This window comes from Misgurnus anguillicaudatus, chromosome 1 (genome assembly GCF_027580225.2).
Source record: "Misgurnus anguillicaudatus chromosome 1, ASM2758022v2, whole genome shotgun sequence".
In the NCBI taxonomy this organism is placed as follows: Eukaryota; Metazoa; Chordata; class Actinopteri; order Cypriniformes; family Cobitidae; genus Misgurnus; species Misgurnus anguillicaudatus.
Genome location: NC_073337.2, coordinates 31,479,784 through 31,551,872, shown reverse-complemented (window position 1 = coordinate 31,551,872; position 72,089 = coordinate 31,479,784). Strand labels below are relative to the sequence as shown.

Below are 72,089 nucleotides of genomic sequence, written 5' to 3'. Positions count from 1 at the left end.
CGGACAGCTGTGAGTTATTAACAAGAGCGCCGGGTGATTGGACGAAGGCAACACCCAGGCAAATACTTAAGAGCAGTTTAAACCACAGTTTGTGTTGTTGTTATGACCAGTGTTGGTGTGTGTTGTAGCGCTGAGTTAAACTCACCGGGTACGCCAGTCGGATCGTTGGACTTGCTCTCTCTCTCTTTGTGCATCGTGGGATTTCGGCTGATGCAGATATTGAAGACCTTACGGGTTGGAAAGTAAACGGAGACTGACCTTGTATGAATGAAGTGAAAGAAGAAGGAACGTGTTATCGTGAGTACCCATCTGTGTAGTGGTGGTATTGACGACTGGAGAAACCGTTATCTGTGTAGCTGGAATCATCGTAAGGAGAAGTTAACCTAAGGAAACGTGAGATAACCGAAGCACCGCAGTTGTGAGTAAACGAATTCATTCATTGAATGTACCTTGTATGTACTTGACCTGGATATCTTTTAAGCGCTTTCCAGCGAGAGTGGGTGGCCCTGCCCCTGAGTCAGCGTGGTGGGTGAGCCACAGGATCTTTGTGTGAGACAGCCACAGTGACGGAAAACAACTGCTAGGCCGTGTTACCATCTCCACATTCTCGCCCAGAGCGAGGCGAAGGAAGACGGGCGTCTATTGTGTGCACTGAGCGTGGTGGGTGAGTCTTGGATGTAGAAATTTCACTTTGAAGTGGTGCTGTGTATATTGCAGTGAGATTGCTGTGTCGTGTCAGACGTACCCCGCCTCCAGTCACTCGCTAGGGGCGCTGAAGAGGAAAACGGATTCTAGAATAACCCTGTGTACGATTATGCTGTGAGTGTGTTTCAGCCTTAGAAATTACGGAGTAGTTCCTGAAGTACTTTCGTAGCCAGACGCTTGGCGGACGTGTGTTAGGAGTGGCGGTGAAGATCTGTACGACTGGCGGTGTGAGTATTACCAGTTTTCATTGCTACTTTACCCGTGTGCTGTTTATCATCACAGAGTCAGAGGCGAAATAGATCCGCTGCCCCGAGGTCTCTACAAAGGGGCGCCCCGGTCCGGTTTTCGATTGCCAACGGGCGTCGAGGAAAGGGCAGCGCTCGACCCGGTGTGACGGCGTGACACTCCCGCCCCTCTGTTGAACCAACGAGTCAGCCGAGAGGGTTTGGTCCCCGGCGCTATCTTGGAAACCACTGCCGGTCGATGCAGTACGCCTAGCCGTTATCGTAAGTCCGCCACCCCGAGAAGTATAGCATAACCTGTTCAGTCTGTCCATCAATAGGGAAGAAAGCTGTCGTCTGTGGAGGAAGAGAGAGAGAACCAGTGTGAGCTCCAAGGAGTCCCGTTGTGAAGGAGAACCATACGTACCAGAAGCTGTAATCAGCGAAGAGGTGAGAGAACTAACGGAGAACGATTCACTGTGCCCTTGTGTCCCAGCTGTCGTCTGTGGAGGAAGAGAGAGAGAACAAGCTTAGCTCTAAGGAGACCCGTTGTGAAGGAGAACCATACGTACCAAAAGCTGTAATCAGCGAAGAGGTGAGAGAACTAACTGAGAACGATTCACTGTGCCTTTGTGTCCCAGCTGTCGTCTGTGGAGGAAGAGAGAGAGAACAAGCGTGAGCTCTAAGGAGACCCGTTGTGAAGGAGAACCATACGCACCAGAAGCTGTAATCAGCGAAGAGGTGAGAGAACTAACTGAGAACGATTCACTGTGCCCTTGTGTCCCAGCTGTTGTCTGTGGAGGAAGAGAGAGAGAACCAGCGTGAGCTCTAAGGAGACCCGTTGTGAAAGAGAACCATACGTACCAAAAGCTGTAATCAGCGAAGAGGTGAGAGAACTAACTGAGAACGATTCACTGTGCCTTTGTGTCCCAGCTGTCGTCTGTGGAGGAGAAGAGAGAGAACAAGCGTGAGCTATAAGGAGACCAGTTGTGAAAGAGAACCATACGTACCAGGAGTTGTAGTCAGCGACGAGGTGAGAGAATAAATTGGAGTTGATTCGCTGTGCTTTTGTGTCCCAGCTGTCACCTGTGGGAGAAGAGGGAGTACAAGTGTGAGCACTAAAGTAACGAGTCGAGGAGGAAAATTCATACTTACCCAGTAGCTGTAGTCGGTGGAGAGGCGAGGAGACTCTCGTGAGAACGATCCGCTGTGTCTTCGTGCCCCAGCGGTAGCCTGTAGAGAGAAAGAGAAACAGGAAGGGAGAGTGAGTCGACAACCAAGGAGCTGCGTGGGAAGATGGCGGAGTGCCGCGAACTACACGCAGGTACACGGACAGGAAACAGTACATGCCCATATTCATTGTGATTTTATTCTGCCTCCAGGAAGGAAGAGGAGCGCGCCACGGGCAGAGGGAACCAGAGGCGGGAGCCCGTTCCCCGACGTAAAATCCCCCCCCCCTTCTGGAGGACAGACCCTGACCTTAGTTTTAATTCCCCTTTCCCCAAGTCCCCATATATTTTTAATATTTAAATAAATAAAGAATATTTTATACTTACCTGTACTCGTTGTTGTCTGGTCATTGGGTTGGTTTTGGGGACCTCCTTGAGGTGGAAGTTTAGAAGGGGCGTGGCGTAACCATTAGTGGCCAGCCCCTGGCTTGTGACAGATTTTGGCGTAGTCGGCAGGATTCCACCTCGAGTTGAGTAACCAGACTAGCCCAATGACCGACAACGCGGGGCCCGCAGCCCAACCCCGTGCGGTGCCTGTCTTTATGGGCAGCCCTTGGGTCCAAAAGTATGGAGGGACAGAGTCGGGAGTACGACTTACGGAATGGAAGGCCCAGTTGGAGTATCTAGCCGACCTGCAAGGCCTTAGTGTAGCCCAGCGGCTCCAGTTCGTGCTGAACTCCCTAGAGGGAGAAGCGCGGCGAGAAGTACAGGCCGCCCCTGAAGCTGTCCGAACCAGTGCCCAAACTATATTCCAGTTTCTCACCGAGCAATATGGTGATCACACCCCCGTAGCCGTCCTCCGTTCCCAATTTTTTAATAGTAAGCAAGGCCCCCGACAACCCATTAGAGCTTTTGCCCTGAGACTGCGAGAGCAGTTCACCCGGTTACAGACCCGCCGCGATCATGGATTGGGAGATGGAGAGACTTTGCTGCGCGACCAATTCCTTTTGGGGATGAAAGAGGGCCCCGTGAGACAGAGTCTGAGGGTCCAGTTTCGGAGAGACCCCGACCTCACATTTGAAGATCTAAGGAAGGAGGCGCTAGCGTTGGAGGGCGACGAGGTTGAGGTGAGTGAGACCCCAGTGTGTGCGGCTGTGAACGAAAGCGTGCCACCACCACCTGAGCGCACGGATTGGAAACAGGCTCTGAAGGCAGAACTCTTGAAAGACGTCCGGGAACAGATGTCAGAAATATCTAAGACCCTCCTGGGAGAGCTGCGCCAAGGTAGGGCGCGGGAGGAACCAAGGCCGGCACCCCGAGAGCGAGTGTACTCGGAGAGGAGCCGAGAGCCGCCGGGACGACCAAACCGCTATAATCGGCCCCGGTTTGAATGGGATGACCAGGGGCGACCGATTTGCAACCGTTGTGGTGAGCCAGGACATATTAGCCGTCAGTGTGGGCCCCGTAGGGCATCTGAAGGGGGTTTTTAGGACGACCGGCCACAGTGGGTCGTGTGGCCGGGGCCCCTCGAGAAGACCCGGGAAGAAGGGACAGCTCAAGGCAACAGATGATCGGGCATAGCCCGGTGGCAGAAGTGAAAGTGTGTGGCAAGTGGATTCAGTGCCTGGTAGATACGGGCTCACAGGTAACGATGTTTGCAGAAAGCCTCTCCAAGGAGATATTCGGACGAGGGGGAACACAAGGAGCGGAGGCCCCCTGGCTGACGTTGAAGGGCGCTAATGGCCTGGAAATCCCCTACATTGGCTATCGCCTGACGGATCTGGAAGTACATGGAGTCGTTGTCCCCCAAAAAGGGGTGATCATTGTTGAAGATAAGTGTTTGGGCACCCACCGAGCCCTATTGGGCATGAATGTCCTCTCCGAGTGCTGGGAAGAGATATTCCAGGCTAGGCCTGGTCCAAGGATCTCACCTGCTGAGAGGCCCAAGTGGGAGCGCGTAGTGGCTGACTGCCGCCGGGTCCAAATGAACCAGGTGCGTAGAGATCGGGAGGAAGTGGGGAGAGTAACGTGCCGTTTTGCTTTGTCTATTCCCCCTAGGAGTGAGGCTATCGTGTGGGCGAGAGTGCCCCTTCGGGAGGCGAACCCAGAGGAGTGGGTATTGGTCGAGCCACACACGGACTGCCCACAGGTGGAGGTAGCACGGGGACTAGCGGCGATCCGCCGGGGGAGGATTCCTGTGAGGGTACGAAATGAGCACCCCTACGCAGTACAACTATACCGACATCAACGACTGGCCCGGCTGACGATGGTCACGCCCCACCAGGTGAGGGAGGAAAGGGACGTCAGCTTTCGTCAGGTGTGCCCCACTGTGATCGAGGTGGCCCTGACTCAAATGGATGCCCCGTCGAATAACCTAGGGAGAGGTGTGCCAAACCACCTAGCGGGCGAGTCATTGCAAGGGGACGACCTGGGACAGGTACAGGCACAGAAACTGCAGGCACTCCTTCGGAAGTGGCAACATGTGTTTGCAAGGCACGATGAAGACTACGGATGCACCGGGGTGGTGGAGCACCACATCCCCACTGGGGACGCAGGGCCAAGTAGGGAGAGGTACCGACCCATCCCACCCACCTTGTATGCGGAGGTACGCACGCTTCTGCAGGGCCTGTTGGGCAGGGGCATCGTCAGGGAGAGTAGTAGCCCCTGGGCGGCCCCCATCGTGCTCGTACAGAAGAAGACGGGAGCCTGGAGGTTCTGTGTGGACTATCGCAAGCTGAACCTGGTAACAAAGAAGGACGCATTCCCCTTACCACGAATTGAAGACTCCCTTGCTAGTCTCACGCAGTCAGCCTGGTACTCGACCTTAGATCTGGCCAGCGGATATTGGCAGGTGCAAGTGGCCGAGGCAGACAGGGAGAAGACCGCCTTCACGACCCCGTTCGGATTATTTGAATGGGACCGGATGCCTTTCGGGCTCTGCAACGCTCCGGCCACGTTCCAACGCTTGATGCAACGCTGCCTTGGAGGTCAGTTGATGGAGTCAGTATTGGTATATTTGGATGATGTGATTGTGTATTCCCCAGATTTCGACTCACACCTCCGACACCTAGAGGAAGTCTTTCGAGCTATGGAGAGATATGGGCTGAAGCTACAGCCGGACAAATGCCATCTGCTGCGGCGAGAAGTGAGGTTCCTAGGACATGTGGTCAGCGCAGCAGGGGTGGCCGTGGACCCCGAGAAGGTCTCTGCGGTAAAGGATTGGACCGCACCGAAGACTGTAAGGCAAGTACGATCCTTTCTGGGGTTCGTGGGGTATTATCGGCGATTCATTAAAGACTTCTCGAAGATCGCCAAGCCCCTTAACCAATTGCTGGTTGGCACGGGGCGAAGCCGGGGCCGTGGGTCACCCTCTATTAACTGGGATAATGATTGCGAGTTGGCTTTTCAGAGGTTGAAGCAGGAATTGCTACAGGCCCCCATCTTGGCGTACGCCGACTTTTCTAAACCTTTTGTCTTATATACAGACGCGAGCAACCTGGGACTGGGAGCAGTACTGGCCCAACGGCAAGAAGGAACAGAGCGGGTAATCGCTTATGCGAGCCGAAGCCTCCACCCGGCAGAGAGGAATGATGCCAACTACAGCTCCTTTAAACTGGAACTGCTGGCCCTGAAGTGGGCCTTGAGCGAGAAGTTCAAGGACTATCTTTGGGGAGCCAAGGTAACGGTCATTACAGATAACAACCCTCTGGTGCATTTACAGACGGCGAAGCTGGGGGCCGTGGAACAGCGGTGGGTGGCTCAGCTGGCTAACTTCGATTATCAACTGCAGTATCGGCCCGGGCGAGAGCATACGAACGCAGATGTTCTCTCGAGACTACCGGAGGGAAAGAGCCCCAGACGCCGGGGGTATTGGAAGGAAGATAGCCAGGAGGAAGGCTACATGATCGGGGCCGTGGAGGCGCCAGGAGGCCAGCGGGAGGCCGTGCCAGGAAACTGGGGGTGGGACCCCCGCCGCTGGATGGAGAGGCAGGCCCAGGACCGGGACGTGTGCCAGGTGAAGATGTGGGTAGAGCAGAGCAAACGGCCAACGTCGGTGGAAAGATTGGCCCAGACGGAGACTGGGAGAAGATTACTGGGGCAGTGGGAGAAGTTGGAGCTACAGGAAGGGGTGCTTTGTAGGAAGACCCGCGACCCCGAAGTCGGGTGAGGAAGTGAGCCAGATCGTGGTACCCGCCGACCAGGTAAACGCATTAGTCACAGCCTATCATGACCAGTTGGGACACCAGGGACAGGAGAGGACCGTATCCCTACTACGGAGATTCTTTTACTGGCCTGGGCTGGAGGCGTCTGTGCATGACTCAATTCAAGCCTGCCCCCGGTGCACACTGTTTAAATCTAGACGAGAGGCCCGAGCGCCGATGGTACCCATCCATGCAAAGGCCCCCCTCCACATAATGGCAATGGATTTCCTGACGCTAGGCCGCCCCCAGGACCGTTATCAGAACATCCTGGTGATCACAGACCTGTTTACTAAGTACGCCTGGGCGGTCCCGACGCTTGATCAGACAGCCAACACCACCGCCACAGCTCTATGGCGAAATGTGTTCCAGACATTTGGATGTCCCGAGTTTCTGCACTCCGACCAAGGGGCCAATTTCGAATCTAAAGTAATCCGTGAGTTATGCCAGTTGTATGGATGCACTAAAACCCATACGACATCATATCATCCCCAGGGAAATGGAAGCTGTGAGAGGTTTAATCAGACCCTATTGGGACTACTGGGGACGTTGGATCAACGACAGCAGAGCGACTGGGTGAGTGCTTTACCAAATCTTCTGCAAGCATACAATAACAGTGTTCATAGCACGACGGGGTATGCCCCTACTTACCTGATGTTCGGCAGGCACGTACGGATGCCCACTGACCTGGTCCTGGGAGTGGCCGCGGACCGGGAAGAAGTGAGTGTGACGGAGTGGGTGGGGCGCCACCACCAGCGTTTACATTTTGCATATGAGCAAGTGTCAAAGAAGATACAGACAGCGGGAGAAAGGAACAAACGGTTGTACGATCGGACTGCTCGAGATGCCCCCCTGTTACCAGGTGAGAGGGTCCTGGCGAGGGATAACCGGCGACAGGGAAAAGGAAAGCTGAGCGACCGCTGGGAGGCTATCCCGTACGTGGTCTGCAAGCAGCAGAGGCCGGGACAACCGGTGTATACCATCCGGCCCGAGGGAAAACCTGGCCCCGAACGGGTGGTACATCGGAACATGCTTCGCCCCTGTCCGAACTACCCCGAGGCTGCGAAGGAAGGGCCCATGGAACCAGTACCGGCGGCCCCCTGGACGGAGGGATGGGCTGTGGTACCGGGTCGACCTGTGGTGGCGCTACCCCCGGCGGCCCAGATGCATCCAGAGCTGGCACCCGAACCGGCTGAACCTCCGGCTGCCCAGATGCAGCCAGAGCTGGCACCCGAGCCGGCTGAACCCCCGGCTGCCCAGAGGCAACCAGAGTTAGCACCCGAGCCCGTTGAACCCGATTCACCCGTGAGACGCTCCCAACGGGAGAACCGAGGACGCCCCCCGGCCCGGTACGGTGAGTGGACGACACCGAGGCATTCCAGGGACTAGAATGCATTGGCGGGGGAGGATGTCACAGGGGTGACGATCTTTTGGGCGGAACCAAAAGTTGGGAAAGTTTGGTTCCGCCCGGATGTTTCCGCCCGGACCGGGAAGAGAAAACACCGGACATCCGGTAGCACCGCGAGGGCTGTAATCAGCCAAACTACGGACAGCTGTGAGTTATTAACAAGAGCGCTGGGTGATTGGACGAAGGCAACACCCAGGCAAATACTTAAGAGCAGTTTAAACCACAGTTTGGTTGTTGTTATGACCAGTGTTGGTGTGTGCTGTAGCGCTGAGTTAAACTCACCGGGTACGCCAGTCGGATTGTTGGACTTGCTCTCTCTCTCTTTGTGCATCGTGGGATTTCGGCTGATGCAGATATTGAAGACCTTACGGGTTGGAAAGTAAACGGAGACTGACCTTGTATGAATGAAGTGAAAGAAGAAGGAACGTGCTATCGTGAGTACCCATCTGTGTAATGGTGGTATTGACGACTGGAGAAACCGTTATCTGTGTAGCTGGAATCATCGTAAGGAGAAGTTAACCTAAGGAAGCGTGAGATAACCGAAGCACCGCAGTTGTGAGTAAACGAATTCATTCATTGAATGTACCTTGTATGTACTTGACCTGGATATCTTTTAAGCGCTTTCCAGCGAGAGTGGGTGGCCCTGCCCCTGAGTCAGCGTGGTGGGTGAGCCACAGGATCTTTGTGTGAGACAGCCACAGTGACGGAAAACAACTGCTAGGCCGTGTTACCATCTCCACATTCTCGCCCAGAGCGAGGCGAAGGAAGACGGGCGTCTATTGTGTGCACTGAGCGTGGTGGGTGAGTCTTGGGTGTAGAAATTTCACTTTGAAGTGGTGCTGTGTATATTGCAGTGAGATTGCTGTGTCGTGTCAGACGTACCCCGCCTCCAGTCACTCGCTAGGGGCGCTGAAGAGGAAAACGGATTCTAGAATAACCCTGTGTACGATTATGCTGTGAGTGTGTTTCAGCCTTAGAAATTACGGAGTAGTTCCTGAAGTATTTTCGTAGCCAGACGCTTGGCGGACTTGTGTTAGGAGTGGCGGTGAAGATCTGTACGACTGGCGGTGTGAGTATTATCAGTTTCATTGCTACTTTACCCGTGTGCTGTTTATCATCACAGAGTCAGAGGCGAAGGAGATCCGCTGCCCCGAGGTCTCTACAAAGGGGCGCCCCGGTCCGGTTTTCGATTGCCAACGGGCGTCGAGGAAAGGGCAGCGCTCGACCCGGTGCGACGGCGTGACACTCCCGCCCCTCTGGGGAACCAACGAGTCAGCCGAGAGGGTTTGGTCCCCGGCGCTATCTTGGAAACCACTGCCGGTCGATGCAGTACGCTAGCCGTTATCGTAAGTCCGCCACCCCGAGAAGTATAGCATAACCTGTTCAGTCTGTCAATCAACAGGGAAGAAAGAGAGAACAAGTGTGAGCTCTAAGGAGACCCGTTGTGAAGGAGAACCATACGTACCAGAAGCTGTAATCAGCGAAGAGGTGAGAGAACTAACTGAGAACGATTCACTGTGCCTTTGTGTCCCAGCTGTCGCCTGTGGAGGAGGAAAGAGAGAACAAGTGTGAGCTCCAAGGAGATCCGTTGTGAAGGAGAACCATACGTACCAGAAGCTGTAATCAGCAAAGAGGTGAGAGAACTAACTGAGAACGATTCACTGTGCCCTTGTGTCCCAGCTGTCGTCTGTGGAGGAGGAAAGAGAGAACAAGCGTGAGCTCTAAGGAGACCCGTTGTGAAGGAGAACCATACGTACCAGAAGCTGTAATCAGCGAAGAGGTGAGAGAACTAACTGAGAACGATTCACTGTGCCCTTGTGTCCCAGCTGTTGTCTGTGGAGGAAGAGAGAGAGAACCAGCGTGAGCTCTAAGGAGACCCGTTGTGAAGGAGAACCATACGTACCAGAAGCTGTAATCAGCGACGAGGTGAGAGAACTAACTGAGAACGATTCACTGTGCCATTGTGTCCCAGCTGTCGTCTGTGGAGGAAAAGAGAGAGAACAAGCGTGAGTTCTAAGGAGACCCGTTGTGAAGGAGAACCATACGTACCTGAAGCTGTAATCAGCGACGAGGTGAGAGAATAAATTGAAGTTGATTCACTGTGCTTTGTGTCCCAGCTGTCATCTGTGGGAGAAGAGAGAGTACAAGTGTGAGCACCAAAGTAACGAGTCGAGGAGGAAAATTCATACTTACCCAGCAGCTGTAGTCGGTGGAGAGGTGAGGAGACTCTCGTGAGAACGATCCACTGTGTCTTCGGGTCCCAGCGGTAGCCTGTGGAGAGAAAGAGAAACAGGAAAGGAGAGTGAGTCGACAACCAAGGAGCTGCGTGGGAAGACGGCGGAGTGCCGCGAACTACACGCAGGTACACGGACAGGAAACAGTACATGCCCATATTCATTGTGATTTTATTCTGCCTCCAGGAAGGAAGAGGAGCGCGCCACGGGCAGAGGGAACCAGAGGCGGGAGCCCGTTCCCCGACGTAAACCCCCCCCCCCTTCTGGAGGACAGACCCTGACCTTAGTTTTAATTCCCCTTTCCCCAAGTCCCCATATATTTTAAATATTTAAATAAATAAAGACTATTTTTATACTTACCTGTACTCGTTGTTGTCTGGTCATTGGGTTGGTTTTGGGGACCTCCTCGAGGTGGAAGTTTAGAAGGGGCGTGGCTTAACCATTAGTGGCCAGCCCCTGGCTTGTGACAGATTTTGGCGTAGTCGGCAGGATTCCACCTCGAGTTGAGTAACCAGACTAGCCCAATGACCGACAACGCGGGGCCCGCAGCCCAACCCCGTGCGGTGCCTGTCTTTATGGGCAGCCCTTGGGTCCAAAATTATGGAGGGACGGAGTCGGGAGTACGACTTACGGAATGGAAGGCCCAGTTGGAGTATCTAGCCGACCTGCAAGGCCTTAGTGTAGCCCGGCGGCTCCAGTTCGTGCTGAACTCCCTAGAGGGAGAAGCGCGGCGAGAAGTACAGGCCGCCCCTGAAGCTGTTCGAACCAGTGCCCAAACTATATTCCAGTTTCTCACCGAGCAATATGGTGATCACACCCCCGTAGCCGTCCTCCGTTCCCAATTTTTTAATAGTAAGCAAGGCCCCCGACAACCCATTAGAGCTTTTGCCCTGAGACTGCGAGAGCAGTTCACCCGGTTACAGACCCGCCGCGATCATGGATTGGGAGATGGAGAGACTTTGCTGCGCGACCAATTCCTTTTGGGGATGAAAGAGGGCCCCGTGAGACAGAGTCTGAGGGTCCAGTTTCGGAGAGACCCCGACCTCACATTTGAAGATCTAAGGAAGGAGGCGCTAGCGTTGGAGGGCGACGAGGTTGAGGTGAGCGAGTCCCCAGTGTGTGCGGCTGTGAACGAAAGCGTGCCACCACCACCTGAGCGCACGGATTGGAAACAGGCTCTGAAGGCAGAACTCTTGAAAGACGTCCGGGAACAGATGTCAGAAATATCTAAGACCCTCCTGGGAGAGCTGCGCCAAGGTAGGGCCCGGGAGGAACCAAGGCCGGCACCCCGAGAGCGAGTGTACTCGGAGAGGAGTGTGGGCCCCGTAGGGCATCTGAAGGGGGTTTTTAGGACGACCGGCCACAGTGGGTCGTGTGGCCTGGGCCCCTCGAGAAGACCCGGGAAGAAGGGACAGCTCAAGGCAACAGATGATCGGGCATAGCCCGGTGGCAGAAGTGAAAGTGTGTGGCAAGTGGATTCAGTGCCTGGTAGATACGGGCTCACAGGTAACGATGTTTGCAGAAAGCCTCTCCAAGGAGATATTCGGACGAGGGGGAACACAAGGAGCGGAGGCCCCCTGGCTGACGTTGAAGGGCGCTAATGGCCTGGAAATCCCCTACATTGGCTATCGCCTGACGGATCTGGAAGTACATGGAGTCGTTGTCCCCCAAAAAGGGGTGATCATTGTTGAAGATAAGTGTTTGGGCACCCACCGAGCCCTATTGGGCATGAATGTCCTCTCCGAGTGCTGGGAAGAGATATTCCAGGCTAGGCCTGGTCCAAGGATCTCACCTGCTGAGAGGCCCAAGTGGGAGCGCGTAGTGGCTGACTGCCGCCGGGTCCAAATGAACCAGGTGCGTAGAGATCGGGAGGAAGTGGGGAGAGTAACGTGCCGTTTTGCTTTGTCTATTCCCCCTAGGAGTGAGGCTATCGTGTGGGCGAGAGTGCCCCTTCGGGAGGCGAACCCAGAGGAGTGGGTATTGGTCGAGCCACACACGGACTGCCCACAGGTGGAGGTAGCACGGGGACTAGCGGCGATCCGCCGGGGGAGGATTCCTGTGAGGGTACGAAATGAGCACCCCTACGCAGTACAACTATACCGACATCAACGACTGGCCCGGCTGACGATGGTCACGCCCCACCAGGTGAGGGAGGAAAGGGACGTCAGCTTTCGTCAGGTGTGCCCCACTGTGATCGAGGTGGCCCTGACTCAAATGGATGCCCCGTCGAATAACCTAGGGAGAGGTGTGCCAAACCACCTAGCGGGCGAGTCATTGCAAGGGGACGACCTGGGACAGGTACAGGCACAGAAACTGCAGGCACTCCTTCGGAAGTGGCAACATGTGTTTGCAAGGCACGATGAAGACTACGGATGCACCGGGGTGGTGGAGCACCACATCCCCACTGGGGACGCAGGGCCAAGTAGGGAGAGGTACCGACCCATCCCACCCACCTTGTATGCGGAGGTACGCACGCTTCTGCAGGGCCTGTTGGGCAGGGGCATCGTCAGGGAGAGTAGTAGCCCCTGGGCGGCCCCCATCGTGCTCGTACAGAAGAAGACGGGAGCCTGGAGGTTCTGTGTGGACTATCGCAAGCTGAACCTGGTAACAAAGAAGGACGCATTCCCCTTACCACGAATTGAAGACTCCCTTGCTAGTCTCACGCAGTCAGCCTGGTACTCGACCTTAGATCTGGCCAGCGGATATTGGCAGGTGCAAGTGGCTGAGGCAGACAGGGAGAAGACCGCCTTCACGACCCCGTTCGGATTATTTGAATGGGACCGGATGCCTTTCGGGCTCTGCAACGCTCCGGCCACGTTCCAACACTTGATGCAACGCTGCCTTGGAGGTCAGTTGATGGAGTCAGTATTGGTATATTTGGATGATGTGATTGTGTATTCCCCAGATTTCGACTCACACCTCCGACACCTAGAGGAAGTCTTTCGAGCTATGGAGAGATATGGGCTGAAGCTACAGCCGGACAAATGCCATCTGCTGCGGCGAGAAGTGAGGTTCCTAGGACATGTGGTCAGCGCAGCAGGGGTGGCCGTGGACCCCGAGAAGGTCTCTGCGGTAAAGGATTGGACCGCACCGAAGACTGTAAGGCAAGTACGATCCTTTCTGGGGTTCGTGGGGTATTATCGGCGATTCATTAAAGACTTCTCGAAGATCGCCAAGCCCCTTAACCAATTGCTGGTTGGCACGGGGCGAAGCCGGGGCCGTGGGTCACCCTCTATTAACTGGGATAATGATTGCGAGTTGGCTTTTCAGAGGTTGAAGCAGGAATTGCTACAGGCCCCCATCTTGGCGTACGCCGACTTTTCTAAACCTTTTGTCTTATATACAGACGCGAGCAACCTGGGACTGGGAGCAGTACTGGCCCAACGGCAAGAAGGAACAGAGCGGGTAATCGCTTATGCGAGCCGAAGCCTCCACCCGGCAGAGAGGAATGATGCCAACTACAGCTCCTTTAAACTGGAACTGCTGGCCCTGAAGTGTGCCTTGAGCGAGAAGTTCAAGGACTATCTTTGGGGAGCCAAGGTAACGGTCATTACAGATAACAACCCTCTGGTGCATTTACAGACGGCGAAGCTGGGGGCCGTGGAACAGCGGTGGGTGGCTCAGCTGGCTAACTTCGATTATCAACTGCAGTATCGGCCCGGGCGAGAGCATACGAACGCAGATGTTCTCTCGAGACTACCGGAGGGAAAGAGCCCCAGACGCCGGGGGTATTGGAAGGAAGATAGCCAGGAGGAAGGCTACATGATCAGGGCCGTGGAGGCGCCAGGAGGCCAGCGGGAGGCCGTGCCAGGAAACTGGGGGTGGGACCCCCGCCGCTGGATAGAGAGGCAGGCCCAGGACCGGGACGTGTGCCAGGTGAAAATGTGGGTAGAGCAGAGCAAACGGCCAACGTCGGCGGAAAGATTGGCCCAGACGGAGACTGGGAGAAGATTACTGGGGCAGTGGGAGAAGTTGGAGCTACAGGAAGGGGTGCTTTGTAGGAAGACCCGCGACCCGAAGTCGGGTGAGGAAGTGAGCCAGATCGTGGTACCCGCCGACCAGGTAAACGCATTAGTCACAGCCTATCATGACCAGTTGGGACACCAGGGACAGGAGAGGACCGTATCCCTACTACGGAGATTCTTTTACTGGCCTGGGCTGGAGGCGTCTGTGCATGACTCAATTCAAGCCTGCCCCCGGTGCACACTGTTTAAATCTAGACGAGAGGCCCGAGCGCCGATGGTACCCATCCATGCAAAGGCCCCCCTCCACATAATGGCAATGGATTTCCTGACGCTGGGCCGCCCCCAGGACCGTTATCAGAACATCCTGGTGATCACAGACCTGTTTACTAAGTACGCCTGGGCGGTCCCGACGCTTGATCAGACAGCCAACACCACCGCCACAGCTCTATGGCGAAATGTGTTCCAGACGTTTGGATGTCCCGAGTTTCTGCACTCCGACCAAGGGGCCAATTTCGAATCTAAAGTAATCCGTGAGTTATGCCAGTTGTATGGATGCACTAAAACCCATACGACATCATATCATCCCCAGGGAAATGGAAGCTGTGAGAGGTTTAATCAGACCCTATTGGGACTACTGGGGACGTTGGATCAACGACAGCAGAGCGACTGGGTGAGTGCTTTACCAAATCTTCTGCAAGCATACAATAACAGTGTTCATAGCACGACGGGGTATGCCCCTACTTACCTGATGTTCGGCAGGCACGTACGGATGCCCACTGACCTGGTCCTGGGAGTGGCCGCGGACCGGGAAGAAGTGAGTGTGACGGAGTGGGTGGGGCGCCACCACCAGCGTTTACATTTTGCATATGAGCAAGTGTCAAAGAAGATACAGACAGCGGGAGAAAGGAACAAACGGTTGTACGATCGGACTGCTCGAGATGCCCCCCTGTTACCAGGTGAGAGGGTCCTGGCGAGGGATAACCGGCGACAGGGAAAAGGAAAGCTGAGCGACCGCTGGGAGGCTATCCCGTATGTGGTCTGTAAGCAGCAGAGGCCGGGACAACCGGTGTATACCATCCGGCCCGAGGGAAAACCTGGCCCCGAACGGGTGGTACATCGAAACATGCTTCGCCCCTGTCCGAACTACCCCGAGGCTGCGAAGGAAGGGCCCATGGAACCAGTACCGGCGGCCCCCTGGACGGAGGGATGGGCTGTGGTACCGGGTCGACCTGTGGTGGCGCTGCCCCCGGCGGCCCAGATGCAACCAGCGCTGGCGCCCGAACCGGCTGAACCTCCAGCTGCCCAGATGCAACCAGCGCTGGCACCCGAACCGGCTGAACCTCCAGCTGCCCAGATGCAGCCAGAGCTGGCACCTGAACCGGCTGAACCTCCAGCTGCCCAGAGGCAACCAGAGTTAGCACCCGAGCCCGTTGAACCCGATTCACCCGTGAGACGCTCCCAACGGGAGAACCGAGGACGCCCCCCGGCCCGGTACGGTGAGTGGACGACACCGAGGCATTCCAGGGACTAGAATGCATTGGCGGGGGAGGATGTCACAGGGGTGACGATCTTTTGGGCGGAACCAAAAGTTGGGAAAGTTTGGTTCCGCCCGGATGTTTCCGCCTGGACCAGGAAGAGAAAACACCGGACATCCGGTAGCACCGCGAGGGCTGTAATCAGCCAAACTACGGACAGCTGTGAGTTATTAACAAGAGCGCTGGGTGATTGGACGAAGGCAACACCCAGGCAAATACTTAAGAGCAGTTTAAACCACAGTTTGGTTGTTATGACCAGTGTTGGTGTGTGCTGTAGCGCTGAGTTAAACTCACCGGGTACGCTAGTCAGATTGTGGGACTTGCTCTCTCTCTCTTTGTGCATCGTGGGGTTTCGGCTGATGCAGATATTGAAGACCTTACGGGTTGGAAAGTAAACGGAGACTGACCTTGTATGAATGAAGTGAAAGAAGAAGGAACGTGCTATCGTGAGTACCCATCTGTGTAGTGGTGGTATTGACGACTGAAGAAACCGTTATCTGTGTAGCTGGAATCATCGTAAGGAGAAGTTAACCTAAGGAAGCGTGAGATAACCGAAGCACCGCAGTTGTGAGTAAACGAATCCATTCATTGAATGTACCTTGTATGTACTTGACCTGGATATCTTTTAAGCGCTTTCCAGCGAGAGTGGGTGGCCCTGCCCCTGAGTCAGCGTGGTGGGTGAGCTACAGGATCTTTGTGTGAGACAGCCACAGTGACGGAAAACAACTGCTAGGCCGTGTTACCATCTCCACATTCTTGCCCAGAGCGAGGCGAAGGAAGACGGGCGTCTATTGTGTGCACTGAGCGTGGTGGGTGAGTCTTGGATGTAGAAATTTCACTTTGAAGTGGTGCTGTGTATATTGCAGTGAGATTGCTGTGTCGTGTCAGACGTACCCCGCCTCCAGTCACTCGCTAGGGGCGCTGAAGAGGAAAACGGATTCTAGAATAACCCTGTGTACGATTATGCTGTGAGTGTGTTTCCGCCTTAGAAATTACGGAGTAGTTCCTGAAGTATGTTCGTAGCCAGACGCTTGGCGGACTTGTGTTAGGAGTGGCGGTGAAGATTCTGTACGACTGGCGGTGTGAGTATTACCAGTTGCATTGCTACTTTACCCGTGTGCTGTTTATCATCACAGAGTCAGAGGCGAAGGAGATCCGCTGCCCCGAGGTCTCTACCAAGGGGCGCCCCGGTCCGGTTTTCGATTGCCAACGGGCGTCGAGGAAAGGGCAGCGCTCGACCCGGTGTGACGGCGTGACACTCCCACCCCTCTGTTGAACCAACGAGTCAGCCGAGAGGGTTTGGTCCCCGGCGCTATCTTGGAAACCACTGCCGGTCGATGCAGTACGCCTAGCCGTTATCGTAAGTCCGCCACCCCGAGAAGTATAGCATAACCTGTTCAGTCTGTCCATCAACAGGGAAGAAAGCTGTCGTCTGTGGAGGAAAAGAGAGAGAACCAGTGTGAGCTCTAAGGAGACCCGTCGTGAAGGAGAACCATACGTACCAGAAGCTGTAATCAGCGAAGAGGTCAGAGAACTCACTGAGAACGATTCACTGTGCCTTTGTGTCCCAGCTGTCGTCTGTGGAGGGGGAGAGAGAGAACCAGTGTGAGCTCTAAGGAGACCCGTTGTGAAGAAGAACCATACGTACCAAAAGCTGTAATCAGCGAAGAGGTGAGAGAACTAACTGAGAACGATTCACTGTGCCTTTGTGTCCCAGCTGTCGTCTGTGGAGGAAGAGAGAGAGAACCAGTGTGAGCTCTAAGGAGACCCGTTGTGAAGGAGAGCCATACGTACCAGAAGCTGTAATCAGCTAAGAGGTGAGAGAACTAACTGAGAACGATTCACTGTGCCCTTGTGTCCCAGCTGTCGTCTGTGGAGGAAGAGAGAGAGAAACAGTGTGAGCTCCAAGGAGACCCGTTGCGAAGGAGAACCATACGTACCAGAAGCTGTAATCAGCGAAGGGGTGAGAGAACTAACTGAGAACGATTCACTGTGCCCTTGTGTCCCAGCTGTCGTCTGTGGAGGAAGAGAGAGAGAACCAGTGTGAGCTCTAAGGAGACCCGTTGTGAAGGAGAACCATACGTACCAGAAGCTGTAATCAGCGAAGAGGTGAGAGAACTAACTGAGAACGATTCACTGTGCCCTTGTGTCCCAGCTGTCGTCTGTGGAGGGGGAGAGAGAGAACCAGCGTGAGCTCCAAGGAGACCCGTTGTGAAGGAGAACCATACGTACCAGAAGCTGTAATCAGCGAAGAGGTGAGAGAACTAACTGAGAATGATTCACTGTGCCCTTGTGTCCCAGCTGTTGTCTGTGGAGGAAGAGAGAGAGAACCAGCGTGAGCTCCAAGGAGACCCGTTGTGAAGGAGAACCATACGTACCAGAAGCTGTAATCAGCGAAGAGGTGAGAGAACTAACTGAGAACGATTCACTGTGCCCTTGTGTCCCAGCTGTCGTCTGTGGAGGAAGAGAGAGAGAACCAGTGTGAGCTCTAAGGAGACCCGTTGTGAAGGAGAACCATACGTACCAGAAGCTGTAATCAGCGAAGAGGTGAGAGAACTAACTGAGAACGATTCACTGTGCCCTTGTGTCCCAGCTGTCGTCTGTGGAGGAAGAGAGAGAGAACCAGTGTGAGCTCTAAGGAGACCCGTTGTGAAGGAGAACCATACGTACCAGAAGCTGTAATCATCGTAGATGTGAGAGAACTAACTGAGAACGATTCACTGTGCCCTTGTGTCCCAGCTGTTGTCTGTGGAGGAAGAGAGAGAGAACCAGCGTGAGCTCTAAGGAGACCCGTTGTGAAGGAGAACCATACGTACCAGAAGCTGTAATCAGCGAAGAGGTGAGAGAACTAACTGAGAACGATCCACTGTGCCTTTGTGTCCCAGCTGTCGTCTGTGGAGGAAAAGAGAGAGAACAAGCGTGAGTTCTAAGGAGACCAGTTGTGACAGAGAACCATACGTACTAGGAGTTGTAGTCAGCGACGAGGTGAGAGAATAAATTGGAGTTGATTCACTGTGCTTTTGTGTCCCAGCTGTCACCTGTGGGAGAAGAGAGAGTACAAGTGTGAGCACTAAAGTAACGAGTCGAGGAGGAAAATTCATACTTACCCAGCAGCTGTAGTCGGTGGAGAGGCGAGGAGACTCGCGTGAGAACGATCCACTGTGTCTTCGTGTCCCAGCGGTAGCCTGTGGAGAGAAGGAGAAACAGGAAGGGAGAGTGAGTCGACAACCAAGGAGCTACGTGGGAAGACGGCGGAGTGCCGCGAACTACACGCAGGTACACGGACAGGAAACAGTACATGCCCATATTCATTGTGATTTTATTCCGCCTCCAGGAAGGAAGAGGAGCGCGCCACGGGCAGAGGGAACCAGAGGCGGGGGCCCGTTCACCGACGTAACCCCCCCCCCCCCCCCCTCTGGAGGACAGATCCTGACCTTAGTTTTAATTCCCCTTTCCCCAAGTCCCCATATATTTTAAATATTTAAATAAATAAAGACTATTTTTATACTTACCTGTACTCGTTGTTGTCTGGTCATTGGGTTGGTCTTGGGGACCTCCTCGAGGTGGAAGTTTAGAAGGGGCGTGGCTTAACCATTAGTGGCCAGCCCCTGGCTTGTGACACTTTAACCAAACTACTAAGTCTATTTTTGTTTGTCAGTGAGAGGCTTCCAAACCAAGCAGCAACACAAAAAGATAAAACCGATTCAATAAAAGCATGATAAAAGAGACATTAAAAGAGTTCATTTTCTTTGTTGGATTTTCTTTGAGACAGCATCAACCAAGGGTTCAAAATAACTTAAAGATATTTGTATGTCTCCATGAGCTCAATGTCCATGCCTTTAATAACCGAAACTGTAGGTGAAAGAAGTGACCTCCGATGATCATGTCCTTAGTTTTGGATACATTCAGCTGTAAAAAGGAGCTATTACACCACTCAACAAAGTCATTGAGGACTGGCCCATGGTCCTGCTCATCCACTGTTAGTAGGCTGACAATCACAGAATCATCAGCGAACTTAAGTATGTGTCACGGAGTGACTTTTAGGGCGGGACCAAAAGTGAGAGAAGTTCCGCCCGGACCGTATTCCACAAACACCCGCCACTTCCGGGTTATCCCGGGCAACAGAGCCGATCCTGACCTCCCTGGGGCCCTAAGCAAAATTCTGCTAAGGGGCCCTCCTACCTGACCCATGAGCCATGGTACCTGACCCGGGCCGTGAGCCATGACCTGTGAGCTTTGACACACATTCACACTTGAGACCCTACTGCTCTCACTACATACAAAATATGGTTACCAGTGTTGGGAGTAACGCATTACAAAATCTAATATATTACAGTAATATATTAGTTTTTGCTGTAACGCATTACTAATAAAATTTTGGTAATATTGTACTTGTTACAGTCTTAGTAACGCACGTTACAACAATGCATTTCAAAATTAGACTGTGTTATTTTTTTATTTTTTATTTTTGACCAATGCCGCGCGACCAGCATCCACACAGGAAAAAGCTGTGGGTAAAATGGTATGTCTGTTTCCGGTGCTGTATGCAGCATGTTCATTTTTCTTTAATTTTGTATTTAAACTGCGTTTTGGACGCACTGTGCGTCAAATATACACGTGTATCTTAAAGAGCCGCTTCTGGGAAGTCCGCGGCTGTATAAGCATTGACTAAAAAGGCCGCAATCAGGTCCAGTACTGCCGCACACGCATGCAGGGTAAAAAATAATTCTGCGAATGAGAGCGCTAAGTAAAAGCAACAGAAAGTCTCACATGCTGCTTGAACCCCAGAAGTAAAAAGACTTTTAGAAAGCTTGTCAGTAAAATCCATATCAACACCAGCAATGACAAGGTAAGCTAACATTGCTATGGTTACAGTCCATATACATAATAGATGGCTATTCCTATGCTATCTACAGTTTTATTACAAACAGTAACCTAAACTACAACGTAACATTAATGTAGACTTAAACATAGTTATCTAAATATAATTTAGTACATTTAAACATCACTGTTTAAAGTTTTTACCAGCCTTTGTATGGGAGCCTATATGCATTGTTTGGCAAAAAGCAGTGTTCCTCTGTTTGTCTGTGTTTTATATGTTAGTCTACATGTAATCCTTATATTGTACTGAAATGAGCTGTATTCCTTGAGGCCTAATCCTCCAATAGCACTTTTTCATAAGTTGTGTCAACCCAGTCCATGACAGGTTTGTGCTGTGAATCTGAATTAAAAGTGATCACTTAAGAATAGAAATGAAAAGAGGTTGCGTGGCTTGCCATGTTATTAGGCTATAGGTTGCATTATAGTGGGCTCTAGCTCTATTGTGTTTGGTATGTGTACCATAATTTACCAGACTTTTACCAGATCATTTGTCTATGTTTATGATTCTGACAGTGATTTTTACTGTATTTTGCCATAAGTCTTCACTCTGCCTATTAAAGCTCGAGGGCCAACATAACATAACTTCTAGATTTATAAGCAGCAATAAACTACATTTTAACATTTTGTAATGCCTAGTCATACTTCTGTTATTTTGATGAAAGTAACTCAAAAGTAACGCAAAAGTAGTGTAACTCATTACAGTTCAGAGACAGTTATATTGTAATGTAACTAATTACTTTCAAATGACAATAATTTGTGATATATAATGTATAACACTTTGGAAGTAACTTGCCCAACACTGATGGTTACTACTATAAATCACACTCTTAATATTTATATTTTAAGTAGTGAAAACTGAATTCTTGATATCAAAAATCCATATCATGTGAATGTATAAAAGCTAAAATGGCTTGCCATACCTAACTGTTTATAGTATGCATAAGACCAATACTTGATCCCCGATGGTTAGGCTACTTACTGAGGGATGTGCATTCATTTTGACCTAAATCCATTGGTTTCCATCTTGCATTAACGTTGTCATTTAGGAGTGCTATCGCGCTATTTTTGTTATGTTCCCCACAGATGTTGCTGCTGAAAAAACGTGTGTGTTATTTCTTGCACAATTGCACGCGCATATGAACGCATATTCACGCGCGGCGCATTATCGAGTGTTTATGTTTATAAATGGCACACGGATAACCGCGCTGCGCGTGAATATGCGTTCATATGCGCATCATTTGGCGTTTATTCACGCGAATATTCACGCAATAAATTGTTGTGTGACAGACAGGCTAAGAGATCCACTGGCAACACTACACATCTAATTTAGCAAGTCAGATAGTGAGAGACCGAATCACATCAACTTAACTTTACCGTTTGCTCCTGCTGACATGACATCAAACTTGAAGAGAACACAAGTTTACCTGATTGCTGTTCTCACTTTTAACTCTCATTTTGGTTCCTTTTTCTTTTATCGTGGCAAGATGGATAGCTCCTCCGCTTCATATTATCATCTCAGTAAACAGTAACACGCGCTGTAAAATGAGGCAGGGGGAGGCAGGGCCTTACGTCATATGCGGGGCCCTACGCAGTCTGCGTAGTACGCGTATAGGGCCGATCGGCTCTGCCGGGCAACCCAAATCAGGCGAACTCCGCGGCAGGTGTGCAAAATGACGTAGCGATCACGGACTGGGCGGTTTGTATGATAGAGGAAGTATAAAAAGAGCATTGGAGATGTAGGAAGTGGTTGTTGTTTGGGAAGAGACACCACGAGCGAGATGGTGTGTGGGACATGGAAGCAGGGCGAAACAGGCAGAGGCATCTTGTGGATTCGCTAGGCGAATGGAACGATTGGGAGACGATCATCAAAGCAGGTTGGAGGGAAGTGAAGTTTGAAGAGAAATATACTTACCAGTTGTGTGTGCTGCATTGAAGGTTGTGTGGAAAGACGATACCAGGGTGGATTTATAACAACATTGCCGGGCGTCTGGTGAGTTATCTGAGGAGAGAGAGATGAAGCAGAGAGGAGATAACTGCTACGGAAATAGTGAGTACATTGGATTGCTTACCTTTGTTGCTGATATCTGAGGACGAATACGTTTGTCTGTGTTGGAGTGTTGAATAGTTGTTTAGCGGCCCCACCGTGGAGGACGAGACGGGTGGGCGAGCCGAAGCGTCGTAGGCAAACGGATGTTATCTTGTGGATGTTACAACATCAGTTGATCCCTGCCTGTGCCAGCGAACCCAAATCCCCTCCTGGGCGGATCTCGACCAGCCGTGGAGTGCCGACCTTATAAAGTCACAAAAGTGTGTGTAGTGCAGTGGGTGAGTTTGGATTTCTGCTCTCTGCATCTCTTGTGTTGTGGAGCAAGCTAAGCTGTCCGCCCCACCATCTAGATCTCTGTCCTGCCTGTAGGAGGAAGGGAAGCAGGCGAGTCAGCGTAACCGGCCAGACCCGGCGTGGCTGGGGACTCAAACTCGTCCCTGAGGCGACATCGGCCGTGCCTGGCCCGACAAGCAGCAGCCCGGAGTTGGTAAAACCCCTCCCCTCGCCCTTGAACGAAGCCAAGCGGTGACGTATGGTTTTCCTCACCTAAATACCAACCTTGTACCTAAGTACCAGCCTTGTGAGCTCAGAGTGCCGATTTAGCGACGTTACTAAATACTTATTCGCAGAATGAGCTAAAGCTATACTTACCCTGTACCAGCCTTGTGTGCCCAGAGTGCCGATTTAGCGACATTACTAAATACTTACTCGCAGAATGAGCTAAAGCTATACTTACCCTGTACCAGCCTTGTGAGCCCAGAGTGCTGATTTAGCGACGTTACCAAATACTTACTCGCAGAATGAGCTAAAGCTATACTCACCCTGTTAGCCCTGTAAAGCCCAGAGCGAAGATTCAGTGACGCTGCTAAATACTTACCTGCAGAACGAGCTTAAGCTATACTCACCTTGTATGCCCTGTAAAGCCCAGAGCGAAGATTTAGTGACGCTGCTAAATACTTACCTGCAGAATGAGCTAAAGCTATACTCAACTTGTAAGCCCTGTAAAGCCCAGAGCGAAGATTTAGTGACGCTGCTAAATACTTACCTGCAGAACGAGCTAAAGCTATACTCACCTTGTAAGCCCTGTTAAGCCCAGACTGAAGATTCAGTGATGCTACTAAATACTTACCCGCAGAACGAGCTAAAGCCAACTTACCCTGTAAGTCCTGTAAGCCTAGAGTAAAGAGTCAGTGACGGATTCAAATACTTATCTTGCACTAGTCCTGTAAACCCGCGCATCAAATAGGCATCACGTTGAAGGACAGCCAGTAGATCAGTGGTGCGATGACCTTCACAGCAACAGGACCTGGGTCTGTTTGTCTCATTGTCCTCGGGGTCGAGGACGAGACAGGGACACAAAAACAGAGTTCTATTAGCGTACGGGCCGTTCGCATGTAATGCAAGTGTCATACATTATAGTGGTTTAAGTCAGCTCGGTTCCAGACAGGCTAACTATTGCGGCAATAGTATATTACCCATATGAGGTATGTGAGTGCTTTGTTCTAGACAAAATAACTACTGCGGGAAAAGTACATTTACTGGACATTTTATGTGAATGCTTTGTTAAAGAAGAATATCTTAAGTTTAGATTTAAATTGATCGACTGTGTCTGATACTCGAACATTATTTGGTTAGTCATTCCAGAGCTTAGGGGCCAAGTAAGAAAAGGATCTACCACCTTTAGACACTTTTGATATTCTAGGGATAATTAAGTGACCAGAATTTTGTGAGCGCAGTTTACGTGGTGGATTGTATTCTGATAGTAGTTCTTTAACTCTTTCACCGCCAGCGTTTTTTTAAAAAGTTGCCAGGCAGCGCCAGCGTTTTTCATGATTTTCACCAAAGTTTAATGCCTTCCAGAAAATGTTCTTCTTTAAATATATAAACATACAATATACCAAATGAAAGAACAGACCCTCTGCTTTCAAACAAAAAAAAAACGTTTCATCCTACCTTAAGTGGTTCTTTTGTAATCAGCTTTTGAATATGGGTAGGTTTCTGCCAAATTACCACATTTTGAGCAAAAAGCAGAGATAATTCCATTTTTGTGATGGACTTTTCATAGAGATCCCATTCAGAGCGATCTTTAAAACAGACACGGACATGCAGCCGCTTGCCATATGGCAATACTTCTGTGTTTAAAAAGTTGTGGAATAATAGCGGTATTGCGGAACGACGAAAAATCTCGTCATTGGCGGGGAAGCGTTTTCTCTTAATTGACGAGATATCTCGTCAATGGCGGTGAAATAGTTAATATACGAGGGTGCTAGGCCATTTAAGGCTTTGTAGGTGATTAGTAATATTTTAAATTGTATGCGATATTTAACTGGTAGCCAATGTAAAGATGCCAGAATTGGACTAATGTGGTCATACTTTTTAGATTGAGTTAGCGTTTTGAACCAGCTGTAGCTTGTTTACCTGATTTGAATGGCATCCCCCGAGAAACGAGTTACAATAGTCTATTCTAGAGGTCATAAAAGCATGTATAAACTTTTCTGCATCTGATGTGTTTTTGATATATTTCTAAGATGGAAGAATGCTGTGCGGCAGACGTTGGAGATGTGACTATCAAAAGATAGATTGCTGTCGAACATTACGCCTAAATTCTTAACCGTGGAAGATGGCACCACCGTTCAGCCATCTATGGGCAACATGTAATCTGACATATTGGGGCGGTTTCCCGGACAGGTATTAGACTAGTCCTAGACTTAAACACTTTTAAGAGCTCTCCAAACTGAAAACAACTTTCACTTACAGATCTTAAAATACATCAGGGCCCTTTGTTTTACTTCAAGATGCACACAGGTTATGTTTTTAGTAAGGCATGTTGTTTAAAACTAGTTATATTTCCTAATTAAACGAAGGCCTAGTCCTGGATTAAGATAATCCTGGTCCGGGAAACCGCCCCATTAAGTTTGGAGTGGTTTGGTTCAATAAGAAGTATCTCAGTCTTATTGGAGTTTAGCATAAGAAAGTTATGTGCCATCCAGTCCCTAATATCACTAATGCAGTCTGTTAGCTTAGCAAACTGGTGGGTTTCACTAGGATGTGACGAGATGTAAAGCCGGGTATCATCTGCATAGCAGTGAAAACTTATGTTATGTTTCCTGATAATGTCTCCTAGAGGTAACATATATAGCGAGAACAGAATAGGACCTAAAACTGATCCCTGAGGTACGCCGTATTTAACGGGGGAGTGATATGACTCTTCCTCATTTACAAAAACAAAGTGATATCGATTGGTTAGATATGATCTAAACCAGGCTAACGCCTAACCACTGATGCAAACATAGTTTTGTAGTCTATTGAGTAAGATTCTGTGATCTATTGTGTCAAAGGCTGCACTAAGGTCTAGTAATATAAGGATTGAGATCTCACCACGATCGGATGTTAATAGGAGGTCATTTGTAACTCTAAGCAGCGCTGTCTCTGTGCTATGGTGGGGCCTGAATCCTGATTGGAACTTTTCATATGTACTATTATTCGCTATGAATGTGTGTAGCTGGCTTGCCACTACTTTTTCTAATATTTTAGAAAGAAAGGTAGATTTGGGATTGGTCTAAAGTTATTAAGATCTCCCTGGTCAAGGTTTGTTTTTTTTAATGAGCGGTCTAATAACTGCTAGTTTGAAAGCTGTTGGAACGTATCCTAATTCTAGAGATGAGTTAAAGATATTTAGTACCTGTGACGACCTCTGCTGTTGGGTTTGGGAATTGCTGCTGGGCCTCTTTGCTGTTTGGAATCCTTCTTGCCACTGATTACTTCAATTGGCAGTCAATTGGAAACACCTGTGCTTGTGCTTATGCTCCTTTAACTCTTTCCCCGCCATTGACGAGATATCTCGTCAATCTGCGATACCGCTACTATCCACCAGGTGGCGCTCTTCCGCAACTTATAAAAGTTGCATCATGGCAAACAGCTGTAAGTCCGTGTATGTTTTAAAGATCGCTCTGCATCTGATCTCTATCAAAAGTCCTTCACAAAAATGGATGTATCTCAGCTGTTTGCTCAAAATTTTTGTTTTTGATGAAACCTACACATATTTGAGAGGTGATAAAAACAGAACACATGAAGGTAGGATGAAACAGATTTTTTTGTTTGAAAGCAGATGGTCCCTTCTTTTTTCTTGTATATTATATGTTTATATATTTAAAAAGGAACATTTTCTGGAAGGCATTAAACTTTTGTGAAAATCATGAAAAATGCTGGCGGTGAAAGAGTTAAAAGATCATCCACCGAACCAGAGAGGGGCTGGTGTCAGGACTCTGCCTTGAAGTCTTGTTATATTTGTATTTTGTCATGGTGGCAGAGTTCTGGCAGTCCCTGGCCTTGTGTGGAGGTTCATGCCTTGTTTTTGTGTTTGGCATGTACCTCCGGTGTCTTGTCATTTGTCCCCGCTCCCTCGTCCTCCTGCTTATTGTTAATTATCACTTATTCCCATCACCTGTTCCCGCTTGTTATCTTGTTTGCTTTCTTCTATTTAATGTCAGTGTATCTTTAGTTCTGTGCAGGATCATTGTGTTGTGTTCTCGTGTTGCGTGTGCATCTAGTCAAGTATCTAGTCAAGTCTTAGTGTTATCTGTTAGTTTCATGTTTTCATGTTGTGTACCCCCTCGTGGGTTTTTGTTTTTGTAAAAGAAATAAAGTGTTTTCTGTTTTCCCCGACATCGTCTGCATTTGGGTTCATCTGTCCTGCTAACCCTCACAGCTGGACTTTGGATTGGAGAGACCTTTGGTTTTTGTTGGTTTCTTTTGGATTCCCTTATTTAAATTTTATAATTTCAATTTTGTTACTTATTCTCCTATTTCTTTGTATTTAAATAAATATTACTTTGAATTTATAATTTGGTTTTCGTATGTCCCTTGTGTTTGTGCTTGCCTTGAGCCAAGGGTTGTAACAAGTACCACGTCTGACACTACATGAAATACCTCTTTTAGTAATTTTGTGGGAACGGGGTCTAGTATACAGGACGATGATTTGGATGACATTACTAGTTTAGAGAGCTCTTCTATTGTAGTACGTTTAAATTACTCAATATGTTCATATGGTAATCTAGTGGTAAATGTACTATTGGGTATAGTGGTGGCCGCTTGCGTAGTTTCTATGTTTTCCCTAAAAAAACATTATTTTTGTTAGTAAAGTTCATGAAGTCATTACTATTGTGTTGAAGTTTACTATTGGTTTCTGTTTGTTCTTTGTTTCTAGTCAGTTTCGCAACTGTGCTAAATAGGAACCGAGGGTTGTTATGATTTTCTTTAATAAGCATACTAAGATAGGTAGATCTGGGGGTTTTAATTGCCTGTCTGTAGTGTTGAACACTCTCTTTCCATGCTGAACGCCATACCTCTAACTTTGTGCTTCGGTAGTTTCTTTCCATTTTTCTAGCTAATTTTTTATGGGCTTCATTATGATGGTAATACCATGGAGCTGGCGGTTTTTATTTGATTCTCTTTTTTCGAATGGGAGCAACGGCATCCAATGTGCTAGAGCAGACGTTGTTCAGGTTATCTATTATAATATCCAGATCTTCACGGTTATCTGCTACATGTTTCATTTGAGACAGGTCTGGAAGAGTGCTAATAAAGCTATCTTTAGTGGTGGAAATAATTGTTCTGGCTAATCTGTAGCATGTTGTAGACTGAGTGGTCCTATCTAGAAGTATTGTGTATGACACAAGGCAATGGTCTGAAACGGCATCGCTCTGGGGTGATATTTCGATGTCATTAATATTGAGTCTGAGTAACAGAATTAAGTCTAATGTGTGCTTACGAGTATGCGTGGGCCCTGACACGTTGTTTAATACCGAGAGAATTTAGAACATCCATAAACGCACGTCCTAATGTATCTTTTGGGTTATCCACATGGATATTAAAATCACCAACAATAAGAGCTTTATCTACAGTGACTGTAAGCTCAGATAGGAAGTCTGCTTTTTCTTTAAGAAAATCTGTGTGGTGGCTCGGAGGCCTATATATGGTAGCTAAAATGAACGAAAGCTGGTTGTTGTTACAATCAGTTATTTCCATATTTAACAGGATTATTTCAAATGAATTAAATTTTAGGTCAGATTTCTAGAGAGTATAGCATTTCCTTCCGGAGATGGATGGAGGCCATCTCTCTTTAGCAGGTCAGGTCTTCCCCGGAAATGCTTCCAATTGTCTATAAACCCTACGTTATGCTGAGGGCACCACTTTGACATCCAGCCATGAAGAGACGCTAATCTACTGTAAGTTTCATCCCCCCGGTAGGCAGGGGGGGACCAGAGCAAATTACATTGTCTGACATTGTTTTTGCAATTTCACACACCTCTTTAATAGTATCTTTGGAGATCTCCGACTGGCGGAGTCTGGTGTCATTCTTGCCGGCGTGAATAACAATCTTAGAAAACGTACGTTTAGCCCAGGGGTCGGCAAGTAACTTTGGCCGCGGGCCAATATTTTTTTTAGCCAGTAGATGGCGGGCCAACTGCTGTTGGCACACTTACGTCTTATTTTGAATTAGCCTAGTATAGGCTATCTGATCTTTTGTCAAGAAACATTGTCTTTATTTCCTATTTAAAATACGAAAGACGGCATTAAAAATGGCTAAAAACATGGTTATGGGTCTGTGACTGTGTATCATTTGTTCAATCGTTTTTTAAATTAAAAACAAAAATGAAAAAATTAACCACCACGTGTCACGGTTAATCCGTGTCATGTCTTGTTTCTGTTCCGATTGTTATCACCTGGACATTCATTGATTAATTACCTGCCTCCTCACACCTGTTTGTCATTTAGTCTGTGTATATATACCTCTGTCTTCTGTTTGCTCACTGCTGGATCATTGTCATTTCTTCCCTGTCTGTTCCTGAGTTGGATGTTCCTGTTTTACCCGATGTTCTATGTTACTCGTGTTTTGTTTCCTGATTTTTATTAAATGTTATTTATTTCATGTGAACTCTGCACTTGCGTCCTTACTCCCGTTCCCCGTTCGTGACAGAATGATCCAGCCAAACTGGACGCAGCAGGTTCACGGAGGGCGGCTCCCCCAGGAGTTTCGTCGAGGGGGAGTAGTGACATCGGGGTTCATTCCCCATCAGCCCCGATGTCTCTTGGGGACCACCGTGAGCGATCGCTCGCTCCTGCGGGCCTGCGGGAGGAGGATCGGCCCAGGCGGTCCCCCAACGGTTGAGTCGTCGTCGACGGTCCCTCGGAGGACCACCATCCTGCTCGCAGGGGGATCCGGAACGGACCACGCCCGATCATTTCCCCGGGGTGGCTACCGAGGGTCTCCGTTTCCGCGAGGGGATGGGAGATGATTTCCGGGGGCATCTGATCGTCGACGATTCCCAGGAGGGGGGTAATTCGTCTGCCTCGGTTCTCGGAGCGATCGCTCCGGTTCTCCTGGCGCAGTCCGGCCAACCGTCCTGTTGGTCTCATCCCGGCGGCTGCCGGCTTCGCCAGGGTCCCCAAGCCCTCCACCCCTCCCTTAGACTTTCGCTACCAGACTTTGTTTTTGTTGTGTTTTATGTGAGTGTCTGGTAGCCACTCGTAGAGGGGAGGGTAATGTCACGGTTAATCCGTGTCATGTCTTGTTTCTGTTCCGATTGTTATCACCTGGACATTCATTGATTAATTACCTGCCTCCTCACACCTGTTTGTCATTTAGTCTGTGTATATATACCTCTGTCTTCTGTTTGCTCACTGCTGGATCATTGTCATTTCTTCCCTGTCTGTTCCTGAGTTGGATGTTCCTGTTTTACCCGATGTTCTATGTTACTCGTGTTTTGTTTCCTGATCTTTATTAAATGTTATTTATTTCATGTGAACTCTGCACTTGCGTCCTTACTCCCGTTCCCCGTTCGTGACACCACGGGTTTTCTGATTGTGTGCTCAGATAAAAAATTAATTACTGGATTAGACTTTTTTTTATTTAACACCTTTATAGGCATAATATATAAATGAAATCATTTTAAACAGATCAAGTACTATTAGTGGTAACATATTACAGGCATTTATGCTCTCATGAAAGACTCTTACACTCCGACTTTTGAACTGTATTCCTTTTTTTATTAATATTTATCCGGGACACACACGTACACACCTAAGGTTTAAGGAGGTCTCCGCTTTTTGTCCAGCTCCGACAAGGTTCTATTCAGTAAACCGCTTAAAATACACTCTGTGTTCACCCGCTTTATTTCCTGACCTGACGGGTCCGCAAAACTTAACGTTAGATCTCATTCCCAGAATCTCAAATTCAATTTCTCTAACGAAAAAAGAGAGATGAAGTAGCCTATAACAATTATAAAATGTTATACAAAAATTTGTGCCAATATAAATATTATTTTAACATTGTATTGTTAGCAGAGAAAAAATGTCACAGAAAAAATAATGAAATATAAATAATAAATTAAATAGGACAAAGCCTCTCACTCAAATTTCTAACCAATATAAACCGAAACTATTGGTTGCAGAGTTGCTGTTCAAACAAATTGCTGAAAATCCTCCTTTGCCAAATTTATTTTTAAAAGGAGGTAAAGATCAAAGAACTATGCGTTAGGAAAATTAATAATGGCTTTATTTTAATAGACATGTAAAACCATATTTTGGCGGATTACTTTCATTTTTTAACGAATTTACCTGCCCATTTAGTCTTAATAATTAACGGTAAACAAACTTGACTTGCTGTTCTCGAAGGCAGGTCGAACCTAAGGTCGGGCTCGAGCCCCAAGTTCAAGTAACAGAACAGAACAGAACAGTAGATTCCTTTAAAATCTATGTTAAAAGTGTAATAGTTAAAATATTACTGCAGTAAAAGAGTTTATTTTATCATATTTTCTAGTGGTTTCTAAAAGCCTGCAATTACTTTTCAGTAATTTGCGATGTTGCGAGTTTAACGTCTTCACGCGTGACGCATTGACATGATTTACGAGGTAAATTCGCAAATGATTCATGAAGTCAAACCTCTGCAATTATTTGATTGATTGTGTTTTAGAAGTATGTTCAAAATCTAATGACAGTTATGATCGCGGATGCGCTGGTAGAGAAAGAGAACGAGAAAGAGGGGCCGGTTAAGATTAAACTAGCTATTATACGCATTTTTTTCAGGACATTCTTGCGAGCCGGTGGCAACTTGTCCACGACGCAAATATTTTTTATCAGGTAGGCTAATACATATTATTTGTCAGTGTGTTATACGCGAATAAATAATAATGAAAAAAGTTCAAAAGTCAGGCTGTAAGCGAATGAGACTTACCGGAAAGGTTTCTATTCAAACCCTTATAAAACCCTTATTAAAATGTAATCTGTTAGTACCTGATCTGTTTAAATTTATTTCATTGGTATATGTCTGCTAAGGTGTTCAATTAAAATTTGTCCGAACCCGTTTTCATTCATTTTTGTTATTTTTGATCTGAGCGCACATTCAGAAAACGAGTCTTTGATTTTAGTTCAGGAAATAAATAATAGAAAAACAAGTCGTTTTTCTTTATTTTATTTATTTTTTTGCTTTTGATTTGAAAAAACGAATGAAGGAATGATACACGGGGCCATTTTTGTAAACTGTTATTTTAAAATAAAAAAGTCTGATTAAAAAAAATAAAAAAACGGATTTCAAATTAATCCGGCGGGCCAGAAAATATTACTGGCAGGCCACTTTTGGCCCACGGGCCGCCTATTGCGACCCCTGGTTTAGCCGAATGTGACTATGCCGCCTGACAGTCACCCAGTTAGTCAGCCGCCATGACTCTGAAGTCGGAACCGAGCCATGTGTATTACCCTTAACAATAGGCGCCCCCTAAACAATGTTTGTAACATTAACTCATTCCCCGCCATTGACGAGTTATCTCGTCATTTATGAGTTCATATTTAACTAATAAATATGCCTTTTTGGACGAATTTCAAAGTGAAAGTGTAATACCGCTTTTATCCACCAGATGGCGCCAAATCGAATTTATCAAAAACGGAAGTTAAAAAGAGTTTATGTTTTATTTTAACTGCCTTTAAGTTTGATAGTCATTCTGAGTCTGATCTCTAACATAAATTCCTTTACAAAAACGCAATTTTAAAGCTTTTTGCTCAAAATGTTGTATTTTTGAAGAGAAATATCCATATTTCAGTAGTTAAATTAAGTAGAAAAAGTAAATATATAATGAAACGTTTTTTCCCCATTTTGTTTGTTTGTTTGTTTGTTTATTGTTTGTTTGAAAGCAGATGGTGTGTTCTTTAATTTGATATAATTTGTATGTTTATATATTTATAGAAAATGATTTTTCCTGCAAGGAATTTTGTGAAAATCACAAAAATGCAGGTGGGCAACTTTTCTCAAAAAGGCTGGCGGTGAATGAGTTAACATTAGCGGTCTAACTGTCCTCAACTAGCATTCGGATGCGCACTTCTAGTTCTGCAACCTTCTCCGTCAGCCTTACTACTTCAATACACTTAACACATGTAAACCCCTCTATGCTGACAGAAGAAGCTAAACTGTACTTGTGGCAAGTAGTGCAGGTTACAATGACAAGCGGAGTCTTACCGTTTTCATGCTTGGCGATGGCGTCTCCGTTCACCCGAACGCGGTCAGTGAAGCTGCATCGAGACGGGTGCTCGCTCGCAGCGCGCCTTGGCCGCCTACGAGCGTCTGTGGTCAGGGTGATGTGAGGCACGCTGACTCTGCGAAGGCCGGGCACCAGCTCCTTTACAGCTTCCCGATCTGGTGTGGACAGATCAGAAAAGCATACATCGGATGAATCCGACATTAGATCGCCAACAAAGGGTGGTTTAAGTAAACAGATGGTAAGAAATGCTAGCTTTAGCCGGCACCGACTGGTGATGCTACCGGGCTATATGCTAACACTGGGTGTTACTAGTGATAAAATCGTATCGATTTTAGTAATACAATTCAGTAATCGTCAAGGTAAATATTCCTAAGATAAACTAATAAGTTATATTATATAGATAGGAATAAGATTGTGAAAAAAATAGGATTTAGCTGATAAGCTCAACGGAGCTCCGGGCTTGCGAGTCCTCGTCTCTCTCTCTTTCAGCGTCTCTCTCTCAGCGCGGCGGTGTAGTGTTTGAGGTAGATGTCCTGTAGAGAGGGGAGAGCAGACCCTGAGATGCGCTCAGCTAAGTGACCAACTCTCTGTAGGGCTTTGCAGTCTTGGCTGGTGCTGTTCCCATACCACACTGAGATACACTGAGTCAATACACTTTCTATGGCCCCAGAATATAAAGTTTTCAGGATAGCTGGTGAGACCCTGAATTTCCTTAGCTGTCACAGATGGTACAATCTTTGCCTGGCTTTATTATCCTGTGTTTAAAAGTGTGCAGTCCAATCAGGTCCTCAGAGATGTTTACGCCAATGTACTTGAAGCTGCTCACCGTCTCCACAGAGGTCCTGCTGATCATAAGAGGAGGATAAAGGGCTGCTGATGTCTCTTTTTAAAGTCAATCAATTAACTCTTTAGTTTTACTCACATTCAGAGAGAGAAAATTGTTCTGACATCATGATGTTAGTTTATCTACCTCATCCAAGTACTGTATGCAGTCTCATTATTGTTGTGATCATGTTTATATGTTAAAACATAAAGCTAAAGTTACACAGACTATATGAAGAGGAGATTAAAACTGTACACAGGATTACTGAAGCGTGATAACAGGAGAGCAGGGGTCTCATTTTTAAAACTGTGTGTAAGATCCTTACTAAAAGTATGCCTACGCACAAAAGCCAAAATTGGCATACGGCAAAAAATATTACGACTTATAAAACAAAGCAATGTTCCCTTTATTTATTACAGATCATCTGCAAGTGTGCGTACATGAATCATCTTCAGATCCCACCCTTCAAGCCCATTCTCCTGTCAAGTTTGTTTTTTTATAGATCACAACCTTTTTGTGGGAACTGGCGTACGCTTTATAAATGAGACCCCAAATACTTACAAACAAATTAAATATATCAAAATGCCTTTTATTATTATTATTATGCATACAGTTTTAAACCAAACCTTGTCATGACTTTAATTTTGTCTTTAAGCCTCTAAGAAACAGATCTTGATTGAAGATTTGATACAAAAAAAATATTAACAATAAATATTTTGTGTGGTTATATTAACTGACGTGTCAGATAGACGTGTAATGAGCTGGAAAAATATCCAGCCAGCAAGCTGTTAACACAAAAATAATCCTTCAGGATGATCAGCAAGAGAAGATTTTCAGTTTCAATGCTTTAAATATCAGCTCGTTCTTCACATGACGCTGTTGTATGGACAGTAATATGTCAGATATGATGACAGATATTGTGGTGATCTGTGGGGACTGATATGAAGGAATAAAAGTGTTGATGTTTATGATCATCTTCTCTATAAATACTTAATGATGTCCTCACAGATCCAGGATGGATGAAGGTGTGTAGATGTCAAACACACAGCACCAGTGAGAACTATCTGAGGACCTTTGTGTTTCTCTTATAGTCACTGTTCCTAAGAAAACAAACAAATGAGAAGAGATAACATCACATATTACATATATATTTACATTGATGTATCACATGAATGTCCTCACATTCAGCTCTGTTCATCATTCAAATGAAGTTTGTCTGAAGCTCTTGCCTAACAAAAGGGACTTGAACAAACTCTTTCCAGGATAGCTTTCATTTTCCTCTACTGGTTTGCATAAAACATTGGTGAGAGACCCGGGGTATGTGATAGCGGCAATGAGACATCACAGGTGAAAAACATCTCAGTCAGGCTTAATATACTTCTATAGAAACAGATCAAAAGCAATGCATGCTGGGAATCATAAATGAGTTTTTTGATACCCAGCATGTAGAGAGGCATGAAGCTTTATTTGTTGATTGTCATCATTGTGAGATTTATGTGCTAATTCTGGAATTTTTTGACATTGTTTACTAGAGGCCACACAGTGCCAATCTGTTGTTGCACTTCTGAGGCGTTCACCTGAGACGACCGTCATTATTAAGTCTGGGAAAATGGGAGGCTTAAAGGTAAAGTTGTTTATAGAAATATGAACTCTTAGACTTTACTAGGCTTTTATTACAATAATAAACTAAGAACACTATGGTTTGTAAAGCAGTTGAACACAGTGATGAGAGAGATGTTCAGTCATATTGATGGAGTGATCTACCTTGATGTCTGGCAGATGACATCTGAAGATCTACCTGAAGACATTCATCCAGGTCCTGTTGTGATTGTTAATGAGGTTGACATATTGCTGTCTCATATCTGCCCTCACTGACATATTTAACACAACTGGAGATCATCTTTATATCATTCTATACATCAACTGTAGTTACATTGAGCTGTTCAGGTAGAGGATAATGTTTGAACAAAAGTCTAATATATAAATGTGTGTTGTGTTTTAGGCAGTGGGTTTTGTAAGATGGTTTTAAACACCAGAGTCAAGATCCTCTTACTTGGAAAACATTTAATGAACGATGATCTCAAATTTCAACACAGAAAACAAACCTGGAGTTCAAGAAGACGAATAAACACCTTTAAAAAATACAAATATTAACCAAAAGCATGAAATATGATTTTAGGACAAGAGTATTTTCAGATGTTTTCAATGTAATATTGTTTCATTGTGATTTTGCTGTTTCTAATAAATATCTGATATGCAGTCCTACATTTGTAAATTATGAAAAGTTTACTAGTTGTAAAACAGGAATAATGAAGTTTTTATTATTTGTCAGTTTTTCAACATCATTATGAGAAATTTCTTGTTTTTGTCCGTCTATTCAAAATTGTTTTGATTGTTACCTTTGTGTTTTTATATAAATACATATAAATTATATTAAATGATGACTTGTGTGTGTCTATATGTCTCCACAACATCATTGTTATAAATCAGCACTGAAGCAGTGTTATATAATAATAAAGAGTAAATCTAAAAATGATATGATTGATATGATTACAGATGTCAGGAGAATGAGTAGTAGATGAGTTTATTTGAAGTGATGTCATAACTTTACATTAGTTAACATAACTCAACAGATTTCATTACACATACAGAATATTCAGAGTTTAAAGCAGCAGACATTTCTAAATATGAGAAGTGCAAAACCTAAAACCAGTTAACAAACACACAAACTTTAACTTTGATGATGAATATTAAGAGCTGATATTTTAATAACATCATGATGATGAGCTGAGAGTTTATCATGATGATCGCTGTTGACTCTTTGATGTTTTTATCATATAAACAATCATTTCATAAAATGTCATACATTTTCAAAATCATTTTGCAGTCTTTTCTATAAACTAAAGAAGAGATTTAAATGATTGTTTGTGGTTAATGACAGTTTTTATAAAAAAATTAAAGTATTATTTAATATATTAACTCTGTCCATTAAGAAATCCATAAAGAAAAAATAAAGATGTAAAGTCAGCAGACCAAAGCTCCTAAAGTATCAAACATTTAATAAAAGACTTTCACATAGCGTGTTACGTTACGAGCACACAAGTTATTCATCAGACACATTCACCTTTACTAAACAATCAAGAAGAAGTGATAGACATAAATTATTTGATTATTTTCTGCTGCAGATGAAGTTGAGTTTGTGAGATTGAGGACGGCTGATCCAGAGATGATCTCCTCCAGACTGAACTGCTCCAGCTCTGTGTTCAGTGTTGCAGTCCATCAGTTTTGCTTCGTTTCCTGGAGCCCAATTCTGATAGCACACGACCTCTCCTCGTATCCAGATCCAGAGATTCATTTGACAGTAATAGTGTAACCCCATCCACACAGCGTCAGTAGAGGACTGATGAATCACGTCTGTCACCATGAACTGAATCTCCTCTGAATCAACTGAAACCAGATCAACATGATTCTCTCTGCAGTATCTCAGAGCTTCAGACCAGCTCAGATTCATCTGGATCAATATCAGATTATCTGAACACACAACAAACACAAACTACACATCAGATCAAAACAAACATACACCACAAACACTGAACTGAGATCATTTTTACAGGCTTTAAAGGCAGTATTCCAAGGCATGAAGGCATGGTAGAATCCAATGTTTGTGTTACTTCCTGTCTCCTGATATACCTTCATCATATTGTGCTACATTTCTATGCATGTGTGTGTGCGGGGAATGTGATTGAAATTTGTACTTTGACTTTTTACATCATTTAACTGCATTTCTATTGAGAAATTAGTATTGTAGTAATGAAATATTTGATGTTATCACAAAGATGATCTCTGTTTATATTTCAAACAGAATTTCATTACGCTGACTATGAAGTTTGTCTGAATGTGTTTCCCAGAGCTGCATTCATGCCTCTGAAGTCATTGCCTCATGAGACAGCGAGACAACAAGTCAACTACCTTTGATTTCATACGCAGCTCATGTTCACAGACACAATAATTGTGAAGTCTTGTTGTTATAATTGTGAGCTTTATTTCCTGTTTACTCTGATTTGTTTTCTGATCAATATCATTAAACTGTGATCCTCAACCTGTTGTGTCTCAGAGCAATCATTACAACTACATCTATCTATAATAGAGAATAAATTTGATGTATTACTGACTTGGAGGTGGTGGTGGTGATGATGACGGTGTTGATGGTGGTGGTGATGATGATGATGATGGTATGATACATTCATAAGACACATTGAGGTATTTGTAAGTTCCAGAACAGGGGTCAACAGTGAAAGCTGTATTATTCACATTAATAGAACAGCTCAGCTGTCCATCACATCTGTGAGAAAAAACAAACAATGAATAGAAAGATGAAGATCAGATGAATATAAAATAAAGATGATTTGAATATCTCTATAAGTGTAATGATATTAACTCTTCTTACTGATTGGTCAGCACACTTAGAGTTTTACTCAGACTGCAGTCAACATTTGAAATCTGATCAGGTTTTCCAGTGGAGCAGGTTGTGTTGTCTGTACGCCCATAATTGGCTGAAATCACTTTGATGTTTCCCTCATCTGTTGATAAAATAACATTAACTAGAGATGTATTATTCATATTTATTTAAATTACATCAGTGAATATTTATTTATCATTATAATTTGAAAGGTCTTATACAGTGAACTTACCACAGCTGAGATGAGCAGTGTTTGATTGACAGGTAACTAGTTAGTCTAGTAGCCAGCCCATAGAGCCCCATTGTGAACCCGGAAATGTTGAGTACACCAAGGTTTTGTTGCATGAATGGGAAGTGTGGGTCCCCAGCGTGCAGGGACTGCCGGATGCTGATTTGCATATGTTGAGCAATTTGCATGGTTGGCATAATTAGCAATATTGGCTTGATTATCCATTTTGGTCACGTGTTTTGCACTGTATGGCCAATTTCTACAATATGTAAGTGGTTTTAGAGGTTTTAGAGGATTCTGATTTCATTTCTGCCACTTTCAGACTTAAAAATGTTAATTCTATAACAGATTTGGATAATTTAGACACTTTTTTATTATTTCCGAACTAAATTTTAGGTTATTTTTATGGTAAACACTATATTCTCACATTTCAGATTCACAAGAACTCATGCTCTTTGATGTGAATGTTGATAACCTCAATATGTTTACATTTCTTGAGGTCTGGTCATGTTTTTATGCAAATAAGCTGTTGCAGTGAGCTGTTGTATATACAACATACAAGTATGTTGTAAAGCAAAGGAGCATAGTCTATTTTTTTTTTTTTTTATGTTTATTTTGATCTTTCATTTCAGTACAATCATACATTATATTTCAGTTTACATAATGCTCATTACAATCTCAAAGTGTTTTAACAAATACAAGTATGAGCAATTACATGCTGTTTTTTTAAATGTAAATTGTACTCTAGATGTGTTCAGTTGTTTCAAAGTGTCCTCTTTTACACAAAAAAAAACAAAAAAAATAAAAACAGAAAAAAAAAAAAGAAAAACCCACAATTTCTGGTAACTATATACATCCAGGGTAAGAACATGTGTCTTATTTAAATTCAATCCTTAACATCCTCAAGGTGGTTTAGAATATTCTCAAGTTATTACATACACATACAAACATATATTAGTAATATATACATTATATATTACTCTTATCTATTAAACTATAGAAGCAAAATCTGATCTTCTTTCTGATACGTATGCAACCCAATTCCTCCATTTTTCCAGAAAAACATCTTTCTTTAAATTGACAAAAAAAGTAATCTTTTCCATCATGTATATCTCTATAGTCACATCTATCCAGTCGTTTAATGTTGGTCTCTCTTGTTTTAACCATTTGCGTGTGATCGCCTTCTTACTGGCTGCTAAAAGGACACCCATCAGATATTTATTATCTACAGCCATAATTTCTGGGCCTACACAGCCAAAATAGAGTAGTTTGCATTCTAGAGGTATGTCTCTTCTAAAAATATGCTCAAGAGCATCCTGTAATTCTTTCCAATATTCTTGCATGTGTTGACATTCCCAGAATATATGATAATGGTTTGCTTCATTACATCCACAGTTTCGCCAACATTTTGGAGTGTTATTGCTGTATTTGGCTGTTTGTATTGGTGTTATAAAATATCTAACAATATTTTTCCAGCAGAACTCCTTCCAATTAAGTGACCTAGTTGATTTCCACTGAAATTTCCATATATTTGACCACTCTTCATCAGTGAAAATTATTCCACTTTCTGTCATCCATTTCTCTTTTATATAACTTGTAGAATGTTCCTTCATATTTATTAAGCTCTTATATATCTGAGAAACTATCTTATATCTAACACCCGATGTATATGCTTTTTTAAGCAAGTCTATTAGTGGATTCAAATTATCTTTGAATTTCCCTTTTATTTTTTTATCATAATAACTTCGAACCTGAAGGTATCTGTAAAAATCTTGATTTTCTAGTGAGAGTTTTTCCTTTAATACTTGGAAGCTTAAAAGTTCACCTTTTTCAATGATTGTGCAAAAAGAGGTTATTCCCTTATTTGTCCACAATTTGAATCTGTTATCAGACTGATTTGGAGTGAAGTCTGAATCATAAGCAATCCATTTCAAAATAGAAGTATGTTCCATTAGTTTAAATTCTTTTATTACAGATGCCCAGACATTTAAAGTAAGCTTTGTCCAAGGTTCTTCTAGCTTATCTATATATTGTCTTAAATTATTATCTGCTAATATTGTTTGTACAGGAGTATTCTTTGTAGTATAGCTTTCCATATCTTTCCAAGGGGCATTATAATGTGGGTCACACCAATTCACTACTATCTTAATTTGCGCTGCTGTATAATAATCTTTTAGTGAGGGAAGAGCCCACCCTCCTTTATCCTTTGGAAGCTGTAATGTTTTAAAGCGTATTCTGGGTTTTTTCCCTTGCCAAATAAAACGTGAAAGCATTTTATCCCACTCTATGAATTGTTTTCCAGTTATTTCTACAGGTAGACATTGGAATAGATAGAGGAATTTTGGTAATACATTCATTTTAATTGCTTCAATCTGTGAACTAAAACTAAAAAAGGGAATTAGATTCCATCTGGCTAAATCTTCTCTGATTTTTACAGTTAGTGGATCAAAATTCTTTCTTTGTAATTTTTCTATATTTTTTGTCAAATGGATGCCTAAATATTTAAATGATTTTGTATGCCATTTTAACAGATATGTATTTTTTATATTTACAGGGGGATTATAATTATATGAAATTATTTCTGTTTTATCAATATTTAATTTATACCCAGAAAGAGGGCCAGAATTCTGAAATTGTTTCATAAGTTGAGGCAGAGATTTGGTTGGGTCTCCAAGATAAATCAGTATGTCATCTGCATAGCAGGCTATTTTGTGTTCCACTCCTTTTATAGTGATACCTTGGATTGTTTTATCCTGTCTGATGCTTTGTACTAAGGGTTCTAAATAGAGTGCAAATAATTGTGGGGACCATGGGCATCCTTGTCTAGTGCCTCTTTCTAATGTAAATGACTTTGACAAGCAGCCGTTAATCTTTATTTTTGCAGTTGGTGTATCATAGAGTGCCTGTATACTTCTAATTATATCTTCGTGGAAGCCAAATTTACGTAGAACCTTATAAAGATAAGCCCAGCTGACTGAATCGAAGGCTTTTTCAGCATCTAGACTTAGAATCATTGATTTTAATTTATTTTTCTTGATATGATTCATGACTTGCAATGTACGCCTAATATTATCCTGTGTCTGCCTCTGACGGATGAAGCCTGATTGATCTTGATTTATTAGGTTGGGCAGGAATTCTTCCATTCTTCTGGACATAATTGATGTGAAGAGTCTATAATCTACATTTAATATTGATAAAGGTCTATATGATCCACATTCTAACTTATCTTTGCCTTCTTTTGGAATAATAGATATAACTGCATCCTTCCAAGATGGAGGAGCTATCGCATTCTTTAAAACCCAATTAAAAGTACGGACCAAAATGGGTATTAGTTCCTTCTGGAATGCTTTATACCATTCCCCAGTAAATCCATCCGGTCCTGGGGATTTATTAGACTTTAATTTATTTATAGCCCTTTTTACTTCATCTGCCGTTATTTCTGCTATCATCGTTTTATTTTGCTCATCAGTAAGGGTAGGTAACTCCAATGTTTCTAAAAAACAATCAATCTCCTGGTTTCTATCTTCAGGCATTTTAGAATATAATTTCTTATAGAACCTTTCAAAACCATCTTGAATGTTTTCTTGTTTGGTTTGTATTTTATTGGTAATAGGATCCCTGATTTTGTATATAGTTTGATCTGCCTGTTGTTTTTTTAATTTCCATGCTAATATTTTCATAAATTTAGATCCATTTTCGTAATATTTTTGCCTAGAAAAAATAATTTTTTTCTCTATTTCCTGAGTATATAGCATATTAATTTCGTTTCTTGTTTTTTTTATTTGTTCTAGTATGTTTGGATTTTGTTTGTCCTTATGTTCTTTTTCTAATAAATTTAATTGATGCTGTAATTTTTTTAGTCCCTGTTGTCGAATTTTCTTTTTAAGTGAGGCTAGTGCTATAATTTTACCTCTTAGTACTGCTTTTGCAGCATCCCACAATATGGGGGGTGTGACCTCTTCATTATCATTAGTTTCTAAATAAGAGTGAATCTCATCTTTAATACTTATTTTAAAAGAGGGATCATTAAGAAGATTCAAGTTTAATTTCCACAAAGTGTCCTTAGATTTGTTATCTAGTTTTACTGTTAAGTAGATTGGGGCATGATCACTAATATCTATCGTTCCAATATCACAGCTTGTCACTCTGGTCCTATCTCTATTAAACATAAGGTAATAATCTATCCTAGTGTAGACATTATGTGGGGGAGAAAAATGTGTATAATCCTTAGTATTTGGGTGTAAATCTCTCCATACATCAATTATGCCAATATCATTCATCAGTGTATTAATTTTCCGATGGATGGGTTTAGAAAAGGTAGCTTTTTTGTTTGAAGAGTCAAGCTCAGGCTGTAAATGTACATTTAAATCACCTCCACAGATCAGTATACCGTTTGTTTCAGAGGACATAATCTGAAAAATCTTTTGAAAAAAGGAGACATTACTACCTGGTGGGGCATAAATGTTAAATAAAGTAACATATGTTCCATTCATCACTCCACGAACAAAAATAAATCGACCCTCTTTATCAGCATACTCATATTCCTTTTCAAAAATAACCTGGTGAGATATCAAAATAATAACTCCTCTCCTATGTCCTGTATGATATGAAGAATAATAGATCTGGGTGAATCCCAATCTTTTCAATTTGTCATGCTCAGTGTTACTCAAATGTGTCTCTTGTAAATATACAATATGGGCCTTTTCTTTTTTCATTTTGCTTAAGATTTTTTTTCTTTTAATTGGGTTAAGCAAACCATTCACATTGAAAGAGATTACTTTTACTTCATTGTTTGTCATGTCTGTTCAATATAACATTGATATCTAAAGGATGGTTGATGGCGAGGCACAAACCCTGGAGAAACAATAATCGAACAAGTAAAGAAAAGAATATTAGAACTCTGACAAACATAACGAGCTTCCAAGATAGGGGTCCGAAACAAACGACCCTGTAACAAGTTGGTAGTGGCGTCTGTCATGGAGGGGAAGCCTTCTCTTCCATAGTGATGATCAGGGCCCTCCAGTGTACCGTCTTTACATGAGATACAAGGGAACATAACTCACGTGTCCGACGTTACGACGTAGTGTGTTGTCATTCAGTAATACGAGGAGTGAAATTAAATTAACGATTTAAGGTCCAAAGTTTTCCTCTTTTTATAACATTTATATGCAGCCTCACATTATCTTCTATATACATGTAGACGTTCCCTGATGTCTGTCGATCTCGGAGCCTTTTTACCTATTGTTTTCCGGTGTGAAACAGTCTCCCAAGACGTGCGCTCTAGTTGCTCAGCGAGTGATTCAGTCAACGATGTTTTCTCCACGTTGAACCCTCTTTTCTCCATATCCAGATACGCTTCCTCAACTGTGTTGTAGATGCGGGTTCCATCTTCATAGAACACACGTAGTCTTGCCGGATAGGGGGTCTGGAATCGGATCTTCTTTTCTTTCAGCACCTTTTTCACCTCCGTGTATTCCTTTCTTTTTTGAAGAACCGTAGGGGGATAATCATGATCAAAGTAGATTTTTTGTTGACCCACAAATATATCCTTTTTCATCCACGCCTTTCGGATTACTTCTTCTTTTGTTTTGTATCTGAGGAATTTCACTACAATCGACCTGGGTCTCGCGTTTGCTCCAGGCTTGGGTGCAAGTGCGCGGTGTGCTCTTTCCACGAGTAGTTCTGTCTCCGGGGGAAAATCCAAAGTCTCTCGCAGAAGTTGTTCGATGTAGTAAGTCATGGGGTTTTTCTCGGCGCCTTCTGGCACGTTGTATATCCTTATATTATCTCTTCTCGATCTTCCTTCTTGATCAATCTGTTTGCTTTCCAGCTGCGACTGTACTTTTATCATTTTTTGCATTATTTCTTCCACGCTTTGCATTCGCGTTTCAATTTCTTCAATGCGATCTTCTGCGTGCCCGATTCTTTGATTTGTCTTGTTTAATTCTGTCTTAATATCATCCAGCTGACGATTATTCTCTTTGCGAAAGTTTTGAATCTCCTCCAAGATCCGTTCCAGATTAATTTGCGGGGTTTTATCCGAGAAGTTTGTTGACGATTAGCATCTTGCTTCTGAGCTAACGCATGTGTTGCGCCGACGGCTGCTTCTTGCTGTCTACATTCGGTTTCTGGGACCTCCGTGTTAGTTTTCCTGCTCTTCACTCTCGTTTCCATTGTTGTCCCACTATTACAGACTGTTTAAAAGAAAGTTTTTATTTTTCTCAAGATTTAGTGGAGCTTTTAATTAGGTCGTCGTCGGAGACGATGAACTACGCTGCCATTCCCTCAGTCGCCGGAACCGGAAGCCAGCATAGTCTATTTTTAAAGTCGAAATTATCCTTGCCAATATTTTTATATTCTTATATCATATTTATGTTTTCACATTAAGATAAAAGGTTATAATGAGTTATAATGACAGTTTTGTTCAGTATATTGTGAATTTCTATTCAGATCCATTTTGTGAGTGAATCTGGTGTTCAAAAATTAGTTAAAAAAATTTGTATTCTTCTTTTTTTAAATTCAGACTTCTTGTGATTTGATCAGGAATGGATTAAAAACATTTGATATTCAGTGTTCTTGCTGCTTTCTAAAGTTGTCGTGTAGTATTAATTTAACCATTCGGATCTAGGTTTAAAGGACAAGTTCGGTATTTTACACTTAAAGCCCTGTTTTCAGATTGTTTATGATGAAATAGAACAGTTTTGGCTGAAATTTCGACATATGTGGCTGCCCTGAGAATTTTTGGGTGTTTGTGTTTCACCTTACACCTCTACAATGGGTTTAATGGTGCACTGGAACAATCCTTTCTAAAATGCATTAAACTTTCGTTTACAAAGACGTGAAACTCAGCGAGTGGTCAGGGGTGTTCACTGATATGCTCACACAAAAATCGCTGCAAAAGATGCTATTTCACTATTTCATCATAAACAATCTGAAAACAGGGCTTTAAGTGTAAAATACCGAACTTGTCCTTTAAGTACTTTCAAAACAAAGAGAAACGTTTTGATCAAGTCGAAATGTCAGGAAAGAAGTGTCTGTTTGCACCATGCAGTGGCAAAAATAGCGACTTTAAAATATCTTTACAATCAGAGGAACTCTGTAACCTTGGATGGAGCCCGTATGAAATTTACAGAAAGCGCAAAAGGCCCCCAGCACTGAAAGCACTACCTCCTACAGAACGTAATATGCGCCTTCATGGAAGACGTGCCCACCTACAGGTGCTACTATGAAAATCAGCTGACCAGCCTGATCCACCGGTTGTGGATATCACCTTGTTTGGATGGGACAAGAAGATGGGTCTAAAGGAAGGAGAGGAACTGCTTATGCCCACACAGGATTCAAGTCCAGTTGCTCCTCCTGCTTTGTTAGATGTTGTCAACTGTGGTTTCAAAGCTGTGTTGAAACCTTGTACATCAGCAAAGTGCAGCTGTGTAGCTGCAGGTCTGGGCTGTACCAGTTATTGTTCCTGCAAAGGCAATGATGGTATATACTGCAACATACTTACACAACACCAAGAACACAAAGAAAGAGATGAAGGGTCTGGAGAAGATGATGACAGAACAGAAGAGAATAGTGAAGATGATGAGGCTGCCTTATTATTAATTGTGAGGCATAGCAGTTTGCCTGAAGGTGGTAGCCAGTGTGTGCTTTGGTGCTGTGGTGCGGAGGTAAGGCCCTCTTGGTTAGCCTTCCGTCTGGCGGGCTGACCCGGGTTGCCCAGACTCAGTTTTAACTCTTCCGTTTGGCGGAGTTTTAACTGGGTCCTCATTTGATTTTGCGACTTGCGGACCAACCTGGAGAGCACATCTGCCATTCTGGCATGGCCCTAGTGACTTGCGGGGCCTGTCTTGTATGGCATGTATATGTTGTATATTTACATGTTTGCCTTGGTGCAGAGGTGAAGCCCTCTGGCTAGCCTTGCGTTTGGTGAGCTGACCCATGTTGCCCAGACTCAGTTTTAACTCTTGCGTCTGGCGAAGTTTTAGTTTACCCGATTACTATGTATCATACAGTTCCAGGATCCAAGTTATGTCAAATACCTGCATTGGTTTTTCACCCAGAAATGCATAACATTCAGCCTTACAAAGATTCATTGTTTATCCAAAAAGCTATTTTGAATCTTCAAAAGTGTCAGGAGGGGATTCAGCCTCACTCTCACTATACCCTGTAAACAAGGAATCAACATTTATAAGTGCACTCATGATTCTGAAATGTTAGATTATTGTAATTTACCATAAAATATCCTAAAATTATGACTGAAAGTAATAAAAATGTGAATAAATAAATCAAAATTTGTAATAAAATTAGCTGTTTAAAATGCCAGAAATGAAATCAGCATCATCTAAAACCTCTAAAACCACTCACATATTGTAGAAATTGGCCATTTAGTGCAAAATATGTGGTCAAAATGGACGATTAAGCTAATATTGCTAATTATGCAAATTATGCAAATTGCTCAACATATGCAAATTAGCATCCAGTAGTTTCTGTATGCTGGGGACCCATACTTCACCTTTCTGCAATAAAACTTTGGTGTACTCAACATTTCCGGGTTCACCTAGTTGGCTACTAGACTAAGTGTCTTCACACCTAGAGTCAGAAATGAGTAATGACTTAGTTAGATGTAGTGATGTTTACTGTTAACCTTTATTAACTGAACGCCTGCATTTACATTACACGTCTAAACACACACTTCTGATATTCAGGTATTCAGCCAATCACAACCCAGTGTGTCAGCTGGCCAATCAGAGCACACTGTGCTTATATGATGAGCTTTTTAAAAATGATAAAGACAGAGGGCAGAGATAAGCTACAATAATGTATAGCAGTACTTCTCAAACTGTGGGCCGCAGTTTCATGACATTTTATAAAATACATTAATTTAAATTCTGTGTAATAGACCCCTTCAAGGTTTGTAAACATTGAATGACTATCAGTGTTGGCAATACGCCAAAAAACCATGGTTACTGCACTTTTACCACAAAAACCCCTGGTTAATTTTCGCAAGAGGTGGCAGCATGTGACGATGTGGGGTGCTTTATTAGATCAGAATTACAGACGTGAAGAGGCTCTTTCTAACTCTGCATAAGTTGCACATTACATAAACATTCTTGCGTTTCACCTCAACGATGGAAAAGTAGTGCTTATTATACGTTGTGTTTGCGACTACTACCTTTGAGTTTGTTGTACTTGTCATCGCGCTGTCGTTGCGGGTGTGTGGAACTCGGACGGAATGCAGTGCGAGGACCAGGCTGCCTGTGAGTGGCTAGCAGCATCACCCGCTGCTCGTTGAGAAGAGAGAGAGATACATGCTCTCGCGTCAGTCTCCAACCACGCCAGAAAAGTTCGCTCGATTTGTCCTAGTCGCTTTTAGTAAATAAAGTCGCTAAAGAGGTTTAGAAAGTTGCTAAACCTAGTAACAAAGTCACCAAGTTGGCAACACTGCACTGAACTTCTCGGACTGTGCATGTGTTTGCGTATGATCTCTGCCTGCTTCTGGTTGGCTAGCGATGGAAATTAAGCCAATCATCACCGCTTATGTGGTTGTCCCACCCCCTCTAACACACACACACCAATCAGCATCAGTTATGTGTCTCTCAGCCCCCAACACACACACACACACTAGAGACAAACATTGGCTGCGTCTAAAACTACATACTGTATAGTAGGTACTGAATTAGATGAAGTACCTACTTACTTGGCATTAAAACAGTAGGTACTGTATAGTATGAATCCTGGTAGTATAAATGAGATTCGGACGTACTACATCCGCCATGTTGCTACATAACGTGACATACGTCGTCATCACGTCATGTCATTTCAGCGCTAAAACAGCCGCGTGCCTCTTCTTCTTTGTTGGATAACTCCTCGTCCGGGGCATCATGGGATAGTGAAGTGTCCATCGTATGCACACTGCAAAATCTAACCGGAAGTAGTAGATCATCCGGGTACTTTCGCATACTGTTTTTCGAATACTATGTATTCGGACATACTACTCGCCTCGCCTACTGCTTTTCGCGTACTATATAGCATGTAGTAGGCGGTTTCGGACGCAGCAATTGCCTGTCTGCATGAGAGAACCTACTCTGGTGAAAATCGCTTTAGTGAGATTAATTATAGTAACGCGCAGCATTTATTGTCAATAACGGTAACGGCGTTATAACGGGAGAAACAGTAATTTATTTGATTACTCGTTACTGAAAAAAATAACGCCGTTAGTAACGCCGTTTATTTATAACGTCGTTAGTACCATCACTGATGACTATCGGGTGCGCGCGCAGCATGGGGTCAAACTGTTCATACCATCCAGGCTTTATAATTTAATCTAACAGGGCTGAAAAATGATGACTTACCTCAAATGAAGTGAGCACTACAAACACAAGCCTCTTTGATATTTGCATTGTTCCAGTCTGCACGTTAATTGCTTGCAGCCGCAAATGTTGTATTTTTTTGTTTTTGAGATTCTGCATGAATCGCGAAAACATAACGTCAGACCTGGTGCGATTTTCACAGCCCACAACGTAAGTAGGCATTTTTGACGATACCGAATAATACGCAACTCAATCTGCTGTAATGACTTTTCTGACCCTGACATGCGCAGTGGGAACCGCCTGTGACGTGAACCGTGAAGGGGTCTATTAAACCTCAGAAAAATAAGGTTACTAACCAACAGCACTATATTGTATCATTTAATATGTTTTGTTTAATTTAATTTGTTGCATTATTTGTTAAATAAGTTTAAGGATGTTTTGTCATAAAAAATTTTTGAGGGGGGCAAGAAGTGATGGACCGTATGGGGGCCGCATGCTGTAAAAGTTTGAGAACAACTGATGTACAGTATGTGAAAAATCTTGTGTTTCTGAATCTTAAAGCATGTTAACACATCACAAAATAATGTTTGTTTTTATAAACCATCACGTGACGACTTCTCTTAGCATCACTCAAAGAAATAAACTGTAACTTAATAAAAACTAGTAAGAAATGATACTGAGTAAAGTTACAGTCATCTTCTGAAGATTTAAATCTGAGATCATTTTAATAATGATGAAACTTCTGTCATCAAACACACGTTGACTTTTATTACTCACCTTCATGACACACAAAGGTCAGAGACTTACTGCAAACAACATCAATCCATTTATCCTGATCTATCACACTGACTGCTGTACAACCTTCAGAACCAGCATAACCATTAGGTTCATCAGACTTCCAGTATCTGAATCCAGATTCACTTTTATCTGACCACTCCCATGAGTCACTGAACAGACCAATCCAGACTTCAGATATGTTTTTGTCATTCATGATCTTCTGAATCTGTTGATTCTCAGTCTGATTCCTCACACTGATCAGATCAGTATGATGCTGTCTGCAGAAGATCTGAGCGTCTCTCCATGTTTTATTAGAAGTTTCAATGATGAATCCTTTACTGCTCTCTGTTTGAGGAAACAGAATGATAGTTTCAAAACTGCTTTTAAAACTCCCCCCAGCCTAGAAAATGCACTTTTAAATATGTTTCTAGCAGAAAATGCGTTGCCAGTGTGTGCGCAGAAACATTCAATTATTATACATTATATAAAATCCATCTATTCTTCTTTGTGTTATGTTATTGTGATTTAAAACAGATTACACAATTACATAACATAACATGAATATTAGCAAAGTGTTCTTAGAACTATGTTTCTTAACTGTAATCTTTCTTATTGTTGTCTTGTAAAGCATGTTTTATGTAAGGAATAATTGACAACACAGGCTGTTTAATGATTTGAAAATAATGTGCTGTCAGGTCTTTAGTTTGATTTCACCATGTTGTCCTGTGATTTGTTGTTTGTGTGCCCTATTGATTAGCCTATTAGCCTATTATTGCTAATTTGAGATATTATAGCCTTTTTGTTTAAAATTAAACATGTTTCAAATTAGGCTATTATAATGCTGTTTTTATGCAAACATGTATGTTCTGCTTTTTCAATGGGTTGTCTCAGTTCTTTTTTAGCACTAACAATCACAGGGATTTTCAAACAGTTTATCACTATAGATTTCATGTGCTAATTGTAACGTGGTGCTTTAAAGAAAGCATAGAATAGGTGAATCCATGTGCAGAAGGTGTTTATTATGTAAAATCCCAAAAAGGGCCAGCAAACAAATCCAGTAGGGCAAATCCAAATCGTAAATCCAAAGACAGGCAAAATATATCAGGGCAGGCAGCAAAACAGGCAATGAATCCAAAAACAGGCAGAAGTCAAACACAGGAACAGATATCAAAACAGAATACAGGTACAGAAAACAGGCAGATACAAACAGGATGGCGATGTAATAATCAGCCCGGAACTGGTGTACAGGAAGTGACTTAAATACAAAACAGACAGGAAGTGTGAACTGTGACATGGCATGATGAGTTTCAAAATAAAAGCCAGAACAGAACAGGATGTCAAAATAAAAGTCCAAAATACAAAAATACACAGAATACAAGAAAACACAGAACAAAACCTTACACTAATTTGTGATCACCTTTCTTTGAAAATAAGTCAGTTACAAATCGTTTCCCCTTATTTAGTTTTTTTCCCTTCTCCTGTTTTTCCTTTCTTTTTTGGTGGCCTGATTTAGCTTCCTTTGAGGGGCTGTCCACACGGAGACGTGTATCACTGCATACGTATAAATTTGTTATCGTATTGGCGTTTCATCCAAACGGATCCGGCGTTTTGGGAGACTGAATCCGCTATTTTTTTGAAACCGGGTCCTAAAGTGGATAAATCTGAAACCGACACCCTTGCGGTTTCGTCTGTACAGCTAATCCGTATATTTTGTGAAGCGAAAACGTCATCACATCACGTGTCGGAAGCGTCACACGTAACAGCAACCACAATAACGGTGGACAACGTGATTGTGTTCGTGCTACAGAAGCTACTAAAGCCTACTAGCTTTATAACAGCAAAATCTATTGCTTCTATGCAATTGTGGTGAGCAACAGGCGATAATGGACAACACCATACGTTGGTTATGCGCATGCTTAAAGTCTTCTTCTCCGTGTATAGTGTATATCTGTGGCAGAATTACAGCGCCCCATACTGGTCCGGCATATATACTACACCGCTTTCAGTCGGTTTCAGTGGTTTCGTCTTTACAGATTATTTTTTTAGAGCAAGGAAAAAAAATGATCGGATAGGGAATGCAGCGGCTTCGTGTGGATATAGCCTGAGAAATACATTTCAACCCCATCACGAAGGTTTGCGCTCCAAATGACGCTCCACCAGACGATCAACATAAACACAATGCACATGCAGATTAAAGCAATAAGCCCTGCAAAGCAGTGGGTTACCAGTGCATTTTATAACAGCTAAGGGGGGTTGTTAGGCACGACGCAAAGCAATAAAAAGCAATAAGCCCCACTGTTTTGTGTTTAAATTTTATAGGAAAGGAGAGGACACAAGGCTTGACTGATGGTTGAACAGGGCAGCTCTCTTTATTTTCTCTGATGCAGACTCTTTATCACCACCCAGCTTTCCAACTTTCCAACAGGAAAGAGAAAATGAGTTACAATCACAAATTATGAAGAAAACTGCATATAAGATAAGGTGACCAGATTTTTAAAATTAAAACCGGGGACATTTCCTAGTTAAATTATCAAAATATCATTAAAATCTCATTTGTTGTTATCTATGAATTACAAAATGGGGACAAAATGTTTTTTGAAAGTTTTCTTTTTTTTATTGTTGTGGGTTCACTGCAAAAATGACTTACTTCTTACTTAATAGTATTTTTGTCGTATTTTCAGCTCAAATATCAAAAAAATCTTAAATCAAGATGCATTTTCTTGATAAGCAAAATCCCCTATGAAAAATATAGATAAGTGAATTTGTGCTTAAAACATGCAAAAAAATAATTTCTTGAATTAAGTTGTGGCAGATTTTTTTTAAGCACAAATTTGATATTTTGGTCTAAAAATTAGACTTATATTCTTAGGTCATTTTGCCCATCAAGAAAATGCAAAAGATTTTATTTATATTTGTACTGAAAACAAGAGAAAAATACTAATAAGAAAGTAATTTTTGCAGTGTTTCTAATTGAATATTTTCTGTATCCTATTTTCCCCGTTTTTTACAAGAGACATACCCCATCATCAAAAATGACTTCTAAGGTACTACTTCAGCTGATTTCATTACATTGTAAACGTGAAGAACAGAAGGAATAATGCAAAATGTAAACATATTTAGCCTACACAAAACAAATGCTCCGTAACATACTGTGATCAGTTCACTTCATTGGTTTATTATTTTAATTTAACATGAGTAGTTAGTACCTTAAGCCCCCATAATTTAACTGTTTTCATATCTTATGATAACTTGATTGATGATAATGATGCTTTCTCATGTGTCTCGTAGTAAATTCTTCATCGCAAAATCAGTGGCGTGCGCAACTAATAAGTAGCTCGCGGGCGCGGCCCCCTCTACTGGTGAAAATAATCATTACATGATTGCTCCGGTCTGGTACTACATGTTGATCGGGTTTTTCAGTGCATTTGCTGGTTGTTTTGGACATGCTGTAAAACGGGGACATTTCCGGGGACAGCTTCAGTCGGGGACAGAACACCAAAAAACGGGACTGTCCCCGGAAAACGGGGACGTCTGTCACCTTAATATAAGAGCAAGTAAATTCGAATAAAAGATCAAAACTAAAGTCAAATCCAATTAAATACAAAAAATGCAAAACATATTAAAATATATATAAAATGAAATGTCTTTAAATCAGGTTAAATTTAATAATGAAACAATAACATGGGATAGGCCAGACATCATGGTGCACAAAATATAAGTGCACAAAATACTAGTGATGGGACATCTGAAGCGAGGCTCCGGAGCTTGTGTCGAGCAAAAAGGGGCGTTCCAGATGAAGCCCCGATTCGAGGCTTGTATCGTTTCTGTGAAAATCACGTGACGATGACAAACGAGGCCTCGTTTTCTGTTGAATACGTCATTGCTTCATTCTGAGTTTCGCTTACGGTTCGAAACTCGCGCCTCTTGTGGGTTTTGCAGTACGTTTGCATTGATGTTAAAGTGTTGGTTGTAGCGAGTAGTGGCGAGGTTGTAGTGAGTTTCTAGTATAGTTATCATTATATGTCATAGCCTGGATTATATATTATATTACACTTAGTTTAGTAGATTATTAGAGTAAATTATACATAGCCTAGTTCAGTAGATCATTAGAGTAAATTAGCATATGTTCTAATAATACGTAATTATATTATATAGCCTATATTAGTAGTAGTGTTATTATTATATATATATTATTGCTGCTGCTGTTATTATTATTATTATAAGACTAGACTGTATTAGAGATAACCTAGAAGGACTGAGGATCCATTGGGATATTGGAACAAACAGAAGGTCCAATATCCCAATTTATATAAGCTGGCACTGATCTTCTTATGTTGTCCAGCATCATCAGTGCCCTGTGATAGGTTGTTTTCTAAAAACAGAAACCGCCTCAATCCAAATACTGTTAAAAAACGTTTGTTTCTAAATAAAAACCAGTAAACCCTTTTCCATGTTGCAGTTTGCTGTTCCACACTTCCAGTCCCATAAGCATTGCACTATTGCAGCCCCATTTCAATAAGCACTGCACTCATGATAATTTGAAGAGTTTCGTTGCAAAACGAGATAACCACCGTTTTTTAATTGTTCAGAAATCTTGTTTTTTGGTTGTGCATTCCAATTAATTTCAATGCAACTGCAGTTGGTTTGTTTTGATTTAAACCTTCATAACTTAAAAAATACAGCTAAGTAGCACCATAAAACAAAATAATAACATGATAACGTAATAATAAACATGTTTTGACAAAAATGTTAAAAATGAATTTATCTCGTTTTGCAACGAAACTCTTCATTTCTTTATTTTGTTCATTCACTGTTATCACTAACTCAATAACTATTGTATAGTTGAACACAAAGTTGTGTATGTGTGAGTTGTGTGTACATAGGTTAACACAAGCAGAGTAAAATACTTTCTTTAATATACTTTATTCAAAAGCCCACACCATGACAATTTGGTTGCTCAAAATGAATAGATTTGTGTGCGTGTGCGATAGATTGCTTTGCACAGCAGGTGTCACTGGAGAGCACAGTGTTTCATGAGGCTTCGGGTAAATGAACCTTTTGGCGAACCAATGGGCTGGAAAGCCTCATTGGTTCAGGAAGCCTCGTTTGGCCATCACTACAAAATACTGCCTTTAAATGTTCATCTGCCTTCAATAACTCCATGTATACAGAGGCGTCATGCCCATTCAAACTAAGGGGGCACGTGCCCCCTTGGTTTTTTTGAGCCAATGGATTTTGCATCCAACCTCAAAATCAAATAAGCATCCATTAATCTGTTATGTGCACACTATTATACATTCTGTGCTGCATCCTTGTCACTTTTCGGAGATTTTCGCCGTTTGATAGTGTTTTGATCATGCAACATTACTTTTATTCTGGCGGCAGCAGGCTGCAGTCAGCGCAGTTGCAGACGTCATCAGCGTCTGGGCGCGCTCACGAGCTCTCTCTTGTTGCTGGCTAGCTGCTGGATTTTGCTATCTGAGGAATTAAAACGTGTTAGAAACGCTCACAACATTTCCAAACCCCAGTACGGTAATGTGCAGTTAACCTCCTCTGTGTAGAAAATGTATGGTTTTAAATGTGACCGTCTCAACGTTATATTAGTAGAGATTCATAGAGATTCATCTTCTTGGCACAACGCCAAAGTTCGCCAGAGTTCACGCGGGCGCGGAATCTCACATATGAGGTAAAATTTAATGCAAAAATCCGTTCCTCTAATAATTTTATCTAAACACAGTGGCGGCTCGTGACTTCTCATCCGAGGGGCGCGAATTCAAAATAAGTGTTCGGAGTATCATGTGTGTGGTTCCCTTTTCCAAAATATGTGTCATGGGTGTGGAGAGATCATGTGTGCATCACGTGTTTTGTCAAAATAAGTGCCTGCTGCACTAGCGTCAAAACGTATTGTGATAAGAGAGACGCTCATGTTCCAAAAGGCACTCCCTTAACATTAAACTCTGATTAGGCATGAGATTATGCGAGTATCTGGCAAACATGATCGTCTCTTTTATCATAAACCCTTTGACGCGTCTGCAGCAGGCACTTATTTTGGCAGGACACGTGATGCACACACGGTCTCTCGGGGCGCAGGACACATATTTTGAAATTACGTACCACACACATTACGGGCTACATGTTGTGACGAACTTCGCATCGTGCGCCCTCGGAGAAGGAAGTCACCAGCCGCCACTGTCTAAACATACTTTTTAAAATCACTATTGAACGTTAAAATCAATCACGTGGCTATAGCTTATGTCATTTTCGTTGTTTATATACTTTATGGATTTAAAATTACATTCATTTTATATGATAATGCAGTTGTTGTGCAAAATGCATTAATGACAAAATTAAACAAGCCATTAAGACTTAAATAAATAAAACATGCCGTTTCAGATGTAAATATGAGGCTGTTTACACTTGGCATTAACATGTGTTTTCGTCGATCGGATCACAAGTGGACGACGTTAATGCCAGGTGTAAACGGTGTTCAAAACGTTTTGAGCTCGTCCACTTTCGACCACTTTCAACCACATCCAGAGGTGGTCGAAACCACTTTCGATCGGATCGCTTTGGAGCTGCGGAACGCACATGTGGTTGAATGCGTTCGAACAGCCACACGCGACCGCCTTCTCTCCGCCCATTTATCTAATCTGAGGTATTAAACACAAGTTTCACGTCTTTTTTGACTTCTGGCGTGAACATTCGGTGAACAGCGCTATTTTTAGCCTTTCATTGATAAAACTAAGCGGCTGATCTCCGTAGCGTCTGAATGTTGCGCGATCCTATTTCATCAATTGCGCTGAAAATTCAAAGAAAGCTCTTACATACTCATGTACAAAACACTGTGCAGCATGTTTACTTGCTAAACAAGCAGTGCACTCCGACATTATATTAGTTTGCGTCCATATAAACTCATAATTACTCCCGCTCGGGTTTGAATGACAGCAGAGAGACTCGCCCACCGTCTCACAGACCACCCCCTCATAGTATTCAGCACAGAAGCGGTCGAAAGTGGACAAAAGAGACGGATTTAAATACCAGGTGTAAACGTCATGTGTCTCTCTCGTCCACTTGTGATCCGATCGATGAAAACACATCTTAATACCAAGTGTAAACAGCCCCTATGATGCAAATGTGTCATTATTCCGATTGAATAGTATTTGATATTAAAATTAGTCATCACTTTTATTTTGGAGGTTTTTGCATGAAAGCAGGGGTTTTCAGATTGTTAGAAATGTAAGTGCCATGGAAAAGACTGAAAGCTCTATAATATTTCGTTTGATGTCTGTGTAGCCTATGCACAAATTTCTGTGAGCTGTTGACACTGTGCCCCCTTAAAAAAAATTGGTGCATGACGCCCCTGCATGTATATTTTAGCTAACAGCAATAAAGTAAGAAAATGATCCCAAATAACATGGATGGGCATTTTAAAATAATTATTTATAAGGATTGCAAAAGAGGGAAACAGAGCATATCTTACCTTTCCAACAGGAAAAAGAAAATGTGACTAGGTAATAGCTCCACCCCCACAAAGGAAGTGCTCTGAACCCAGATATACAACACACAAGATACAGCTCCCTCTAGAGGACAAACTTTTAACATCAATCCTACATATACATTAACATTTATGTCATGCAACTGTTGAAGTGATGATCAAATATGCTTGGAAGCATGCTTAACTCTTTCCCCCTCAGAAGTTGCCACCCACTTTTAGTTTAATGCCTTACATAAAAATGATCTCCTTTAAGTAAACATAAAATATCAATTGAAAGAACAGACCATCCGCTTTCAAACAACAAAAAACTAGTGATAGACCGATATATCGGCCGGCCGATATATCGGGCCGATATTTGCGAGTTTTATGTGTATCGGCATCGGCCGATACGTGGCTGCAGTGTTTGCCGATTTTTTTCCGGCATTATTTACAGACAGTGATGGAAGCCGCAAGCGATTGCAGGTCATGTGACTAAAAACAACCGACCTTTCAATGACAACATCAAAAGATGGTTCCATAGCACCCTCACCTGTTTTTACTATTTGTTAAATATAGTTTTTTTTTAAGTTCAATAAATGTAACTTTTTTATGAGACTTGTAACATTTGGCATCGTCATTGTGTCAGTTTTATGATGTAAATTGAGTGAGCAAAATCAGTATCGGCTCAAGAAAATCGGCTCAAGAAAATCGGCAGCCTGTATCGGTCATCGGCTAAGGCTGATGAAACAAAAATCGGTATCGGCATCGGCACTGAAAAATCCATATCGGTCGATCCCTACAAAAAACCCCGTTTCATCCTACCTTCATTTGTTCTCTTATTACCTAAAATTTTCAGCTAAAAGCGGAGATAATTCCATTTTTGTAAATAACGTTTGTAAGAGATCAGAATCAGTCATGAGTCATGAACAGTAGTCCTACACAGTGTTTTTAGTGTTAAGTGAATGCGTCAGTGTTTAAGTTGTGTAAGATCGCCATCTAGTGGATAATAGCGGAGATATACATTTGAGATAGAAACTTCTCAGGGAGAGTTTTCTCTTTATTGACGAGATGACTCAACAATATTTATTGGCATTTATCTGGATATCACCATAATTGTGCAATTGTAGACAAATAAAAATATGATTAAAGACTGTGGTGTTTATTTTCAGAAATTAGTATGCAGCAACAGTGGTGCAGTGATACTTATGTAAAGCGGTCTGAACCGTGGGGTTACCGGGGTATTTTATGACGGCTTAAAATGCATTTCAACTAATCAGAATGAAGAACCAGAACTGCCCATTTTAAAATAAACTATTTGGTGCATTAGTAAGAGGTGGGACTGTGAGACTTTAGACAGTTTTTACTTATACAAAATGTACTCAGTCAAAGTTATTCAGCCAATACACTAACTTTACATTTCATCTGACATTCATTATGAAATTAAATTAGGAAATTGAAATATCCAGGAAAAATAAAATATATTCCAGACTTTTCAAGGGCCCTCTCTCCCCTTGGGGCCCTGGTAATCAGTAATGGTTTACCCCCAGTCTGACGCCCTTGATTCTGCTGTCATTGTGGTGTCTTGACCCTGCCCGGCTCATTTCCTTATTATTATTCCATGTCCCTCAGCTGCCTTCCCTCATTATCACCTCATTCCTTCCTCTATACATTGCCCTTATGTTTTCTGTCGTGTGCCAGACCTTGTTGCTAGCTTAGCTTGTGATAGTCTTGCTATTTCTCAGTTTTTAGTTTAGTCGTCTCCGTCAAGCCTTGCTATTCTTTATTTTTTTTCCTGCCCTGTTAGATCCTAGGTTTGTTGCTTTAGCATCTCTTCTGCCCTCCAGTCCAGACTTCTCTCCTCCTGGTTGCTGTAGCTCTTTCTTCTGCTCACCCCTCTGCTTCTTTTTTGTATGGTGACTGTGGAGGCTCTCCTTCCCCTTTTCAACAGCCTTGGCCTGTCTACCTTCAGTAGAGTGCTAAATCCAACTTATTATAGACTGGTTATCGGCCTGCCTTTACCTCCTTGTGTATTGATGCCAATCACTGCTGACCTCAGCCCTGTGGCCTGTTGTCTGGTATTCCGGCAGCTCTACCTGGCACCCTGTCTGTATCCTGCTCCCTGGCTGCCTGCTAAGTCTGGCCCTGCTCTGCTTTCATGAATTGGTGTCTTTAACCTGCACGTGGGACTCGCTGTCATCCCTAACACCCACGGTGTTATGGGTTACAACATTGAGTGTGCATTAATTTCGTATAATTCAAAGGACCGGAGTCAATTATTCTTCTTACACCACGGTTGCCACAGATTTTGCTCTGTTGGTATTTTGAAACATTCTGCTGTATTGCTGCACTTGTGTGTACATTAGGTCTCTATAAAATACATTTACAGGAGCTTTAAAGACTGGTCTTGGATGTGTGCAGATCTTTTAAATTCTTGGATGATTATAAAGTTTACATCTGATGATGTTTTGTTAAGTGAAGGTTTGATGTTTTTTTATGAAGCTTCACTCACCATTGTAGCAGATGAAGTTTGACATCTGACCACAGTACTTATGACGCCATAATCCATTTATTATATAAACACAATTACCATCACCATTTAACAAGTCTTGAATTTCCCAGTTTGTATATTTCACAGGATCACCCAGAGACCACTTCCATTTATAAACACTTGATCTATTTAGTCCAATCCAGACACCATTAGTCAGACTGTTATTCACACTCATCATCAGTTGTTTCATGTCATTGATGTTGTTGACTGTGGCCAGATCTGTGTAGTTTTCTCTACAGTATCTCTGAGCTTCAGTCCAGGTCTTCATCATGTTTATATAGTGATAGCGGTGCTGAATGCATTCAGATAATGAACAGAGAGCTATGAAAGGAAGAGATTATTGTGTTTATTTATTAAAATCTTTATAACTGTGTTCTACAGTACACTCTAAAAACAAACGGTGCTATATAGCACCAAAAGTGGTTCTTTGCTCGTAATCATAGAAGAACCGTTTTTAGTGCCATATACCCTGGTGAAAAACAAATATACTTTATTGTATTTCAAGTATATTTAACTTTGCAATAGTACATTACAAATATACTTACAAAGGAATGTACTTTCTTTAAACATATTTAAAGTATGCTTACAACATATTTGCGCGTATTTTTTACAATTAAACTTTTAACATACTTCAAAATAATTATACTTTAGTATATTTTCTAAAAGTATACTTTAGAAAAATATACTTAAAGTTAAAGTTTTGTGCAATTTTTAAAGTATACTAAATTTAAACTTATTTTAAAATGTATTTTAGGTATACTTTATCGGTATGCTTAAAGTTATCATTATAATAATGCACTGACAGTATATTTCTAAAATACATTTTTAAGTATTCTTTAGAAACAGTATATTTTAAGCACATTTTGAAAGTATATGGGGTGTACAAATGTATATTATTTTATGGAGAAATAACGTGGGCTTAAAATTGTTCTGTTACATTTTTTATTGTAGATGTATACATTTGTAATATACTATTAACATAATAAGGTACACTTTAACTTCACTATAGTCAAGCATTGGATAAACCAATGAACTGTGTTTTACCACAAAATAACCATGGTTTTGCTAATAATAATCCATACACCAAAAAAAAAAACATGGTTACTAAACTTTTACCACAAAAAAAAACCCATTAATTTTCGTAAGGGGAATATGAGTGTTTGTTTTTTTGTAGTTTTTGAGTCAATTGCATACCGCTTTTAGCTGTACACATTAATTAACTTAAACAGTTTTCGTAAATGCATTTCAGAGAAAAGTGAATTCTGAGATTTGAATAATGCATCTGACGTGTGGGATGACGTCACGACGCACGTATTTTGATTTTTACCAGTCGTTCAAGTCTGGCCCTGTCCCAAATGGCACACTTCATTTGGACTTTCAGTCTTGTGGCCTTAAATTGCGCATGGTTGCTTATTGTACAAGTCCATAGGGTGTCCCATTTGTCATTTTTACGCTTCGAAGTGTGCTCATCAGAGCCCCCTTTGCCCCCTTGATGCGGTCTTCGGCGAAGCCCGCACTGCAGCAGGCTTTGCGCACTTTACCAATCCAGAAGTCCTTGCGAAAGAGCAATCAGACCAATCAGACGACGGAAGGGAGGAGCTCACACTGACGGGCAACTTCTCTACCTATTTCCGGTGTGATGCTCGAGTCTGTCCCAAAATACGACTCCGTTGCACCCACGTGGACTCGCATTAAGGGTCCCTAAAGTCTGGACTACGTGATGTCATCAAAGTGTGGACTCTGAGGAGGACCACAAGTCCGGAGTGTGCCATTTGGGACAGGACCACAGACGGATTCAGTCCTAAGGTACGTTAAAATATCTTAAAATTAATATATTTGATTATCGTTTGACCATTCTGAAGTTTATCAGTAGACTATCATATTTCGAATGCGAAATGTTGTCAATAACGCGGTGTCTAACTCGCTATTAGTGATAAGCTGCTGTGTAGCTTAGCTTAGCTTATAGCTAATGTTAAAGGTTTGAAAGATAGCACTGTTAGCCTGTTATATCGAATTAGTACACCCGATTGTTTTGTTAAATATATGTATTGGTGTGTATGTATATGTTAATGAAAAAAGGTAGCGTCAGAAAATCTGTTTTTTTAATGTATCGTGAAAGTTAACCATTTATTGACTGTTTAGAGGTTGTAAGGCTTTTACCTAACTTAAAGGAATAGTCTACTCATTTTCAATATTAAACTATGTTATTGCCTTGACTGGGAGGAGTTGGTGCATCCCTCTGTCGTCTGTGTGCGTGCGCGTGGGCGCTGGGGCGCGCTGCGACGCTTCGATAGCATTTAGCTTAGCCCCAATCATTCAATGGTACCATTTAGAGATAAAGTTAGAAGTGACCAAACACATCAACGTTTTTCTAATTTAAGACGAGTAGTTATACGAGCAAGTTTGGTGGTACAAAAGAAAACATATCGTTTTCTAAGCGAATTTAAAAGAGTAACTATATTTTATGGCGTAATAGCACTTTTGGGAGTACTTTGAGTCGCCTGAAAAGTCCGCTCCCCTTCTCCCTCTCATAATGGGAGAGGAAGGGTGTTACTGCGCCGGGTCGAAGTACTCCCAAAAGTGCTATTGCGCCATGGAATGTAGTTCCTCTTTTGGGTCCGCTTAGAAAGGCGTTACGTTTTGTTTTGTGCCACCAAACTTGCTCGTATAACTACTCGTCTTAAATAGGAAAAACGTTGATGTGTTTGGTCACTTCTAACTTTATCTCTGATTGGTACCATTGAATGAATGGGGTTAAGCTAAATGCTATCGAAGCGTCACAGCGCGCTCCAGCGCTTACGTGCATGCACACAGATGATAGAGGGATGTATCAACAATTCTTAGTTAAGGTAATAACATAGTTTAATATTGAAAATGAGTAGACTATTCCTTTAACTGTATTTAGTATTAATGATGCTGCATTCTTTCCTCAGAAGCTAAAGTTTTTCAAAGACATTTGTAGGAAGGACTTTGCAGCTAATGGTAAGTCATTTTAAACTCTTAAGATATAATAATTCATTCGTAGTAGTAAATCAAGCTTCAGTTTAGATAACGTTATATATTGAGGCGGTTTCCCGGACAGGGATTGGACTGGTCCTAGACTAAAATAAATGTAAGAGCTGTCCAAACTGAAAACAACTTGCACTGACATATCTTAAAATACACCAGTGTCCTTTGTTTTGCCTCAAAATGCACACAGGTAATGTTTTTATTAAGGCATGTTTTTTTAAACTAGTTATATTTCTTAATTAAACTAAGGCCTAGTCCTGTTTTAAGCTAATCCCTTTACAGGAAACCACCCAATTGTCTGCTTTTTGCATTTTCTTTCTGACAAGTTTTACATTTAAATTTAATACAATAAAATCTTTCTTTAGGAGCTAAAGTATTTTATGTAAGGAGGATTTTGCAGCCCATATAGGCAAGTCATTATAATGAAAACTCTTAGGGGTGGTTTCCCGGACAGGGATTATCTTTATCCGGGACTAGACCTTAGTTTAATTAGGATAGTTTTAACAAACATGCCTTACTAAAAACATTACTTATGTGCATTACGATGTAAAACAATGGGCACTGATGTATTTTAAGATATGTCAGAGCAAGTTGTTTTCAGTTTGGACAGCTCTTACATTTATTTTAGTCTAGGACTAGTCTAATTCCTGTCTGGGAAACCGCCCCTTAATATATATGATGACATTTTAGTCAAGCTCTAGTTTAGGTAAAAATATATCTGCTATACAATCTCTGCCAGTAAACTATAGATTTAATACAGTAAGTCTTAAATAAATGTAATGTTTTAATATTAAACACTTTTTAATTGAGCTTATTGTCTATCTTTTTCAGATTTCCTAAGGCTGAACCAAAACCTGCCAGACTAAAGTTGATTTGGGAGAGAGAGACGTTGAAAACTTAATCGTCTTGACATTCTTCAATGAGTAATTGTTCAATTTTTAGGCAAATACTGTACACTTTGAATGCTGTGAATAAAACTATATTTTAAATATATTTAAAATGAATTGTTTTTGACTGTTTTAATCAGCTTTTATTTATTTGGAAAAAAATATTTTGGTTATGTTACCAGCAAGTAATCTATTCCCAAAATAGCACTCAAAATAGTTAACTAATTATTAACGCACTTGAAGTATACTCATTAATAATCTAGCTGCAGGTATGTAAAAGTATACAAAATGTAATGTACTTGGCATATTCATTTTTCACCAGGGCAGTTTTTAGAATTTTGGATTGGCCAAAAATATATAGAATGTATGCAAACAGTCTATTTAAGGTATACTGATTGTATGTTTGCAAGCAGTGTTGGTCAAGTTACTTGGAAAAAGTAATTAGTTACTGATTACTGATTACTTCCCTATGAAAGTAATCCCGTTACTTTACTGATTACTTATTTTCAAAAGTAATTAGTTACTTTACTAGTTACTTTACTAATTACTTTTCAAAAACATGATGCACGACCTGAATATGCTACACAGTATAAAGCAACAGGGCCCGGTTGCATTAAGTACCTTAAGTGTAATGTTCCCTTAAATTCACCATTATGTTTCATTTAAACTTAAGGGTGTTGCAAAAAACCTTAAGCTTTTTCTGTTGCATCTCCATGGCAACAATAGTATTTTATAAACCTGGGTCGCTGTCGTGAAACATTTAACGATTACCCTTACCATTTCAGGGATTATACTGTATGCAACACCTTTAAATTATTCTCTTAGGGCGCACTCACACTATCCAAACCAAACCGCGCTCGGGCGCGTTTGACCCCCAAAGCCTGGTTTGTTTGACAAGCAGTGGCGGCTGGTGACTTCTTTTTCTGAGGGCGCACGATGCGAAGTTCGTCACAACATGTATGTTGCCCGTCATGTGTGTGGTACGTAATTTCAAAATATGTGTTCTGCGCTTTGAGAGATCGTGTGTGCATCACGTGTCATGCCAAAATAAGTGCCTGCTGCAGACGCGTCAAAGGGTTTATGATAAAAGAGACGATCATGTTTGCCAGATACTCGCATAATCTCATGCCTAATCAGAGTTTAATGTTAAGGGAGTGCCTTTTGGAGCATGAGCGTCTCTTTTGTCATGGACGGTTTTGGCGCTGGTGCAGCAGGCACTTGTTTTGACAGGACACGTGATGCACACATGATCTCTCCACACCCATGACACATATTTTGGAAAAGGGAACCACACACATGATACTCCGAACACTTATTTTGAATTCGCGCCCCTCGGATGAGAAGTCACGAGCCGCCACTGTTGACAAGTGTGATCGCTCTGTTCCACGCCCGGGCGCGGATTGGTTAATCGCGCCACGGCCGGGTTGCAGAGGTGGGCCGGAGCGCGGTTCACTTGGGCTCAGGCGCGGAAGGCTGTGGTGTGAGCACATTCGCGCCTGAGCGCGATTCAAAAGGTGAAGACGTCAGCTGCGCGACCACTCACCTTCATCTGCCGCCGTAAAAACCTTTTGATGCGCGCAGCGGGGTTACGTGAATGTCCGAGCTGCATACGTGACAGATCAACTAAGCAATATGATGACATGTGAGAGGGCTGTCTGTAATCGCGCACCAAACGACTCCGGGTAAAAAACACAGACTTATCATTACGGTGGGTTCCAGTGTTAAGGGAGAGGTTTACTTCCTGCTTTTTTCAAAACAAACGCATCTTAATGACGAAAGCGCGCCCGGACTCGGATCGATAAAAAGTACAGTGTGAGTGCGTGCACCATGGGGGAGAAGGGAGGGGTGACAATCGCGCTGGGGTTTGGTTTGGTTTGGATAATGTGAGTGCGCCCTTACTGTGGGTTAGTGTCATACTTAAGGGAAAAACTTAAGGTGCTTTATGCAACCGGACCAAGACCTTTCTGCCTAATTCTATTCTTTCTGCATCCATCATCTGAAATTGAATCAAATGAAACATTCTCTGTTTTAACCTCTCGACGCGCACTAATTCGTTTTTTAAGCCTGCTAACATTAATAATATTAATATCAACATTACTATACATCGTTTAAAAGGTCTACGGGTTTAGCATCAGAGTATGGTCTCTGTTTTCAGATACATATCATAGGCTAACGTTATATGCTATATAGCATAAATGTAGTAAGTTATTTTGTTACAGAAGTCCAGATGACAACATGCAAAATATAAACGGGACTTCTTACCTTATAACGACCGCGAGTCGAATCCGGTCTGTTTCAGATGAATAACACATGAAATATAAAATTCATCAAATGACAATTTTTGTCCACAAATGCGTATAATCCATGAAATATAGTAGTCTGTTGTTTACATCAGATTTCGCGTGAACGTGTATGAGATGGAGCCGCAGCGGTCACGTCAGCTTGTCCACAAATGCGTATAATCCATGAAATACAGATATATAGTCTGTTGTTTTAAGTTACATCAGATTTCGCGTAAACGTGTATAAGATGGAGCCGCAGCGGTCATGTCAGCTGGGGGTTCAGGATATTTTCACTAAGTTTCACTTTCCTGTGCCGGCTTGCTAGGTGTTTGCTTAGATTTGAGGTGGAATCTTTCGCTGTAGATAAAAGTTTTATTCCCACGCAGAGTGTACAGCGGACGCTAATGTTTTTGTCACCGTTAACTGGGTTAAACTCAAAGTAATGTCTGTACTTCCAAGCACTGAACGCTGCATAGTCTTGTTCTCTTCCGCGCTCCATGTTGTCTTCTCACGTTCAACAATACACTGACTGACGGCGCGGCACTCATACGTCATTGTCACTCGACTCGCGTCACGACACGAGAGAGTCTCACGAAACAAAATCAAGATTAAAAAATAACGCAGTAACGCAGCCTGCTAATGGGAAAGTAACAGTAATCTAATTACTGGTTTTGCAATTGTAATCCCTTACTTTACTCGTTACTTGAAAAAAGTAATCGGATTACAGTAACGCGTTACTTCTAACGCGTTACTGCCCATCACTGTTTGCAAGACACTCATAATACATTTGTAATGTACTCCTAACATAAATAAAACACACTCTAAATCCACTTATCAAGCATGAATTTAGCACAAAAACAGTCATGTACTTAAATTGTACTAAATACACTTAAAGTTGTTCCACTTTAGCACACAAAAGTACACTAAATACACTTAAAGTTGTACTTTGTTACAATTAATATACAACTAAAATATATTAAGTACAAAATTAATTGTTCCAAAATAGCACTCTTTAAATAAACTAATCAATAGCACACTTTAAGTATACTGGTCATTAGTGTGACTGCAAGTATACTTAAGTATATCAAAATTAAATATATTTAGCATACTATTTTTTCACCAGGGTAGCACCGGTGAAGCACCGGTGAAGCACCTGTGTAGAACCATATAGTGCTATGTAGAACCAAATGTGGTGCTATAGTGGTGCTATATGGCACCTATATGGTTCTACACAGGTGCTTCACAGGTGCTTCACCGGTGCTATATGGCACTAAAAACAGTTCTTCTATGATTACGATTCAAATCAATAGTTTTGGTGCTATATAGCGCCGTTTGTTTTTTTAGAGTGCTGGTGTTTATGGGGTCCACAAAAACATTTAAAACTGATATTAGGAAAAGGGGATGACAAAATAAACATACATTAAACATATAAATCCTTCTAGGTTAACATCTTTATGCATTAAGCTTAAAAAACACCAAGTGTGTCAAGATTCTCCAAATGCTTGATTCCATTACATTTTCGATTTTAAAGTCACAATTCGATTTTTAAAAATTTTTTAAAGCGCCAAACATGCTATGCCATTTTTAGACTAGACTTTTATGAAATATAATATCTGACCTTGAACCCGGAGATGCCCTGCCATGTTAGTCGTGCTGCCAGTGGAAAAATATGGTACACGCACATACCTGATAAAACGAAACCTCCTGTCAGATGAACATCCCTGTCAGTACTTTGCACTGTTTCATAACTTTTAAGCAACTGAAATAAGTTGTTGTGAAACTTAATTAGAGAAACGACAGGTATTGTGTCGAAGTGTGTCCCCCCTATTTTTCCCGTCGGTGTAGTGTTTTTATGGCGTTTTTATCACGTTATAGGTTTTATTATTTATATATTTAAAGTTTTAATGGCTACTGAGATGTATATGTGTGCATTTCTGTAATGTATCTGTATTGTTCTTAATGGTAAGTCAATTATTTTTACAGTATAAATCATATTATATGTATAATATTTATTTAATTATGTATGCAAACATTACATTTTTAAAACAACCAGTAAAGGAAAAAAAAGAAAAAGACAGGCTATATTTTAAAAGAAATACCCTAATAGAAAACTGTCAAATGTATGAAATATTTAATAAATTGTATTATAAAATACATGATATTATGCCTTTTTAGTATAACCAATTCAAATCTTTAATCTTTCTAAATGTAACGTGATGAAAACGCTGTAAAAGCAGTACACTAAAGGGAAACATAGGGGGAACTGAGTTCGACACAACACCGGTCCTGGCACAGACGCCGTTCTGCTGTGCATGCTCTGTTTGAGTTCAGCTGAAGGCAGGAGGCGCGTGCTGTTTTTTTACCCATGTAAAGAGTAAAGAGCAGCTTGTGTGGTGTCTCCTGCATCTGCCATGCTATCTAACTAGCCAAGTTAGAGGAGGTTGACTCCCAGCACTCAACACGTGTTTTTTTTCCTACTTGGCAAGCCGTCCGGATGTGACATTGGGGCATGGCAGCATTGACAATTCCATTTTTTTATTCAAAGTTTGAGGTTGTGACTTAATTTCGGTCGATTTTGATTTAAATTCGAAATCATGACACCCTTAAATAACACAAAGATACTTTTTGCCAAAACATTCTGTACTCTGATGCACATGTCACCTATACTGGTAAACACAAGTGGCAACAATCAATTTAAAATAGAGCACACATATCATTGATTGAACACAACCACTCAAAATTGATTTAACCTGTTTCAAATGATGTGACAAAACCAATAGAAGCCAGTTCACTGTTGTATACTGACTGTAGTACAGTGTATGACCCTGAACATTGTGCTTTTTCATTTGTTAACAGTACTGACTGCTCAATAGATTTTAACTGGTTGCAGATTCATATCAAAAAAGAACAAGTATTACAAAGACAAAGGACAAGTTTGTGAGATGCAGGGTACAGTACTGTAAAAATAGGAGTACAAGGAGGAGTAGAGCAAAAAATAGCAAAGCTTAGTAATTTCTAATAAATATTGAGCTACTATGATGTTTTTGTTCTTCAAAAGTCAATGACGGAAAAATATGAAATTTGTTTTGAGAGCAAGACATTCAAAATGTTTAGCCATATTGTCAGAGCTGATCCTGGCCTTCCGGGGGCCCTAAGCAACTTTGTGAGGGGGCCCTGTCATCGAGTTCATAAAAAACATTCACTGTCTTTGCTTAAGCTATAAACAAAATGTTAACCAAAACACATATTATCTTATAGTAGAAATGCTGACATCGGAGGAAAAAGTTATATATGGATGTCTATGGAATGTGTGTGACCGAAAGCTACTTATTTACATGTTTTTGCTTGTAACTTTCTCATTTTATCAGATATTTGCATGAAATTTGAACAGAAGGCAGTTTCAAGCTGGCCAAAGTCACATGATTTTAGCAAACGAGGCTTCATTAAGTCAAAACTGTTCCAAACGTTTCTAAAATCCGACGATTCACCACTAGGGGGAGTTGATTACAAATGACCAGTGTAGGTAAACTCCGGTCAGTTTTATTATGTTCATAAAACATGCATCCTTCTGACTAATAACACTACCGTTTTGTCTACTTTTTGTTTATAGACAGATTTAAATGGCAAAAATGTGCATAATTAAAAAGGGAGTTTGTTTTAATGATTTGTTTGCCATAAATAAAACTAAAAACACAGAATACATTTGTAATTATGTCTTAATTAAATTAATTAATTTATTTTTCTTAAAAGCATATTTTTAGAACAACCTTGCTATTATTTTGTAAAATGTATAAAATGTTTGGACAGATCTTACTGCTTTTACACTATTTTGACCAGCAGGTGTTGCCAGCGTATCTGGTGTTTCGAACGATTCAAAAAACTGAATCAATAGAGGGAATGCATTTATGTCACTTTTCCACGTAACCACGCCGGAGCTCACCCTGTTGAGTGGCAAATGTTCAACAAAATGTCTGGTTTTCATAGCGGCTGCTATGGATGAAATACAAATACTTGAAAAAATACTTTTAGGTAGAAAGTAGAAATTCTGCTTGATAGTGACCCTAGCAACTTATCAACCCACCAGTGGTCTGTGGACATTTTAATGACATTAAAATACATTTAATATTTAAGTACATTAACATACATTTACTCAAGTAAAAGTACACAATTTTAATGTTATTAGGAATGAATTTTAATATGCAATATTAAAGAATACACAGTATGATAAAAAATTTTCCCAATACAAACATCCTAATAAAGCACAGATGCATTAACTAATGTAACTAATGTAACTAAGTATTGTCCACCTCTGCTATCAAGTCCAATGTAATTCAATTTAAGCTGATAATAGTCAGTTTTATTGGCATTTTCGCAGCAGTCGCTATAACCCTGCAGCAGCCATATCACCCTGTAGCTTGCCCACTGAAGATAAGCAGGGCTGAGCCTGGTCAGTACTTGGATGGGAGACCACCTGAGACCATCAGGGGGTGCTCACCCTGTGGTCTGTGTGGGTCCTAACACCCCAGTATAGTGACGGGGACACTATACTGTCAAAAAGCACCGTCTTTCGGATGAGACGTTAAACCGAGGTCCTGACTCTCTGTGGTCATTAAAAATCCCAGGATGTCCTTTGAAAAAGAGTAGGGGTGTGCCCCGGCATCCTGGCCAAACTTGCCCATTGGCCTACTAATCATCCCTCATATTAATTGGCTATATCACTCTGTCTCCTCTCCACTAATAAGCTGGTGTGTGGTGGGCGTTCTGGCGCAATATGGCTGCCGTTGCATCATCCAGGTGGATGCTGCACATTTGTGGTGGTTGAGGAGATTCCCCCATTCATATGTAAAGCGCTTTGAGTACTGCTGCAGAAAAGCGCTATATAAATGTAATTAATTAATGAAAACCAGCCATATTGTTGAACGTTTGCCACTCATCAGTTGTGAATTATATCAAATGTAAACACTAATATGTGTCAGTATTGTTTATGTAAATTGTACAGAAACCAATATACAGTTTTTTCCAATTGATAACACACAATTTTTCAAACTAGTATGGTTTTATCAAAAAACTTTACAAAATTTACAAAACCAAACACACAAATAGCAAAATAAAACATATATCCTCCAAAATGAAGAACTCCAACCTAAACTACATATAACATTATCAAAATCAAACTTTGACACAAATTGGAACACACTGTATTCATATTACCAGATTTTTGTCTAACCAACTACACACAGTTGGGCATAATGAAAAGTGCACTTTTCTTTAGTATGCTTTCCCATAATACTAAAATATGTATTAGATTGTTCACATACACAGAAATATTTGCAGATACACACACATGCTGTTGAATTTTTTTTATTTTTCACCAAACAAGTCACAACGACTCGTCCACATAACTTGCAATATATTCCCATGCCAGACATCGAGGGAAGAAGCGCCTTGAGCGCCTTATCCATCCCTAAATTGCACCAACATCAATCTCATCATATGTCTCTTCCATAGTCTGCAAAAGAGGCATGCGCACAAAGGGCTGGTGGTCATATACCTTCCATATAACTCTTCTATGGGGTTCAAAAATGGCAAGTATGGTGGGAGGTATTGCATGATAAATGTTTGGTAGTCAGCAAACCAGTTTTGGACTGGAGCTACATGATGAAAGTTCACGTTGTGCCATACTACAACATACCGGTTTCTTTGGTCTGCATCATTCATACACTCTGATGGTATGAGAATGTTGTGGAGTCTTTCTAGAAATGTGAGAATATGGGCTGTGTTGTATCAAGGTTGGCATGATGGTGGAGGACACCATCCATATTGGAGATGGCAGCACACATTGTGATGTTCCCACCACGTTAGCCAGGAACATCTATAATGGCTCTGTGGCCAATGACGTTCCTGTGGTCTTTTCTAGTGCTTACATCCTGATTGAAGTGTTAACAAATTAACCATTCAGGTGTTTGGGCAGGTGGCACATATATTGGCCATTTAGCTCGTGTATTGTCATTTTGAATGGTAGTGTTTTGAAAAGGCAAACATGTGACTTTATGTCAGATTGTTGTGTCTTGTGCAGGGAACCGTGTTCAGTGCATTTAAAAAGTGCCATTGTGAATTGCAAAATGTGTGTAAAGCAAAAAATGTGTTTAGACTTTTGGAGACTTGAGAAGAGGTGTTGCTCTCTGTGTGTCAGTTTAAATAGTTGTGCTGTTCATGTCATTTTAGTGTGTTAGCAATTGGAAAAAACTGTAATGTATTTTCATGAAAATTAAAGTTGAAACTGTGGAAACAGCAGACAATTGTACATAATCATCTGTTTTTGATTTTTTTAAATATTGTACATAATCATAAATATTGTACATAATCATCTGTTTGATTGTAACAAGACATATGCA

General features: G+C 42.4%; 2 protein-coding genes across 2 annotated transcripts; one reads left to right on the top strand and one right to left on the bottom strand.

Annotated features, from left to right (window-relative positions):
- Positions 1-9,357: 9,357 nt before the first annotated feature.
- Positions 9,358-11,378, top strand: LOC141365727 (uncharacterized). The gene is made up of 2 exons (XM_073870482.1): positions 9,358-9,628; positions 9,820-11,378. The coding sequence occupies exon 2, from the start codon at positions 10,461-10,463 to the stop codon at positions 11,376-11,378; it is 918 nt and encodes a 305-aa protein (XP_073726583.1). The 5' UTR covers positions 9,358-9,628; positions 9,820-10,460.
- A 25,359-nt stretch (positions 11,379-36,737) lies between these two features.
- On the bottom strand, positions 36,738-60,885 carry LOC129432422 (C-type mannose receptor 2-like). The gene is made up of 4 exons (XM_073870434.1): positions 60,828-60,885; positions 59,474-59,837; positions 49,495-49,832; positions 36,738-37,250 (listed from the first exon to the last, which is right to left on the bottom strand). The coding sequence occupies exons 1-4, from the start codon at positions 60,883-60,885 to the stop codon at positions 36,889-36,891; spliced, it is 1,122 nt and encodes a 373-aa protein (XP_073726535.1). The 3' UTR covers positions 36,738-36,888.
- Positions 60,886-72,089: the final 11,204 nt, after the last annotated feature.

Bases quoted from the DNA above. Each gene is read 5' to 3' on its own strand.
- LOC141365727 (XM_073870482.1), top strand. From the start codon at position 10,461: ATGACCGACAACGCGGGGCCCGCAGCCCAACCCCGTGCGGTGCCTGTC.
- LOC129432422 (XM_073870434.1), bottom strand. From the start codon at position 60,885: ATGAAGTGTGCCATTTGGGACAGGGCCAGACTTGAACGACTGGTAAAA. The intron at 59,838-60,827 runs GTGCGTCGTGAC...TTCCTTTCATAG, and splicing joins ACTGGTAAAAATCAAAATAC to CTCTCTGTTCATTATCTGAA. The intron at 49,833-59,473 runs GTGAAGCTTCAT...AACAGAGAGCAG, and splicing joins TTCATCTGCTACAATGGTGA to TAAAGGATTCATCATTGAAA.